Here is a 72,089-nt window from a genome sequence, read left to right on the forward strand (position 1 = left end):
TGTTGTAGCAGACGCTTTGAGCCGCAAGAGTTATGTTAATACTCTCATAACCGGATGATTACTTCAGGAGTTAGCCAACGATCTCAGAGAACTTCATTTGGAGATAGTTCCGAGAGGTTTTGTTGCAGCGTTGGAAGTTCAGTCCATGTTGTTGGGAAAGATTCGAGAAGCCCAGAAGACTGATAAGGAGATTGTGGAGATAAAGGAAAGGATGAGTAAAGGAAAGGCCAAAGGTTTTCGTGAGGATGATCACGAAACTTTATGGTTTGAGGACCGTATTTATGTGCCCAATGACCCAGAGATCAGGAAGTTAATACTTCAGGAAGCTCATGACTCGCCATACTCGATTCACCCCGGAACACCAAGATGTATTTGGATTTGAAGGAACGTTTCTGGTGGACATGTATGAAGAAGGATATTGTCGAGTATGTAGCCGTGTGTGACGTATGTCAAAGAGTTAAGGCAGAACACCAGAAGCCAGCAGGATTACTTTAGCCTATGCCAAAACCCGAATGGAAGTGGGACAAGCTTGGCATGGATTTCATCACTGGATTACCCAGGGCACGATCAGGTTATGATTCCATCTTGGTAGTAGTAGATCGCTTGACCAAAGTGGCTCAGTTTATCCCCGTCAAAACCACTTATATGAGCGCAAAGTTGGCCAAGATATATATGACCAAGATTGTATGTCTGCATGGAGTTCCGAGGACCATCGTATCAGATAGAGGAACACAGTTTACCTCAAAGTTTTGGAATCAATTACACCAGAATTTGGGTACCAGGCTAGAGTTCAGTATAGCCTTTCATCCGCAGACAGATGGACAGACCGAGAGAGAAACCAAATTCTGGAGGACATGTTGAGAGCTTGTGCGCTAGATTATGGATCTAGTTGGGATGATAATTTACCTTATGCAAAGTTCTCATATAACAACAGTTACTAGGCTAGTTTGAACATGGCCCCTTTCGAAGCTTTGCATGGGAGGAGGTGCAGGACACCATTGATGTGGGATGAAGTTGGATACCGTCAGTTGTTCAGACCAGATTTAATCAGAGAGTCTAAAGAGAAAGTTAAGTTGATTCGTGATAGACTGGAGGTAGCTCAATCCAGGCAGAAGAGTTATGCTGACACTAAATGCAAGGAGGTAGCCTATGAAATCGGAGACAGAGCATATCTCCATGTATCACCACTTTGAGGAGTTAAACGATTTGGAGTCAAAGGAAAGTTAGCACCACGATTTGTAGGACCATACCGAGTTTTGGAGCATATGGGAGAAGTGGCCTACAAGTTGGAGTTACCCGAAGGTTTGTCAGGAGTTCATGATGTGCTTTACGTTTCCCAGTTGAAGAAGTGCCATGCAGAGACGGCCGATATTCCTCTGAGAGATACAGTATCCCTGGAAGCAATTCAGTTGGAGAGTGATCTAACCTACGAGGAGAAACCTGTCAAGATTCTCGAGTTTGCCAGCCGAGTTACACGTAGCAAGGTCATCAAGTTTTGCAGAGTTCAGTGGAGCCACCATACCGACGAAGAAGCCACCTGGGAGCGAGAAGAAGACCTACGGAAAGACCACCCACACCTATTTGCTAGCCAACCCGAATCTCGAGGGCGAGATTCATCTTAAGGGGGTAGGATTGTAACATCCCAATTTTCAATTTGGATGTTAATCATTAGGTCATTATGCATCCATATTTTGAGCATTTTGAATTTGATTTATTTGGACTTTTTTATCCTAGAGACCTTAAGCAACTCAAGGACCATTTGAGAGAGTTGGAGGTTTCCATAAAATTCCATTTTTGAATTTTCAAAAAATTGGTAAGGTGATTTTTATTTGAAATTATTTTTCCAATTATTTCAAAATAAATAAAATAATGAGAGAAGATAATCTGACTTCTTCAAACAGAGGAAATAATGGAAATTTAATTTTAAATAAAAATATATTTTATTTGACTTTTATTTGAGATTTTATTTGATTAAATTAGGGAATATTGCATTTTTAAAAATTGCATTTTAGCCCCAAAAATGTTCACGTTGTCCTAAATATAAGGAGAGGACCGTGAAAATTATTTTTGGGATTTTAGCATTTTTTATTTTTTTTATTTTGGATTTTTTTTCCTTTTCGGTGAAATTATTAAAAAAACTCTTCGACCGACTCGGCCGAAGCCCAGCCGGCCCAGGCCGCCGCCATCGCCTTCCCCGAGCGCGGGAGTCCGACTCCCACCCGGAAGCTGTCGCCGCTGGAGTCCGGCCCCGACTCTGCCTCCCTACCGCCTTGCCCCCTCCCCAAGCCAGCCCTCCTTACCGCACCATCCCGCCTCCCATGCCGCAGCCGCCGCCGCCACCCTCGCCGCACCACCTCGTCGCCTCGCGCCGCCTGCCTCGCCGCGCCACCGCCTCCCCGCGTCGTGAAGCCCTGCCGCCACCCAACGCCGCTGCCGCTGCCTCGCCGGAGCACCGCACCGCCGCCGCCGGTTTCCATTCCCCGAACCGGTATAAACCGATAAGACCTGGCCTTTTTTTAAAGATCGGTTTTGTTTTTTTTCAGTTTATTATTTTAGGTTTCGTTAAATAGCGAGCGTTCACCCGATTCGTTTAGTTAACGAACGAATTCGTTCGTTAGCTTCTGTTAGCGAACGTTCATTCGTTAGATTTTTTTCTTTTTAGTTTAATTTTCGGCCAGGGACCCATTCATAATTATTTTCATCGCAGATTAGTCCCTGATCTTCAAACCCTCACTACTTTTTGCTTGTTTATCCAAATCTAGTGAAACCAATGCCAAAATCTTCGTCTTGTTCCCCTCTATCCAGATTAACAACTTGAACATGATTTTGGAAATTTAAAATTTGGTTTCAAGCAGATTTGAATTTGAACTTTTTTTATCGTAGTTTGAGTTTCGTAACTCCGATTCGATTGATTATTTTTGCAAATCGAAGCTCTTCACTTGAACTTTCAGTTTAGATCTTTTATTTTGGTTTTACCTTTGCATCTTATGCTTGAGTGCTTATGTATGCTATTGTTTGTTCATGATAGACTTTCCGGAGTGCGAGGCTTGCTACTACGAATCTCTAGGGTTTTCCGATCGTCAACAAGGCAAGTAACACTTTGATCATATCCCTTTATTACCCAGTTTTTATGCATTAGTTTCAACCCTCAAACATTGCATGAGTAGGATTTGATAACATGTGGGTATTGGGAAGTAGTTGATGAGGTAGGAACCTATTGTCTTATATTAAACCCCGCGTATTACCGCGTTATGATTGCACTACTTTGCTATGCTCATAGACGTGGATTGGTATGTGAGTTTCATGAAAGATGTGAGAGTTAGTTATAACTAAGGGAAACTTAAGGTGACTACATTAATACACATCTGGGTGGACTAGTTGCGGGCACCTGGAGCAATCCAGTGTTGTCCTAGAATATCCCGGAGTACCCGTGTGATCATCCTATGGTTTGCCATCCAGGCTCAAAGGGATCATAAGATTATTCATGCTAGAAACTTCCGTGTGAAGCCACAAGCCATTATGGGCTCTGGCATAGTTGAGTAAGTTGTGTGACCTCTTTCAGTGGTAGGCTAGCAGATGTAGGGGATGTAGGTGGTACTGTCTACCCAGAGTAAAGAGTTAATGCTTCTGAAAGACTATCTCGGTCATCCGTTTCTCAAACATCATGTAGTGCGAGAAATCTAACGAAGGAGATCGAGTCTTGTGGGAAAAAGTGTGCAAACCTCTGCAGAGTGTATAAACTAATCATGGTTAGCCGTGTCCCCGATTATGGACATCTTGAGTATCTGGTACTTGAATTATTGATTTGATCTCATCACTTTGCTTAATGAAATTGTTGGGTTATAATTATTATTTTGGGATTGAGTTGGAGGAACCTTCTCAATAATGGCATAAAATTTGTAGTTAAATAAAATATATTCCTTTGTTGTAGGGAAAAATTAGCTTTATGCAAATGATAACCATGGAGCCTCCACCAGCCAAATATGCATGTAGTGATAGTTGTTATTTTGTTCATTGCTCTATAGTGTTATCTTGCCAGCATATTCCATGTGCTGACCTACACGGCTGCAACGTATCATGTTGCAGAATTTTCAGACAAAGATTTAGGTGTGATAGGTCGTTGTCATGCACTCAGTATTGCCGTGGAGTTGGTTGGACTCATTTATCTTTGATGCTTCCGCGGTTATCTTATTTAGATGGCCTTCAGCCATATTATTGTAATAAGTACTCTTTTTGAGACACTCATGTAATAAGTGTGTGATTGAACTCTGCAATAAATCCTCGAGTACTGTGTGTGTCAGCAATACCGATCCAGGGATGACACTTAAGCACAGAGACTACGGTCCATTGGGATTGGGTCGCTACATTTACGCTCACGAAAATAATTTTCATTTTTTACCAGATAGCTATAACATACCCATTCCACTTGCAGTAGATCAATATACAAATTCCTCAGGTCGTCCTAATTTTTCAGAATTTTCCGAGTTACAGAAGTATTCTAAATAATCAGATTGCTACAGACTGTTCTGTTTTGACAGATTCTGTTTTCTTTGTGTTGTGTACTTACTTTGATGGCTCTATGGTTTTCTTTCATGAGTTTTTGCCATAGAAAAGGTGGAATACAGTAGATATAATACAAGAACAAAATATGAATTGGTTTGATACAACACTTATAGTAGTGATTTATTATTCTTATACTAACGGATCTCACAAAGGTTTTGATTAGTTTTGTGTGATTGAAGTTTTCAAGTTTTGGGTTATCTTACGATGGGTGAAGGAATAAGGAGTAGAAGAGCCTAAGCTTGGGTATGCCCCGGCATCCCAAGCTATTATCCAAAAATGAGCAACCAACTAAGCTTGGGGATGCCCCCGATTGGCATCCCCTCTTTCTTCTAACGACCATCGGTATTTTACTCGAAACTATATTTTTATTCATCACATACTATGTGTTTTTCTTGGAGCGTCTTGTATGATATAAGTCTTTGCTTTTTTTATTTTGTGCTTTAAGTCTTGATCCCTTTCCATACACACCTATTTGAGAGAGCCAAAATTATGTCATGACTTGTTAGAATTGCTCTCTATGCTTCAGTTAAAGTTTTATGAGCAATGGACTTGCTCTAGTGCTTCACTTATATCTTTTTGAGCACAGTGTGCTTAGTATTTTTGAAGAAATGCTCTCTTGCTTCACTTAGATTTATTTGAGAGTTAGCAAAATTTTCAAGAAATTCTCTCTTGCTTCACTTAAATTAATTTGAGAGAAAGAAATATTATGCTCATGATCTTCACTTAGATTTGTTTGAGCTTGTCAAAAGCAACATATGAAAATTAGTCCCAAAGTGATAGATATCCAAGAAGGATATAATAAAAACTTTCATGAAGATCATTGGACAAAATAAACTTGATTCTTAGTAATAGTTTTGAGATATGATGATGTGATATGTGAGTCATCTTGATGAGTAATTATGCTTTAGTAAGAATATTGGTGTTAAGGTTTGTGATTCCCTATGCAAGCACGAAAGTCAATAGTTATGCAATGAAATTATATCCTACTTGTGGTGCATTATTCGTTGTTAGTTATGCTTAATGCTCTCTTATGAGATTATTCGTTTCTTGGTTGGTCGCTTCCCAATCTTTTGCTAGCCATCATTTTGCACTAAGTACGATCACTACTTGTGCATCCAAAAACCTTTAACCCAGTTTTTCCACATGAGTCCACTATATCTACCTATATGTGATATTCTTTTGTCATTCTAAGCAAATTTGCATGTGCCATCTCTAATTTTCAAAATAAACTTCTCTTTTGTGTGTTTGTTTCGCTCGTGGAGCGGTGAGGGGTGGCTAGTATTTTCCTTGCTAGATGTGTTATTCTCACGATGAGTGCTTATTCACTTGTCATTGCACGAGAGTAAGGCAAAGGTATTAGGGATGCCCAGTCCCGAAATGGAAAAACGAATTTACTTTATGTTGTCAAATAATAAATTCCTTGGAAAGTGTTGGTATGGAGGGCACCCATGGATACAGTTAGCCATGGAAAGTGAAAGTATGGTGGAAAAAGGAATAAACTTTATTTTTTGTTTGGGAACCGACTATGATATATCTATGAATGGAAAGTATTGGGAACTCTAAGTCGTTTTTGTTGGTGGGATGGATACACCTCAAAATGTTTTTATCTCTAAGTTTTTCGCTTTGAGCTCTAGCACCTCTACAAATCCCTACTTCCCTTTGCGAAGGGCCTATCTTTTACTTTATGCAATTTTTATTTTAAATTTGAGTCTCCATCTTCTCTTATAAAAGCACCAAGTAGGAGGCAATATGATCATACTTGAGTATTGGACATAGCTAATATGCGAGTGTGTTTCATGAATGGATCAATGGTTGAGAATGATGGGCTAGGGATAGCCTATTTTAGCGTTGATATTTTTTTCGAATACGCATAGAAAAGGGGGAAAAGGCAAAGAAAGCCCTCCACAGGTATAGTTACAGCTTACATCTTACATGTTACACCGTAATCATACTCCACTCCACGCCAACCTAATGGCCTAATGGCCTAACTCATGCACCCAACTACTCACTCAAATTCCACGTGCTTAGCCTACCAAACAAACCGTGTAATCACCCTTCATGAGACCTGATACGTCTCCAACGTATCTATAATTTTTGATTGCTCCATGCTATATTATCTACTGTTTTAGACATTATTGGGCTTTATTTTCCACTTTTATATTATTTTTGGGACTAACCTATTAACCGAAGGCCCAGCCCAGAATTGTTGTTTTTGCCTGTTTTAGGGTTTCGAAGAAAAGGAATATCAAACGGAGTCCAAACGGAATGAAACCTTCGGAAACGTGATTTTCTCATCAGATAAGATCCAGGAGACTTGGACCCTCCGTCAAGGAAGCCACGAGGTGGTCACGAGGGTAGGGGCGCGCCCCCCTGCCTCGTGGGCCCCTCGAAGCTCCATCGACGTACTTCTTCCTCCTATATATATCCACATACCCCCAAACGATCGAGGACGGAGCCAAAAACCTAATTCCACCGCCGCAACTTTCTGTATCCACGAGATCCCATCTTGGGGCCTGTTCTGGAGCTCCGCCGGAGGGGGCATCGATCACGGAGGGCTTCTACATCATCATCCAAGCCCCTCCGATGAAGTGTGAGTAGTTTACTTCAGACCTACGGGTCCATAGCTAGTAGCTAGATGGCTTCTTCTCTCTTTTTGGATCTCAATACAATGTTCTCCCCCTCTCTTGTGGAGATCTATTCGATGTAATCTTCTTTTTGCGGTGTGTTTGTTGAGATCGATGAATTGTGGGTTTATGATCAAGTCTATCTATGAATAATATTTGAATCTTCTCTGAATTCTTTTATGTATGATTGGTTATCTTTGCAAGTCTCTTCGAATTATCAGTTTGGTTTGGCCTACTAGATTGGTTGTTCTTGCCATGGGAGAAGTGCTTAGCTTTGGGTTCGATCTTGCGGTGTCCTTTCCCAGTGACAGAAGGGGCAGCAAGGCACGTATTGTATCGTTGCCATCGAGGATAACAAGATGGGGTTTCTATCATATTGCATGAAATTATCCCTCTACATCATGTCATCTTGCTTAAGGCGTTACTCTGTTTTTAACTTAATACTCTAGATGCATGCTGGATAGTGGTCGATGAGTGGAGTAATAGTAGTAGATACAGAATCGTTTCAGTCTACTTGTCTCGGACGTGATGCCTATATACATGATCATACCTAGATATTCTCATAACTATGCTCAATTCTGTCAATTGCTCACCAGTAATTTGTTCACCCACCGTAGAATACTTATGCTCTTGAGAGAAGCCACTAGTGAAACCTATGGCCCCCGGGTCTCTTTCTCATCATATCAATCTCCATCACTTTATTATTGCTTTGCTTTTACTTTGCTTTTACTTCATTTACTTTGCATCTTTATACCAAAAATACCAAAAATATTATTTATCATCTCTATTAGATCTCACTTTCGTAAGTGACCGTGAAGGGATTGACAACCCCTAAGCGCGTTGGTTGCGTTGAGCTATTGTTTTCGTGTAGGTGTACGAGGGACTCGAGCGTAGCCTCCTACTGGATTGATACCTTGGTTCCCAAAAACTGAGGGAAATACTTATGCTACTTTGCTGCATCATCCCTTCCTCTTCGGGGAAATCCAACGCAGTGCTCAAGAGGTAGCAAGACCTGCACTCCACTAGGCTCTTCCCTCCTGCTCCACCTGTCGCATGACCATGGCTACGCTTGGGGCGGCGTTGTCGAAGACTACTGCGTTTCTGTGTTTCCACAGTTTCCAAAGGCCAAGCAGGATGATCGCCCTAGACGTCTTGATACACAGGTCGTGCTTAGCTCGGTCTTGGCACCAAGTAGAGAGCAGCTCCGCCCCACCAGGAGCCCAAGTGGGCTCCTCCAGGGCATGACAGATGTGCATCCAAACTTCTCGAGAAAAGACACATGTTAACAGAATATTTTGAAAGACATGGTTGCTTGTTGATATGCTTGAGTATTTAAATTATCATGTCGAAACTAGACTATTGCTTTGAACAATATAAAAATCCAAATGTCCATGCTATAAACAAAGAAATATGATATGACATGTTAGGCAACATTCCACATAAAAAATTCTGTTTTATCACTTCCCTACTCGAGGACGAGTAGGAGTTAGGCTTGGGGATGCTGATACGTCTCCAACGTATCTGTAATTTTTGATTGTTCCATGTTGTTATATTATCAATCTTGGATGTTTTATAGTCATTTTATATCATTTTTTGGTACTAAACTATTGACATAGTGCCAAGTGTCAGTTGCTGTTTTTTCCATGTTTTTTACATCACAGAAAATCAATGTCAAACGGAGTCCAAATGCCATGAAACTTTACGGAGAATTTTTATGGGCCAAAAGGAACACAACGGGCCCTGGCTGCGCCTGGGGGGTGCCCCGAGGGAGGCACAACCCACCAGGGCGCCCCAGGAGGCCCAGGCGCGCCCTGGTGGGTTGTGCCCACCTCGGGTGCCCCCCCCCCGACCGCCTCTTTCCTCTATTAATACCCCAATATTCCAGAAACCCTAGGGGAGTCGACGAAATATTCATCCAGCCACCGCAGAGTCCAGAGCCACCAGATCCAATCTAGACACCATCTCGGATGGGGTTCACCACCTCCATTGGTGCCTGTCCGATGATGCATGATTAGTTCTTTGTAGACCTTCGGGTCCGTAGTTAGTAGCTAGATGGCTTCATCTCTCTCTCTCTCTCTTGATTCTCAATACAATGGTATCTTGGAGATCCATATGATGTAACTCTTTTGCGGTGTGTTTGTTGGGATCGATGAACTTTGAGTTTATGATTAGATCCATCTTTTTATATCCATGAAAGTATTTGAGTTTCTTTTATATGTTTTATGCATGATCTCTTATAGCCTCGTATTTCTTCTCCGAAATTTGGGTTTTTTTTGGCTAACTTGATCTATTTATCTTGCAATGGGAAGAGGTACTTTGTAGTGGGTTCGATCTTACGGAGCTTGATCCCAGTGACAGAAAGGGAAACAACACATATGTATCATTGCTACTAAGGATAAAACGATGGGGTCTATCTCTACATGGATAGATCTTGTCTACATCATGTCATCGTTCTTATTGCATTACTCTATTTCTCCATGAACTTAATACACTAGATGCATGCTGGATAGCGGTCGATGTGTGGAGTAATATCAGTAGATGCAGGCAGGAGTCGGTCTACTAATCTTGGACGTGATGCCTATATAATGATCATTGCCTGGATATCGTCATGAGTATTTGAAGTTCTATCAATTGCCCAATAGTAATTTTTTCACCCACCGCTTTGCTATTTTTCTCGAGAGAAGCCACTAGTGAAACCTACGGCCCCCGGGTCTCTTTCTCATATTATTTGCCTTTGCGATCTATTTTTATTTGCCTTTATGTTCAGATTTATTAATACAAAAACCCAAAAATACTATGCTGCACTTTATTTTATTTGCAATCTATTTATTCAATCTATTACAACTTTTTCCCGTCACAAACCAATTTCTCACACCGTACCCGAAAGGGATTGACAACCCCTTTAACACGTCGGGTTGCGAGGATTTGTTATCTGTGTGCAGGGGCTTTTTACATTGCTTGGTTCTCCCACTGGTTCGATAACCTTGGTTTCATATCTGAGGGAAATACCTACCGCTGTTGTGCTGCATCATCCCTTCCTCTTTGGGGAAATACCGACATAGCTTCAAGCGACATCATGTACCCAACAGTTTCTTTTGGGTATCCTATGAAGACACACTTCTCCGATTTGGGTTCGAGCTTATCAGGCTGAATCTTTTTCACATAAGCATCGCAACCCCAAAATTTAAGAAACGACGGCTTAGGTTTCTTGCCAAACCACAGTTCGTACGGTGTCGTCTCAACGGATTTAGATGGTACCCTATTTAACGTGAATGCAGTTGTCTCTAATGCATAACCCCAAAATGATAGTGGTAAATCGGTAAGAGACATTATAGATCGCACCATATCTAATAAATTACGGTTACGACGTTCGGACACAACATTATGCTGTGGTGTTCCGGGTGGCGTGAGTTGCGAAACTCTTCCACATTGTTTTAAATGAAGAACAAACTCGTAACTCAAATATTCGCCTCCGTGATAAGATCATAGAAACTTTATTTTCTTGTTACGATGATTTTCCACTTCACTCTGGAATTCTTTGAACTTTTCAAATGTTGCAGAATTATGTTTCATCAAGTAGATATACCCATATCTGCTCAAATCATCTGTGAAGGTCAAAAAATAACAATACCGGTCGCGAGCCTCAACACCCATCGGACCACATACATCAGTATGTATTATTTCCAATAAGTCAGTTGCTCGCTCCATTGTTCTGGAGAATGAAGTCTTAGTCATCTTGCCCATGAGGCATGGTTCGCAAGCATCAAGTGATTTATAATCAAGTGATTCCAAAAGCCTATCTGCATGGAGGTTCTTCATGCGCTTTACACCAATATGACCTAAACGGTAGTGCCACACATAAGTTGCACCATCATTATTAACTTTGCATCTTTTGGCATCAATATTATGAATAGGTGTATCACTACGATTGAGATCCAACAAAAATAGACCATTCATCATGGGTGCATGACCATAAAAGATATTACTCATATAAATAGAACAACCATTATTCTCTGATTTAAATGAATAACCGTCTCGCATCAAACAAGATCCAGATATAATGTTCATGCTCAACGCTAGCACCAAATAACAATAATTCGGGTCTAAAACTAATCCTGAAGGTAGATGTAGAAGTAGCATGCCGACAGCGATCACATCAACCTTGGAACCATTTCCGACGCGCATCGTCACCTCGTCCTTAGCCAATCTTCGTTTAATCCGTAGCCCCTGTTTCGAGTTGCAAATATGAGCAATAGAACTAGTATCAAATACCCAGGCGCTACTACGAGCATTAGTAAAGTACACATCAATAACATGCATATCAAATATACCTTTCACTTTGCCATCCTTCTGATCCGCCAAATACTTGGGGCAGCTCCGCTTCCAGTGACCAGTCCCTTTGTAGTAGAAGCACTCAGTTTCAGACTTAGGTCCAGACTTGGGCTTCTTCCCGGGAGCAGAAACTTGCTTGCTATTCTTCTTGAAGTTCCCCTTCTTTCCTTTGCCCTTTTTCTTAAAACTAGTGGTCATGTTAACCATCAACACTTGATGCTCCTTGTTGATTTCTACCTCCGCAGCCTTGAGCATTGCAAAGAGCTCGGGAATCGTCTTGTTCATCCCTTGCATATTATAGTTCATCACGAAGCCTTTATAGCTTGGTGGAAGTGATTGGAGAATTCTGTCAATGACACTATCATCCGGAAGATTAACTCCTAGCTGAGTCAAGTGGTTATGGTACCCAGACATTCTGAGTATGTGTTCATTGACAGAATTGTTCTCCTCCATCTTGCAGCTATAGAACTTATTGGAAACGTCATATCTCTCAACTCGGGCATTTGCTTGAAATATTAACTTCAATTCTTGGAACATTTCATATGCTCCATGACGTTCAAAACGTCTTTGAAGTCTCGATTCTAAGCCGTAAAGCATGGCACACTGAACTATCGAGTAGTCATCAGATTTAGCTTACCAGACGTTCATAACGTCCGGAGTTTCTCTAGCAATAGGCCTTGCACCTAGCGGTGCATCCAGGACGTAATTCTTCTGTGCAGCAATGAGGATAATCCTCAAGTTACGGACCCAGTCTGTGTAGTTGCTACCATAATCTTTCAACTTTGCTTTCTCTAGGAACGCATTAAAATTCAAGGGAGCGGTAGCACGGGCCATTGATCTACAACATAGGTAAGCAAAAACTATCATGATAAGTTCATGATAAATTTAAGTTCAATCAATCATATTACTCAAGAACTCCCACTTAGATAGACATCCCTCGAGTCATCTAAATGATCACGTGATCCATATTAACTAAACCATGTCCGATCATCACGTGAGATGGAGTAGTTTTCAATGGTGAACATCTCTATGTTGATCATATCTTACTATATGATTCACATTCGAACTTTCGGTCTCAGTGTTCCAAGGCCATATCTGTACATGCTAGTCTCGTCAAGTTTAACCCGAGTATTCCGCACGTGCAAAACTATCTTGCACCCATTGTATATGAACGTAGAGCTTATCACACCCGATCATCACGTGGTGTCTCGACACGACGAACTGTCACAACGGTGCATACTTAGGGAGAACACTTTGATGACCCACAAGTATAGGGGATCAATTCTAGCTATTTTCAATAAGTAAGAGTGTCGAACCCAACGAGGAGCAGAAGGAAATGACAACTGGTTTTCAGCAAATTAATGTCTGCAAGTGCGGAAATTGTAAGTAGCAGACTAGTTTGATAGCAAGGTAATTTGTAATGAGCATGTAACGATAGTCGTAACAAAAGTGCAGCAAGGTAGCCCAATCCTTTTGGGGAAAAGGGCAGGCCAAAACGGTCTCTTATGATAAGCAAAGCGTTCTTGAGGGTACACGGGAATTTAATCTAGTCACTTTCATCATGTTGGCTTAATTCATGTTCGGTACTTTGATAATTTGATATGTGGGTAGACCGGTGCTTAGGTGCCGTTCTTACTTGAATAAACCTCCTACTTATGATTAACCCTCTCGCAAGCATCCGCAACTACGAGAAAAGTATTAAGAATAAATTCTAACCATAGCATTAAACTTTTGGATCCAATCGGCCCCTTACAGAATAGCACATAAACTGGGGTTTAAGCTTCTGTCACTCTCGCAACCCATCATCTAATTACTACTCCACAATGCATTCCCTTAGGCCCAAATATGGTGAAGTGTCATGTAGTCGACGTTCACATGACACCACTAAGGGAATCACAACATACATACTATCAAAATATCGAACACATATCAAGTTCACATGATTACTTGCAACATGATTTCTCCCGTGACCTCAAGAACAAAAATAACTACTCACAAACTATAATCATGCTCAAGATCAAAGGGGTATTAAATAGCATATTGGATCTGAACATATAATCTTCGACCAAATAAACCATATAGTAATCAACTACAAGATGTAATCAACACTACTAGTCACCCACAAGCACCAATCTATAGTTCCGGTAACAAGATTGAACACAAGAGATGAACTAGGGTTTGAGATGAGATGGTGCTGTTTAAGATGTTGATGGAAATTGCCCTCTCCAAGATGGGAGAGTTGTTGGTGATGATGATGATGATGATTTCCCCCTCCGGGAGGGAAGTTCCCCCGGCGGAATCGCTCCGCCGGAGGGCAAAAGTGCTCCTGCCCAAGTTCCGCCTTGAGGCGGCGGCGCTCCATCCCGAAAGTCCTCTCCTTTTTTTTCTAGGTCAAAATTACCTATATACCAGAATATGGGCACCGGAGGTGGGCCTGAGTGAGCACAACCCACCAGGGCACGCCTGGGCTGCCTGGCGCGCCTAGGTGGGTTGTGCCCACCTGGTAGGCCCCCTCTGGTAGTTATTTGCTCCAATAATTCTCATATATTCTATAAAAAAATCCTCATGAAGTTTCAGCTCATTTGGAGTTGTGCAGAATAGGTAGCCTGACGTAGCTTTTTAGGTCTAGATTTCCAGCTGCCGGAATTCTCCCTCTTTGTGTGTACCTTGCATATTATGAGAGAAAAGGCATTAGAATTACTCCAAAAAGCTTTATTATGGATAAAAACATCATAAATAACACTAAGAAAACATGATGCAAAATGGACGTATCACACTTATACCTTGAAATTTAGTGAGGGGTCATCTTATAATGCTACTGCCGTACTAAGCAAAATAAGATGCATAAAAGATAAACATCACATGCAATCAAAATATGTGACATGATATGGCCATCATCATCTTGTACCTTTGATCTCCATCTCTAAGGAACCGTCATGATCTCCATCGTCACCCTCTTGACACCTTGATCTCCATCGTAGTGTCGTTGTCGTCTCGCCAACTATTGCTTCTACGACTATTGCTAACGCACAGTGATAAAGTAAAGCAATTACATGGTGATTGAATTTCATACAGTAAAGGGACAACCATAAGGCTCCTGTCAGTTGTCGATAACTTTTACAAAACATGATCATCTTGTCCAATAACGTATATCACAACATGTCTTGACCATATCACATCACACACATGCCCTGCAAAAAAAAGTTAGACGTCATCTACTTTGTTGTTGCAAGTTTTACATGGCTGCTACGGGCTTATAGTAAGAACCGTTCTTACCTACGCATCAAAAACACAATGATTTTTTGTCAAGTGTGATGTTTTAACCTTCAACAAGGACTGTCCATAGTCAAATTTGATTCAACTAAAGTTGGAGAAACAGACACCCGCCAGCCACCTTTATGCAAAACAAGTTGCATGTCTGTCGGTGGAACCGGTCTCATGAACGTGGTCATGTAAGGTTGGTACGGGCCGCTTCATCCAACAATACCGCCGAATCAAAAGAAGACATTGGTGGTAAGCAATATTACTATGATCACCCACAACTCTTTGTGTTCTACTCGTGCATATCATCTACGCATAGACCTAGCTCGGATGCCACTGTTGGGGAACGTAGCATGCAATTTCAAAAAAAATCCTACAATCAAGCAAGATCTACCTAGGAGAAGCATAGCAACGAGAGGGGGAGAGTGTGTCCACGTACCCTCATAGACCGAAAGCGGAAGCGTTAGCTTAACGCAGTTGATGTAGTCGAACGTCTTCGCGATCCAACCGATCAAGAACTGAACGTGCGGCACCTCCGAGTTATGCACACGTTCAGCTCGATGACGTCCCTCGAACTCTTGATCCAGCAAAGTGTCGAGGGAGAGTTTCATCAGCGCGACGGTGTGGTGATGTGATCCGCGCAGTGCTTCGCGTAAGCACTACGACAATATGACCGGAGGAGTAAACTGTGGAGGGGGGCACCGCACACGGCTAAGAGAACAACTGATGTGTTTTGGGGTGCCCCCCTGCCCCCGTATATAAAGGAGGAGGGGTGGAGGCCATCCCTAGGGGGGCAAGTGGGGGGAAAACGACTAGGACTCCTAGTCCTAGTCGGCCCCCTTTCCTTTCTTTTGGAGGCGGGAAAGGGAAGGAGGGGGAGAGGGTGAAGGAAAAGGGGGGCCGCGCCCCCTTCCCCTTGTCCAATTCGGACTGCCCATGGGGGGGCGTGCCACCCCTTGTGGGCTCCCTTCTCTCTCCCCTATGGCCCATGTTGGCCCATTACTTTCCCCGGGGGCTTCCGGTAACCCCTCGGTACTCCGAAAAATATCTGAAACGCTCCGAAACTATTTCGGTGTCCAAATACTATCATCCAATATATCAATCTTTACCTCTCGACCATTTCGAGACTCCTCGTCATGTCTGCGATCTCATCCGGGACTCCGAACAATCTTCGGTCACCAAAACACATGACTCATAATACAAATCGTCATCGAACGTTAAGCGTGCGGACCCTACGGATTCAAGAACTATGTAGACATGACCGAGACACATCTCCGATCAATAACAAATAGCAGAACATTGATGCTCATATTGGTTCCTACATATTCTACAAAGATCTTTATTGGTCAAATCGTAATGACAACATACGTCATTCCCTTTGTCATCGATATGTTACTTGCCCAAGATTAGATCGTCGGTATCTTCATACCTAGTTCAATCTCGTTATCGGCAAGTCTCTTTACTCGTTTCGTAATACATCATCCCGCAACTAACTCGTTTGTCACATTGCTTGCAAGGCCTATCATGATGTGCATTACCGAGAGGGCCCAGAGATACCTCTCCGATACTCGGAGTGTCAAATCTTAATCTCGATCTATGCCAACCCAACAAACACCTTCGGAGACACCTGTAGAGCATCTTTATAATCACCCAGTTATGTTGTGATGTTTGATAACACACAAGGTGTTCCTCCGGTATTCGGGTGTTTCATAATCTCATAGTCAAAGGAATATGTATAAGTCATGAAGAAAGCAATAGCAATAAAACTTAACGATCATTATGCTAAGCTAATGGGTGGGTCTTGTCCATCACATCATTCTCCTAATGATGTGATCCAGTTTATCAAATGACAACACATGTCTATGGTCAGGAAACTTAACCATCTTTGATTAACGAGCTAGTCAAGTAGAGGCATACTAGGGACACTTTGTTTTGTCTATGTATTCACACGTGTATCAAGTTTCCAGTTAATACAATTCTAGCATGAATAATAAAAAATTATCATGATATAAGGAAATATAAATAACAACTTTATTATTGCCTCTAGGACATATTTCCTTCATACTAGACATCCGGATATATATACATGGTTTTCCCAATGGTTATGCTCATTTAGTCACACCTTCGGCAGCCAAGATTGGAGAGGTCTTGTATGCTGAAACACGGTCCCATGACTTTACGAGCAAGTTCTTTCGTGTTTGGGTAAGAATAAATATTCTGAAACTGCTCAAGAGCACTGTCACTATGGTTCGTGATCTTAAGCGTCAGATCTACAAAGTTAAGTATGAAAGTTTCTCAGATAGGTATTCTGTGTGCGGCCAGGGTATACAAACCGAACCGAAAACCAAAAAACGAACAAAAAACACCATGTCAAACCAAAATTTTGGTTTTCCGGCTTTTGGTTTTAGTTTCAGTTTTGAAATCAAAAAATCATTAGCATTTTGGTTTTTTCAGTTAGAAGCTGAAAACCATTTGGTTAAACCGAATTAACAGGATTGTGGTTTTTTTGGTCAAAAAGCGTAATGGGCTGCTACAGTACAATACTTTCTAGCCCATTTAGTGCTTCAGTTTACGTGATTAGTCTGACTGCTTATTCAACTTCTCTTTTTTATCCTTTTCTGATTGGTTTTTCCTCATTATGATATATATATCATGTATTTACACGTGGAAGAGTTATGTGTTGTCTCAAAAATTCACATCAACTTTGGTTAATTTGGTTATTACCAAAAGCGAAACGAAAGTAAATGGTTATTACCGAAAACGAACCGTATCTATGTATAAAACAGTGTAAACAACAAAATAGAAATCGTATAAACCGAACTGAATCAAAACAAAAAAACTGTCTGCACACCCTAAGTGTGGAGCTACCTGGGATACATCTACAAAGAACACAGTGAAGATATCCGTCTACCCAGTGCATTGGTCTTTTAAGGATCTCGGGGCATCTCCAACGTTGACTCTCAAATCGCCCACATACATCCGGACCGCGTGGTCTGAAGGTGTTGTGTCGTCCAAAGCAGGTATGTATCAGTCCGCTTGATGGTCCGGATGTACTTTCTCCCGCAAACTGGAGACAAACTAAAGGAGGATTTGCGGGCGTCCGAACCAATGCCATGCCCGCGTCTTGTCACCCTGGCCCACCCAACCCTCCCCCTCTCCCTCACCCGTACGCGCTTTCCGCCCGAAATGGCCAGCGCCGCTCTAGAGTGTCAGTGCCACCTTCATGCCCGGCCAGAGCGGACGCAACCTCTCACTATGGTCATCACTGAAGCGGCACGTCGACCGAGTGAGCACCACTCGCATCGCTTCCCGATGCACGTGACTACTCCATGTTCAAAAGACACCACAATCGTCCGCCCGTCCATCTGCCACCCACATTAATGACACACGGTTGTCGAGGAACCTACTCCGGCATCAGTCGTCCGTCCATCTGCCGCCCACCATTGCCATTCGGCACTATATAAACTGTTGCCCTGGCCATAGCTGCATTCATCCTCCTCCGGTCCTTTCTCCTCTATGCACCACTCCCACCATGGCCTTCTTGCACTCCAAAGCTCTCTAGGACGGACTATCGCTGGAGCAGAAGAAGGAGATGGCCGCCATTGTTGTCGGCTGGTAACCGAAGGCCGACGACGTCCCAATGGTGGACAGGGCCGAGGACGAGCCGGTGCATTGCACCGTGACCATCGGCGAGGCCCGTGCCCATTACATGGCCATGGTGCAGGAGGAACGGGAGATGAGCAGTTCCTGGAGGCGCAGGACGACATGACCTACAACGTTCAGCTCCTCCAAGAGCACCAATAGGTGGAAGAGCAGCTCAACGCCGGCAAGGAGATCGCGCCGGACGCGGACGTGGCCGAGCAGGAGGCTATTCTCGAGTCCTACCGCTCAGCCCGCGAGATCCGCCTCGCCCGATGGCAGTATTGCTAGTGTCGGGCGGAACTAGAGGCCGCCTACAAGGAGTTCGACGAGGATGCGACGAGGTGTGTGGCAAGACCGGCGAGGAGGAGGACATTGCCGGCTCCGCCGAGGCCGCGCCCCGCCACCACGACCACGAAGCCGACACGTTCGCGGGCGCCGCTGGCATCGAGCAAGAGCAGTGCATGCTAGGTAGCCGCCGCTCGCGTCCCAGGAAGGCCGCCGCTCTTCCCCTCCACCTGAATCCAAGATGGCGGGTTGATAATCGGTGGCCGGTTAATCGTTCAAGCTGCGGTGGTGGAGGTTGAGGAGGCAGAGCTAGAGAGCGCAGAGGCGGAACTAGAGAAGGCAAAGGCAAGTGCTGGAGCTTTAGTTCTTGGGGCTCATGACCGAACACGGGGAACGGGCACCACTGATCATTTAGATTAGGTTTAGAATAGAAGTATGTCCAAAATTATACCTCCAGAGTCGGACGAGCTCCGCTTTTAGTTAAAATATGTCTGAATGTAATGAATTTCATCATGTTTGCATGAAATCCGTTGTGTTTGCTTGAATCTCTTCCGGTTTATATCAAAATTCACTTGGTTTGCATGAATTCCATTTAGTTCAAAATGTGGTTGAACTTTATGCGGGCGGTGTTGGATGACGGCCTCCGGCATCAGTGCCTGCGGACTGATCCTCTTGTTCTCGGACAGATGTAGGAGCAAATTTGTGGGTTAGCATTGGAGATGGGACAACATTGTAGTACATGCAAGCGGGAGGAGGCACACGAGGTGGATGTGACAGATGTGGTGGTCGGGCTACAGGAACCGGACGAATGAAACGTACACACATGGACATGAAATTTCGGACCCGAAAGTGCTTGGCAATGGTGGATGGCGTGAAGGCTTTGCCTGAGGTGGAAGACTTAACGTTGTTGTTGAGCGGCTGGTTAGCAACGCTAACCCCCGTGGTGGTCTGGATTCAAATGGGGAAGAATAAGATGAGGAATAGGAGAACACACTAAAGAAACCGACCTGATAACGAAAGAGGAGAACACACTAGTTCAAGCACCTGCCCGTCTGTAGTAACCATCCAGGTCACCTCTAGACAGTAGTAAAAACACCCTTCACAATGGTCTGTCTTTTATGGTAACTGTAGCACCTTAAATTATGAATTTAACTGAAATTACTCCAATTTTATCCATCTCCAGCCGGCCGGGCACAAACGCAGTGCACAGTCAGTGGATGAACGATACATACGCGAAGCAGATGGATCAGGATCTGGTCGATTCCTCGGGAAAAGAACGCACAACATGCAAAGCTTGCTTGATGCCACACCATGCAGTCCCACTCTAGCACCTGCTGCTCGATCGGCATGCGTGCATCAAGCAGTTCCACGGTGCAGTGCGGTTCTCGCCGGAGGAGATGGTGACAGAGAAAAGCAAAAAAAATCACGGGATTGGATTTTTGGAGCACGAGATATGATGGTTTGGCAGAGGAAATACCAAATTACCGACACCCTAGCGTACAATGGGAGAAAGGCTGTCGATACTAGCGATTTTTTGGGCTATCGGCTGCCTACTCTCTCCTCCTTCTCTCTCCTTCACCTAGATTAGTTCCTTATGTGGTATAGCTTATAGACGGCTAACAAAGCACTATTGTACATGCCCTAAAAGAAACTGACCCGACGTTATTTGGGAAGTGATCTGCGCCGGTCGACCGGCCCAATGCTTCCACCGGTCGCTGGAACATCGTCCGATTGGACAATGCTTAGCCGTCAGATCCCCTCCCCCGAGTCAACTCTCTTCTTTCTCATATCGTTCTCACACCCTAACCACCAAATCCACGCCGGCACCAGTAGCCCTCGCCGGAACCACCAGCGTGCACGTCTCTGGGTCGCGCCCGCGCACCTTCTGCCATGTGCGCGCCCTGCTGCCCCCATTCGCAGCTCCAGTTCATGTCCCACTAGAATGCAACTTCTTTCCTTGACGGTTGAAGCTTTTCCCACTGAGGTTGAAGCTTTTTCCTTGAGGTTGTAGCATCCGCGCGCCGGTTTCACCATGAATCACGTCGGCTCCAGCATCCGCGTCCCAGGTCGCTGCTCCCCGTCGATGCAGCACGCGATCACCGCGGTGGTAGCAAAAAAGCGTATCGGTTGTAGCAATCCTGGTAGCCGTGGTTACCCCATGTTGTCGCTCGTCACACCATCGCACTCCGGTTGCACCACCACACGCCAATTGCAGCAAAATTTGATCACTGGTGGTAGCTTTCCCACAGCCGTTTGCAACAAATTTGCAGCCCATCGTCGCCGGCGACACTTCATCGCCTCCTGGTTGTAGCAAAAGCAGGTGCCGGTGGTAGCTTTTCGGTTATCCGTTGCAGCAAAAAATGTGTGTCATCGTCGCGGGCAATGCTCGTCGTCACCTGGTTGTAGCAAACCCGAGCGCCGGTTGTAGCTTTCCCTGTGCCAGTTGAAGCTAATCACAAAGCCAGTTGCAGCTTCAGCACCAGTGGCAATCACCTTTAGTTCTTGCCGATTGTAGAAACGTATGACCTCGCCAAGGAGATGCACGGCCATGGCTTCCCTAGGTTGGAAGCAACCGATGGCCTCCCTTTGCAAACACCTTTCTCTCATCTGGAAAACAAAACGTAGGAAAAGGGCTCGCAGAAGCTCGCTGGCGGCGTAGGAGAAGGATACAGCCGCAACGGGGGAGGCAGATGGGAGAGCGGCGCATCTGGAGGAAGGAGAGGGAGGGAGATGGGATCTGAACGAGTGGTCGAGAGAGATCTGAACGGAGGAAGAGATGTGGATGGGACCGGCCTTGTATGACATGGCCACGTCGGGAACCAACAGGGGACGATGGATCTGGACGGTAGTGCGACTCGCGCGTGACCGGCCCAAGCTTCGGCCGGTCCACCGGTCACAAACGTTTCCCACGTTATTTTCTATTACCCAAAGGTTGTTGTCCTGTTGGAGCAAGGGAGAGACCTCTGTGCGAAAGAAAGAAGAACAATAAGGGCATCTCCAGCCGCGCCCCCAACAGGCCCCCCAGGCCACTTTTTTTATGTCAGCGCCGGAAAAAAATCCTAGTCGTGCCTCAAGATGCTAAAATCTGCCAGCTCGGCCTATTTTTGGGCCCGACGATCCCAGGCCGAACCCAGCGCACTAGGGGGCGCTTGGGGGCTCCGGTGTAAGGGAAAAACTGCGTCTGGCCCACACTGTCAGGAGAAAAGTTAGCCAGCACGTTCAGATTCGCCCCTCACCCCCCCCCCCCCCCGCGCGTGCACGTCCTCCCGCTGCCTTGCCGATCCCGGTGCCGTCTCGCCGCCCACCACCGCTAGATAGGCCATTCCCCACCAGAAAAAGGGAGAGGGTTTCGCCACGGCAACTTCTCCACCACCTTCCTGGGCGAGTTTTCCGGCGCTCCGGCCGCGCAGGGCGGGATATCGGCGGTTGTGCCCACCACGCCCGCCAGGTGTTTGACGATTTGTCTGTTCGGTGATGGACTCGAACGACGAGGAGGCACTCACGGCGCCGGTGGAGGAGGAAGCCGATGCCGACGTCTAGGACGAAGAGCATCTGATGGTCCTCGCCGCCTTGGCTGACCTGCTCGCGAGCAATGCAAAGTCGCGGCGAGGTGGCTCGACACCAGGGCGGATGAACGCAAAGAACCGGCATCGACTGGAAGGCTATTGCATGCTCCACTCCAACTACTTCGCCGATGCTCCACTACATGGGGACAAAGTATTTCGGCGCCGTTATCGGATGATCCAAAAGCTTTTCCTCGGGATTGTGAATTCCATCTGGGAGTTTGACAGCTACTTCAAGTGCAAGAAGGGTTACATCGGCAAACTTGGATTCACCTCAATCCAGAAGTGCACGATAGCTATGAGGATGCAAGCATATGGAGCTCCCGGTGATTCACTCGACGACTATGAGCGCATGGCCGAGTCCACGGCCATTGAGTGTTTCTACAAGTTTTGCAGGGCAGTGGTGGCAGTGTTTGGACCGCAATACTTGCAATCACCCGATGCCGAAGACACTGCTCGGATTCTAGCACAGAATGCAGCAAGAGGATTTCCTAGGATGCTTGGAAGCATCGACTGCATGCGTTGGAAATGGAAAAACTGTCCATTTGCTTGGCAGGGGATGTACAAAGATGCCAAAGGCGGTTGCAGTGTGGTACTTCAGGCAGTGGCCACACAGGACCTCTGGATTTGGCACTCCTTCTTTGGTATGCCAGGAACTCACAATGACATCAACATGCTGCAGTGCTCCCCTATCTTTGCCAAGCTTGTTGAAGATCATTCTCCTCCAGTGAACTTCGAGGTCAATGGGCGGCACTACAACAAGGGATACTACCTAGCAGATGGCATCTATCCGAGATGGTCTACATTTGTGAAGACTATCTCAAACCCTTTGCTAGGAGGCAAGAACTCCCACTTTACGAAGGTTCAGGAGGCTTGTAGGAAGGATATCGAGCGGGCATTTGGTGTGCTCCAATCTCGATTTGCTATTGTCCAGTACCCCACTCAGACCTGGTCGAAAGATCAAATGTGGGAGATCATGACTTGCTGTGTCATCTTGCACAACATGATCATTGAGAGCGAGCAGGAAGAGCCAGTGTTTGACACTGAACTATATTACAGGCAGGGTCCTCTTGCCTAAGTTGATCACCAACTACCGGCAACCTGGACTGCTTTCCTCAATATGCGTCAGGAGATCCGAGACCCACAGATGCATCAACAACTGCAGCAGGATCTGGTGAAGCACCTATGGAGGCTCAAGGGCAACGCCTAGCTCGACGTGTGATGAAATATGAGTTTCTATTTGTTGAACTATATAATTTGTATTGAACTATTTGATTTTTATTGATTTTCTGTGATGAACTATGTGATAAAAAATAGCTTATGTTGAATTTGCGCTAAATCACGGTGAATATGGGCCGACTTGCGCCGATAGCGGGCCGATTTTGCGCCGAAAGTGGGCTGAAAAGCGGGCAAATTAGTGCCAAAAGTGGGTCAATATCGACGTTTGGGGGACCTGGGGACGGCGACTGGGAACCCAATCGCCCCCAAGCGGATTTTAGCGCCGGTTCATCCCCAGACGGCGATTTTTCATGCCCACTGGAGAGGGGCGACGGTTGGAGATGCTCTAACAAAAACAAATTTCGATCCTCGGTTTGCGAGCTCACGGGCTACACTGCTGGCCACTACGCCAACTTCAGCTTTGTGTATAATACAAGGGTGCGACCTAGTTAAGGGTAAAAGACCCAGTTTTGCATTGATTTTCCGTGTTTTTGTTTCTGTTTTATCTTTCTTTTTTTTCTTGTTTCTCTCTGTTTCTTTATTTGTTTTCACCATATTTTACTTTCTTCCTTTTACGTCTTTTTTGTTTTTCTTCACCGTTTTTTGTTTTTCTTTTCGTTCTACTTTCAGTTTTTCTTTGTTTCTTTCATTGTTTTTATCATTTTTGGTATTTCTTGGTTTGCATTCTACATTTTTCCTATATACGTGGCGCTTGAGGGTTGTGGCGCCATCAACCTCAGCTGGCACGCGCTATGGGCCGGCCCAGCTAACCACAAATCACTCGTTTGCTTCCCAAGCCCTAGGTCGCTCGCTCGCCTAGTTCGACCGGCTGACAAATGACTTGTTTTCCCTCAAAAAAAAATGACTTGTTAACAGTTGAAGTGTCAAAACGTTGACCATTCACCTTTTTAAAATATCAAAAAAATTAAAAGGAAAGAGATAATGTTTGCAAATTAAAAAAATCATAATTTGATAAAAATGTGGCTTTAAAAATTCATGATTTGTCTTTTAAAAAGCCATGAAATATGGCAAAAAGGTTCATAATTTTGAAAAAAAATTTGAAACTTTTCATGAAATTTGGGGGGAAAATTTCACGGATTTGACTAAAAATGACATGGATTTGGGAAAAGATCACGCATTTAAAAAATCTTCAATTTTCAATTAAACTTTCACGAATTAAAACAAAGTTCTCTGGATTTCGAAAAAAAAGTCACGGGTTTGAAAGAAGTTCATCGACTTTTCACAAATTTGAAAAACGTTCATCAATTTTGAAAATATGTTACGAGTTCGAAAAAATTGTGAAAAAAAACGTTCACAAATTTGAAAAAACATCACCTGATTTTTGAAAAAAAAAGGCTCGCAGATTTAAGAAAAGTTCATTGATTGTGATAAAAATAAATTTCAAAAATTTGAATAAAGTTAATCAATTTTGAAACAGCTGACATATTTCAAAAAATGTTTACAAATTTGATAAAGTTCACGATCTGAATAAAGTTCCAAATTTGATATTTTTTTATGTATTTTAGAAAATAAAAAAGAAGAAGGAACAATAAAAAATAAAAATCCAAGTGAAAAAACAGATGAAAAATTGGCAAAGAAAAAAAGTCTAGAAGGCACAGAATAAGAAACAACAGAAGTATTAGAAAACATAGTATGTGAGCCGTCCGAGTTGGTTATTGAATTTGGAAGAAATTTTTTTTTGAGACATTTGGAAGAAAAAAGTGAGGTTCTGAGTTCAAATCTCACGACCCACGTCTCCTTTTGAAGGTTGAAAAAGAAGAAAAATGGGCCGAGCCCAGGATGCGGAGGGTGTACACCGGATTGTTCTGTTGCCTTAAACTGGAGTGGGGGAAGGGAATGAGGGAGGTCCTATCGGGTGCTTCAGGTGCCCGAACTCCTCCCTGGCGCTCGCTACGCCGCTTAGTTGGGCCGACCGACAAAAACGCGCAGACAGTGAACGCGGTAGATCTCGCTGAAGCGTCTACAATACTTGGGTCGGCCCATATTCAGATCCCTGGTCTCCTATGGGATCGCCACTCCACTGGGAGCTCCTATCGGGCTTCAGGCACCGAACTCGTCCCTGACGCTCGCTATGCGCTTAGTTGGGTCGGCCCACAAAAAGGTAGTGAACGCAAAAACAACTCTACAAGTCCCGAACTCATGCACATCGAGGTCACCGTGACTCCCACTAGCCACTCGAGCTACCTAACGTTAGTGATTTGTGTCAGCGACAAATGCATAATAAACACAGTCGCCACGCTAATAATAGCACAGAACCATCTACTATATCGCTTAATTATTTTTGAATTATTTGGAAAAGGCGTGAATTAATAAAAGTTCATGGATTTTGAATCAAGTTCACAAACCAGAAAAAGTTTCATTGATTTTCAAAAAAAATTTATCAAATTTGAAAAAATGATCTTGGGCTTTGAAAAGAAAAATCGTTGAATTTGAAAATAGTTCATCAAATTTGAGAAACATTCATCAAATTTGAAAAAAAAAGTTAACGGATTTCCCAAAAAATCATAAAATTTGAAATAGTCCATAGAATTTTTAAAAAACCCATCAAATTTGAAAAATGTTCATTGAATTTGAAAAAAAGTTCATGGAATTTGAAAAATGTTCATCAAAATGGAAGGAAGGTTCATGAATTTTCAAAAAAATCATGGGCTTGAAAATAGTTCATCAAGTTTTAAATAAAGTTCATCGAATTTGAAAAAAAAAGTCACCGAATTTGGAAAGTGTTCATCAAATTTGAATAATGTTCATGAAATTGAAAAAAGTTCATGAATTTTCAAAAAAAGTTCATCGATTTGAAAATAGTTCATCGAGTTTGAAAAAAAGTTCAACAAATTTGAAATAAAAGTTCATTGAATTTGAAAAACATACGTCAAATTTGAAAATGTTCATCAAAATTGAAGAAAAGTTCATGAATTTCCAAAAAAGGTCATCAAGTTTGAAAAAAAGTTCATGCATTTTCAAAAAAAGTTCATCGAGTTTGAAAAAGAAGTTCATCAAATTTGAAAAAAGTTCATGCCTTTTGGGAAAATAAAAAAAAGTAAAGAAAATGAAAATAAAAAACAAAAAGGGAAAAAAGAAAAGAAATAGAGTAGAAAAAGAAAGAAAAACAAATAAAACCGGTCCCAAAAAAACCAGATAAAAAAGTAAAGCCGGCTGGGAACCCAGGCTTCGAGTGAGAAGACTAAAAGGGAGAAACGAAGTAATAAGCACAAAGCGCTAGCTTTGCTAGTGGTTATCGGCGATGTCCTACGTAGAACAGGTCTGCAGCGGGGGCACAATCAGGGACAAGTTTGATGAGGATAATAGTATGTCAGAGGATGAGACTAGCTTGTTGGCTTTTTTTTATAGAAGAAAACTTCGTGGGCACCAAATGATCAAGGCGAGACTTGAACCCTGATGGGCTGGCTGCAAACTCCCACGCCTTGCCAACTGAGCTACCCTCAGTTCTCATCCACCTTGTGATGATACCGATGCATCAAACTCCCCTAGCATATTTTAAATGTTTAGAACTTTTTCTTTAAAAAAATAGCACATTACACAACATAGATGTATGTTGTCGCAAAATTTCAAATTAAAATTTTAAAATAGTGTATGTTGCCTCAAAATCTCAAACTAAAATTTAAAACATAGCTTAGAAAACAAAATGATAAATTTGACACTAAATAGTACATAAATAAACTGGGCTTTAGATTTGGCCGCTTGTCACATTGATGTCTAATTAATCATTTTCGTATCTCGAGCATTGTTTTGAATTTTGATATGAACTTTTATGATAGTATACATTGATGTTGAGTCAATATGCTAGATTTTAGAAGAAAAAAAAACTCAGGTTTTCAGGGCATTGCATTCTCACCAAGCCCCTTTCATACAACCTATGCTTTCTCTCTCTGAAAGGCCTCTGATTTCATGATCCAATTTGAAAAACTGGCTGAAAATTGTAGCTCTAGCTGAAAGAAATCCCCCACTCAAGTTAGGCCCTGGAAAACCAACCAATGGAAAGAATGCGCGACTGAGGCCCTCGTAAATCAAATTATTATTTGAACTATAGCGGCAAATCTCTTGATATCGGAGGCTGGTTTCTAGGCATAGGAGCCGTCATGCACCCCAACTTGTACAAAAAGGATCAGAGGTCAATATTAGTTAATGAATTATGATATTTGTGAAACATACATTGATGTTGTTAATGTGCTAGATTTTTAAACAAGGAACTTCAATGAAGCCAGATTCTATTTTTGGGAGTGGGAATTCATAAGTCAATAAAAAAGTGGAAGAGCATGAAGCTTCATTCCCTTGCAAGCTGATATGGCGCCTGGCATTTAGATTCAAAACAGAGCAATCTCGGGCCGCAGCTTCTAAGAATCTCAAACTTTGCCAAGAACCCAGCTAGCAGGTTTTGCAGCGACCCTCCCAGAGAGCATAACAAGCGGACTACAACTGTACTTACTTGAGGGGGAGTTGACCGGCTGCAATACATTGGGATTCAATAATCTGCTGCACAAAATCTGGTTTGAAAGCTTAACCTGAGGGACCCTTAAGCCATTGCAGCAACACAATTCTGGCTAAAGCTGCACAAAATCTGGTTCTGGAAGCTGAACCCAAGGGACCCTTAACAACCATTGCGACAGTAAACGTCCTAACTCAAACACAGTTCTGGCTCTCAACAAGGGCGTCAAACATCTGAACCAAAAATCCGAGCAGGCACAGACGAGGCGAAAAGCCCCACAGAAAGGAAGAGAAATAAGATTATTCAGGCAAACACAAGTACTGGACTGAACGATTTATATAATCTTCACAAACCACAACCAAAAAAGAGTACTTGATTAGCAACTCCATTACAGATAGTACTAGTTGATGCGGAAAACAGAAGGTAACTCATGTCCAACTAACATGAACCAGGCGTCGTCTGGCGACACCATCCACATTTATTCTTCGCATAGACAAAGCAGGGACACCTCTGACCAAAGGAAATCAGAACGCTCTACTGAGTCTTGGCCATGTGGCGGATCAGATCGACAACGCGGTTGCTGCACAGAAATAAGATTCAAGTGTTACAGGCTGAAGCTGAAGCGATGAAACAGAGACATTGGATAGCGTGTTGTAGAAACAAATCCGTTATATGGCAACTAACCTGTAACCCCACTCGTTGTCGTACCACGAGACGAGCTTGACGAAATGGTCGTTCAGAGCAATTCCAGCCTTGGCATCAAAGATGCTCGACCTGAATGGAAAAAATACAACATGGAGAAACAGTTACCATCTGATAACACTCGGTAGCTCTTGTCAGCAGCATTAAGGCATCAATCATACCTGCTGTCACCGACAAAGTCAGTGGAGACCAAATCTTCCTCGACATAACCCATGATCCCCTTGAGTTTTCCCTCAGATGCAGCCCTGAAAATAATTTGAATACTCATCAGTGACATTTGAGTCACATGGGCAGGCAGGCAGGAATTAGAAGTAGATCTTTCTCAACAATAACTCTTATACTTCTCTTAGGAGATACTCTAAGATTTAAGACTTACTTGATAGCCTTCTTGATGTCATCGTATGATGCAGCCTTCTCGGTTCTAACAGTGAGATCAACAACTGACACATCCACAGTGGGAACCCGGAAAGACATACCGGTAAGCTTGCCATTCAGCTCAGGAAGAACCTTGCCAACAGCCTGAAACACATCAGATCATTAGGTGAAGTGATGTACTCCAATTAAGAAGAAAACTGCATGCTACCATTTTTACTGCAATCAACTATCTGGTCCACTGGGAGCTCACAAATGACATAAGCATGCACAATGTTTAAGTATTTCAATTCGCAATCACAGAATAATCTCGTAAGGAAGAACATGTATGCAATATGCACAACATAAACAACAGGCAAAAAAGTAAGGGTCTGTCTAGGACACATCTAGATGTGACATAGTTATGTCACATCTAACCTGATGTCCACTATGTTTGTGGTCTATTTTTTTTTTGTCCCAGCTTTTTTTTCTGTTCCTTGTTGCTGCGTTATTTGTGGGAGCTTAGATGTGACATCCAGAAAACATCTAGATGTGAATTAGACAAACTGAAAAAGTAAGCAGTCCATTCAAAACAGTGTCTGAAAACAAATGCACAATATGCTGTTCGTGGCGTACCTTGGCAGCACCAGTGCTGCTGGGAATGATGTTAAAGCTTGCGGCCCTGCCACCTCTCCAGTCCTTGCTCGAGGGACCATCAACGGTCTTCTGTGTGGCTGAGAGGCAGGTACACCAATGTCAAGTTGAAGAGATTACTAAGGCAGATAAGTTAAGAGCACTGCCAAACAACCAACAAAATCTTACCAGTGATGGCATGAACAGTGGTCATCAAACCCTCAATAATACCGAAGTTGTCATTAATGATCTGGTGAATGATGATAAACATTATTACAAACTGATCCACAATTCCAAAAGTAGTCAAGGTAAGACAACGTGAAGAAACAAAACACACCTTTGCTAGGGGAGCAAGGCAGTTAGTGGTGCAGCTAGCATTTGAGACAATGTTAACGTCTGAGGTGTACTTGTCCTCATTGACACCAACCACAAACATAGGGGCATCTTTGCTTGGGGCAGAGATGACCACCTTCTTGGCACCACCCTAACATTCAGTGAAAATGTAAGTTAGCATCACATCACTAGTGTTGGAAATACATTGCAAAAGCTAAGTCCCTGAAGAACAGTGGCACTTGCATACAGCTAGCATAAACAAATAATTAAAATAATTTAGAATAATTCAGTAATTGAGATAAAGCAATAAATTTGATGGTTACTATGACAGAGTGGACTACATGAAGTCAGTGTTTACAACTAGCATACCAGAAGCAACCAAACCAACTAAACAAATTGGGACAAGCAGCATTAGAGACTCTGCTTTGCTCTCCTCTCCTGGAGGTTGCGTGTGTGATTTTCTCGTAAATAAATAAATATACATGGAGCAGGACACAATTTCTAACTGAAGTTCAGGTTTCTTTCTCAGCCTTGTATTCAAAGGATCAGAAAAGGTATACATATAGTGATATAGATCGGAAATAGAGTGTGAATGAGCAAAAACCAGAACATCAATTATACCTTCAAGTGAGCAGCGGCCTTGTCCTTGTCAGTGAAGACACCGGTGGACTCCACAACGTAATCGGCACCAGCCTCACCCCACGGGATCTCCTCAGGGTTCCTTTTAAGCAAAAGAACATCGAAAATTAGTTTCACAACTTAATAAACACAAACCATCCGAAGAGGCTATAATACCAATAAATAGTACCTGACGCCGAAGACGGTAACTGGCTTCTCGCCAAAGAGCAGCGTCTTGTCGTCCTTGAGCTTGATGTCACTGTGCTTCCAGTGGCCGTGAACGGTGTCGTACTTGAACATGTAGGTCTGCACATCACACAAACCACAGAATTCAACTCAATTAAACGATCAAACCCAGCAGAATCATGATATCTAAAGGCATGGTACAGAAGCGACCAATACTAGCAAGCATAATGAACAAACAATATACTCAGATCGTAGAAATAACACTGCAGGATATATTATCAAATCGTAAAAGGATAACCATGGAACTAACTATTAACAAGCTACAGACCACTCCAAAGTCACGCTAACTCTCAGACCTCATAGAACGCTAACAGAACAACACAAGCAGCAGGCATGCTAACAGAATAGATCAACAGGTAAAACCACTCTAAAACCTTCCAGACCACCAGATCTAGCGATCGGAGCGTGTGAAAATCACAGATCGAGGGGCATACCATGTACTCGGTGGTGATAAATGGGTCGTTGACGGCGACGAGCTCGACATCGTCGCTCTGGAGGGCGACCCTGGCGACGAGCCTCCCGATCCTTCCGAAACCTGAGCAAAAACAGCCACTCGAGTCAAAACAGAGGCACACCAGCACCGATCGGTGAATCCAGAGGCGCGCGCGAGAAAGTGACAGAGAAACTCACCGTTGATTCCGATCTTAATCTTGCCTGCATGCGTCCCAAACCAAGCAGAAAGAGCAAACGAGCAAAATCAATCAGCGAAAAACAACAATCATTCATATCAGGAGACGAAGCAGCAGCAATTCGAAGAGCAATTTACCCATGGCGAGGGAGTGGAACTGCCGCTGCGACGCGAGACGGGGATGGGAGGTTGGCTGGGGACGGGACGGGAGAAGTGTCTGGAAGCTGATATGGAGAGGTGGGGAGGGTTTAAGCCGCTGGTTTTATAAAGCCTGGAGAGGAAAAGGCGAAGTGGAATATCGGGAGACTAAAACAAATCCAGACGAATTGATTTCGGGCGAGGTGCGCGGCTGACCTGTCCCTTCCACGCCTTTTTCCACAAGGCGGGCCCTCCGGGTGCCTCTGTGAGCAGTGGGCCCGGCTGCCGGCGCGGCCCACGTGTCATTGCGAAGCCTGGAGGTAGGTAGGTAGACGTCCCGTGGGCGCCCGTGGTTTCTCGGGCAAGAAAGAAAGGGAAAAGAATGCGAGGGGCATTTGCTGCCGTTCGTGCGGTGCGGCGTGGTTTCTCGCGCAAGAAAGAATATGGCATTTTTGCTTTCCCTCGGGTGCCAGGGAGAAAAATACTCGGCTTTCCAATAATGCGGCTAAACAAACGGACGCCAAGTGGGATTTGATTTTTTGGACGGGAATTGTTCGTTTTGCTTGGGGACAGTGAGTGGGGTTCTCCTTCTGCCTCTACGTGGCACCGTCTGGATGGTTCTGTGGCTGTGATGACTGGGATGGGTAGCAGGTGGTCCGGAAGGTTGGGTGGCCGCCGACGAGGGCAAGCGGCGGCGACCCCCGCGTGTTTGTCCGACGCGGACGGGGTGGAATCCGGCTGCCCGGGATCCTCTGAGGCGTGGAGAACTGTGGCGTCTTTGCTGGCTTGACGTTTCTCCATGTTCAGTTCAGTACGTACTCCTACTTAGTTGCTGGGGTACTACATGTCAAGACGATACTACGTGCACGACAAGGAGACGACGGCCAAATCCAGCCGTCTGCTTCACTTTACTGTTGTGCATGAATGAGTTGATCTGCGTTGTCGTTCAGGAATCGTCCACACACCATCGTGTGTATAGCAGCGCTGTACTGGGATGAAACTACTGTAAAGACGATACTGCGTGCATGACAAGGAGAAGACGGCCAAATCCAGCCGTCTGCTTCACTTTACTGTTGTGCATGGATGAGTTGATCTGCGTTGTCGTTCAGGAATCGTCCACACACCATCGTGTGTATAGCAGCGCTGTACTGGGACGAAACTACTGTAAAGACGATACTGCGTGCATGACAAGGAGAAGACGGCCAAATCCAGCCGTCTGCTTCACTTTACTGTTGTGCATGGATGAGTTGATCTGCGTTGTCGTTCAGGAATCGTCCACACACCATCGTGTGTATAGCAGCGTTGTACTGGGACGAAACTACTGTAAAGACGATATTGCGTGCATGACAAGGAGAAGACGGCCAAATCCAGCCGTCTGCTTCACTTTACTGTTGTGCATGAATGAGTTGATCTGCATTGTCGTTCAGGAATCGTCCACACACCATCGTGTGTATAGCAGCGCTGTTACTGGGAACCGCGGGCACCGCACGTGAAGCCAAACAGCGACAGGAAAGGGCGGGCACGGAGGATCCGGAGACCTGTCCTCGACGGCCGACGGGCGTCCCGTGGCGCGGTGGGGTCTCCGACCACGACCAGCTACGCATCGAGAGGCTGATGGCCGGATATGCCCGTGCCTTGGTGCGGATAATTTCCGGTCTGCCACCAGGTGGAGGCCGCGAATATGCTGACACATATGCCGCTGCCTTTCCAGACGCTTCTCCAAATTTCCTATTTAGCCCTCGGTTTAGCAGCCTGCTTTGGTCACCTGCTTGGTCACCGCGCACGCTCGATGCGAGTTAGGAAAATGTCGCGGTCATCGTTCGTCGGGTTCCCGCAAGCACAACCGCCGCGGGCGACCGATGCGCGGCGGCGCCCACGGTTAGAGCAACTCTGGGGCGATCCAACGGACGAAGATTTTTTTCGTTCGGCTCGGTCACCCGTTCCGCGTCGATCCATACGTGTCGATCCATACGTGTCGGTGTGGGATCGGCAACGCGCCTAATGCGTCGATCCATACGTGTCGGCATGGCCGGCTGGCCGTCCAAGTTTATATTGATGATTTGCATTTAAACATGTCAAATACAAATAAAAATGTTTCACATAGTTTTACAAACGAATAAAAGAAGATACATTTATTAGTTGCCGACATGAGCCCACATATACTCAACCAAATCATTTTGCAGTTGCACGTGAGTTTTCCAATCATGCATGTCTTCATGAAATTAGGTGAATTGCTCAAACGTTGCTGCTACTCCATGCTCAGCCACAACATTTCTCACCTTGAAACTAAAACCCTTGATGTAGCGACCCGACCTCAAACGGTCAAGTCTCTGTACTTCAGTGTCATCCTGGATCGGTAATGCTGACAAACACAGTACTTGAATGATTTATAACAGAGTAACAATCACACACTTATTACATACAATGTCTCAAAAGAGAAATTATTTCAATAAATATGCTTAAGGTCGTCTAATACGATAACAGCGAAAGGCTTGAAAGATAAAGTGAGTCCATCAACTCCAACGATATAGCTGAGCTGCACAGCAACGACCTAACGAACCTTACTCCTCGTCTTAAAAGTCTGCAACATGATACGTTACAACCCGAAAATGGGTCAGCACATGGGATATGCTGGCAATATAACACAGTAGAGCAAAAACAGAATAATACTATCACTATATGCATATTTGGCTGGTGGAAAGCTCTATGGTTAAAGTTTTTGCAAAAAGCCAATTTTCCCTACAATAAAGGAATATATTTTATTTAACTATCATGGTAGTTGAAACATCATTGAGAAAGTTTCTCCAACTCAATCCCAATTAAAAGTAATTATCAACCCAACAATATTAATTTGGAGTGATGAGATACATATGATAATCCAAGTACTAAATACTCAAGATGTCCATAACCGGGGACACGGCTAAACATGATTAGATTGTACACTCTGCAGAGGTTTGCGCACTTTTCCCCAGAAGATTCGATCTCCTCCGTTGTATTTCTCGCACTACATGATGTTTAAGAAACGGATGACCGAGACACTGTCTTTCAGAAGCATTTACTCTAACCCCGAGTAGACAGTACCAACCTACATCCCTCTACATATGCTAGCCTACCACTAGAAGAGGTCATGCAACTTACTCAACTATGCTAGAGCCCATAATAGCTTGTGGCTGCACACGGAAGTTTCTAGCGTGAAATATCTCAGTTCCCTCTGAGCCTGGGTGGCGGACCTTAGGATTATCACACGGGTACTCCGGGATATCCTAGGACAACACTGGATTCTCCATGTGCCCGACAAGCAATCCACCCAGATGTGTATTAAAGTTGCCACCTTAAGTTGAACCATTAATTAACAAACTCACATCTGTCATGGATTCACTCACCCCAAACCACGTCTGCGAGCATAGCATGACAATATAAGCAATACGTAGAAGTAACTCCTAAGGGTTTGATAATAACAGGGCAATAGGTTCTACCTCATTAACTACTTCCCAATCCCACATGTTATCAAGTCCTAACCATGCAATGTTTGAGGGTTGAAACCAATGCATAAAAACTGGGTGATAAAAGGATATGATCAAAGTGTTACTTGCCTTGCTGATGATCCGCAAAACCTAGGGACTCGTAGTAGCACGCTTCGCACTCCGGGTGTTCTATCGCAAACAAAAAAACAATAGCATACATAAACAAACAAGCGAAGAAGCACGGTAAAACATGAATAAGAAGATCTAACCAGAAAGTTCAACTTAAGAACTCCGGTTTGCAAAAAGAATCAAATCAAACGGAGCAACGAAACCCAAACGGCGAAAGAAACAAGATCCAATTACTAATCCGGACTAAAGTCAAATTTTACTGTACCAAAATCTTGTTCAAGTTGGTTAAACGGAAAGAGGGCTTCGAGAGGAAGATCTACGCGCTTGAATCGCCCGATTCCGATAAACGAGCGAAAAGATAAACTAAAACGAAAATCGGATCAGAAATCACGATCGAAAATAATCACGGAAAAATCTGAGAAAAAGAAAAACTGACGAACAGGCTAACGAACGAACGTTCGTTGTCTGCGGCTAAACAGTGAAAACCGTTCGTTAAAACGAACGTACGGACGAACGTCCACTAAATAACTAAACCGAAAAAACCAAAACTAGGGTTTATGAAATAAAATAGATCGTTTTTTTAACCGGCGGCTACCTCGTACTACGGCGGCGGTGGCGCGGCGGCTCCGGCAGCGGCGGTCGGTGGCGCGGGGCGGCGACAGCGGCGCGGCGGCGGGGAGGTGGCAGCGGCGCGATGGCGACGACGGTGGCTAGGGTTAGGGTTCGGGGGCGGGGCGCGGCTGGGCTGGCTCGGGTGCGGGGCGCGGCTTATAAGAGGGCCGGCCCGAGGTCTCGTGGCCGGGTACGGCCCGAAGTCGGTTACCTTTTAAAAAAAATTCCGACACGCAGAAAAAGAAAGAAAAGAAATACTAAACGGACTCCAAAAATCCCGAAATAAATTTTCCCCGTCCTCTAAAAATTGGCCGGACAAGGTGAACATTTATTTGGGCCTAAAATGCAATTTTGGAAAACGCACTTTTTTCCTAATTCAAATAAAATAGCGATAAAACTCCGAATAAAATCCTTATTTGATTTTAATATTTTATCTCCAATATTTCCTTATTTCGAGGACGTCATTTTATCCTCTCTCTTATATTTTTATAAAAGAAAATATTTGAAGATAAAATAATTAAAATCAAATGATCCTTTTTTCAAAATTTGAGAAAAGCTCAAACATGAAAATAACGAAATTCCCAACTCTCTCCGCGGGTCCTTAAGTTGCGTGGAATTTCTAGGATCTAGCCAAAATGCAATAAAATATGATATGCAATGATGATCTAATGTACAACATTCCAAATTGAAAATTTAGGATGTTACACTTGATCGTACAGACGTTCCGGGCACTCGTCTTCTACGATCATATTATGCATGAACACATAAGCAGTCATCATCTTCCACAGTTTCTACGTGCTCCAGGTATTAGCAGGATACTGAACGATGCCCCATCGAGATTGCAAAACACCAAAGTCACGCTCGACATCCTTCCTAGCACTCTCTTGCTATTGGGCAAATCTTTTCCTCTTCTCTCCGACAGGGTTGGGTATTGTCTTGACAATAGTGGTCCACTGAGGATAGATACCGTCACCCAGGTAGTATCCTTTGTCGTAGTTGTGGCCGTTGACAATAAAGTTCATCGGTGGGCTGTTGCCTTCGGCAAGCCTAGCAAACACCGGTGAGCGCTGAAGCACGTTGATATCATTGTGTGATCCAGCCATGCCAAAGGAAGTGCCAGATCCAGAGATCTTAAGACGCCACGGCCTCTAGTATGACAGTGCAAGCCCTGACATGGCCCTTATATTGCCCTTGCCAAGCAGAAGGACAGTTCTTCCACTCCTAGTGCATGCGGTCTATGCTGCCAAGGATACCTGGGAAGCCCCTTCTGGCATTCATCGCCAACAAACGGGTTGTATCTGAAGGAAATATGCCCTAGAGGCAATAATAAAGTTATTATTTATTTTCTTATTTCATGATAAATTTTTATTATTCATGCTAGAATTGTATTAACCGGAAATATAATATATGTGTGAATACATAGACAAATATAGTGTCACTAGTATGCCTCTACTTGATTAGCTCATTAATCAATGATGGTTAAGTTTCCTAACCATAAACATGAGTTGTCATTTGATTAACGGGATCACATCATTAGGAGAATGATGTGATTGACTTGACCCATTCCATTAGCTTAGCACTTGATCATTTAGTATGTTGATATTGCTTTCTTCATGACTTGTACATGTTCCTATGACTATGAGATTATGCAACTCCCGTTTACCAGAGGGACACTTTGTGTGCTACCAAACGTCACAACGTAACTGGGTGATTATAAAGGTGCTCTACAGGTGTCTTCGAAGGTACTTGTTGAGTTGGCGTATTTTGAGATTAGGATTTGTCACTCCGATCGTCGGAGAGGTATCTCTGGGCCCACTCGGTAATACACATCACTATAAGCCTTGCAAGCATTGTAATTAATAAGTTAGTTGCGGAATGATGTATTACAGAACGAGTAAAGAGACTTGCCGGTAACGAGATTGAACTAGGTATTGAGATACCGACGATCGAATCTCGGGCAAGTAACATACCAATGACAAAGGGAACAACGTATGTTGTTATGCGGTTTGACCAATAAAGATCTTCGTAGAATATGTAGGAGCCAATATGAGCATCCAGGTCCCGCTATTGGTTATTGACCGGGAGACGTGTCTCGGTCATGTCTACATAGTTCTCGAACCCGTAGGGTCCGCACGCTTATTGTTCGATGACGATTTATATTATGAGTTTATGTGTTTTGATGTATGGAAGGTAGTTCGGAGTCCCGGATGAGATCAGGGACATGACGAGGAGTCTCAAAATGGTCGAGATGTAAAGATCGATATATTGGATGACTATATTCGGACATCGGAAAGGTTCTGAGTGATTCGGATATTTTTCGGAGTACCGGAGAGTTACGGGAATTTGTCGGGGAGTATATGGGCCTTATTGGGCTTTAGGGGAAAGAGAGAGGAGAGGATGCGCGCCCCCCAATGCTTAGTCTGAATTGGACTAGGGGGAGGGGCGGCGCCCCCTCCTTCCTTCTCTTCTCTTTCCCTTTCCTTCTCTCCTACTCCTACTACTTGGAAGGGCTCCTAGTTCTACTAGGAAAGGGGGAATCCTACTCCCGGTGGGAGTAGGACTCCCCTAGGGCGCGCCATAGAGAGGGCTGGCCCTCCCTCTCCTCCACTCCTTTATATACGGGGAGGGGGGCACCCTTTGGAGACATAACAATTGATCATTGATCTCTTAGCCGTGTGCAGTGCCCCCCTCCACCATAACCCACCTCGATCATATCGTAGCGGTGCTTAGGCGAAGCCCTGCGTTTGTAGTATCATCATCACCGTCACCACGCCGTCCTGCTGACGAAACTCTCCTGTGAAGCTTTGCTGGATCAGAGCTCGCGGGACGTCATCGAGTTGAACGTGTGCAGAACTCGGAGGTGCCATGCGTTCGGTACTTGGATCGGTCGGATCGTGAAGACGTACGACTACATCAACCCGTTGTGCTAACGCTTCCGCATTCGGTCTACGAGGGTACATGGACACACTCTCCCCTCTCATTGCTATGCATCACCATGATCCTGTGTGTGCGGAGGGAATTTTTTTTGAAATTACTATGTTCCCCATCAGTGGTATCAGAGCCAGGTTTATGCGTAGATGTTATATGCACGAGTAGAACACAAGTGAGTTATGGGCGATACAAGTCATACTGCTTACCAGCATGTCATACTTTGGTTTGGCGGTATTGTTGGATGAAGCGGCCCGGACCGACATTACGCGTACGCGAGACTGGTTCTACCGACGTGCTTTGCACACAGGTGGCTGGCGGGTGTCAGTTTCTCCAACTTTAGTTGAACCGAGTGTGGCTAAGCCCGGTCCTTGAGAAGGTTTAAACAGCACTAACTTGACGGACTATCATTGTGGTTTTGATGCGTAGGTAAGAACGGTTCTTGCTCAGCCCGTAGCAACCACGTAAAACTTGCAACAACAAAGTATATGACGTCTAACTTGTTTTTGCAGGGCTTATTGTGATGTGATATGGTCAAGACGTGATGAGATATAAGTTGTTGTATGAGATGATCATGTTTTGTTGAAGTTATCGGCAGCTGGCAGAAGCCTTATGGTTGTCTCTTTATTGCATAAGATGCAAGTGCCACGTAATTGCTTTACTTTATCGCTATGCGATAGCAATAGTTGCAAAAGCAATAGCTGGTGAGACGACCATGTGACGACACATTGATAAAAGATCAAGATGATGGAGATCATGGTGTCATGCCAGTAACAATGGAGATCATGACAGTACTTTGGAGATGGAGATCAAAAGCACAAAATGATGATGGCCATATCATGTCACATATTTGGATTGCATGTGATGTTTATCTTTTATACATCTTATTTTTGCTTAGTTCGGCGATAGCATTATAAGATGATCTCTCACTAATTTCAAGGTAAAAGTGTTCTCCCTGAGTATGCACCATTACCAAAGTTCGTCGTGCCGAGACACCACGTGATGATCGGGTGTGATAAGCTCAACGTTCATCTACAACGGGTGTAAGACAGTTTTGCACACACAGAAATACTTGGTTTAAACTTGACGAGCCTAGCATATGCAGATATGGCCTTGGAACACTAGAGACCGAAAGGTCGAGCGTGAATCATATAGTAGATATGATCAACATAGTGATGTTCACCATTGAAAACTACTCCATCTCACATGATGATCGGACATGGTTTAGTTGATTTGGATCACGTGATCATTTAGATGACTAGAGGGATGTATATCTAAGTGGGAGTTTTTAAGTAATATGATTAATTGAACTTTAATTTATCATGAACTTAGTCCTGATAATATTTGCATAACTATGTTGTAGATCAATAGCTCGCGATGTTGCTCCCCGTTTATTTTGATATGTTCCTAGAGAAAAACTATGTTGAAAAATGTTAGTAGCGATGATGCGGACTAGCTCCGTAATCTGAGGTTTATCCTCATTGCTGCACAGAAGAATTATGTCCTTGATGCACCGCTAGATGACAGACCGATTGCAGGAGCAAAAGCAGATGTTATGAACATTTGGCAAGCTCGATATGATGACTACTTGATAGTTTAGTGCACCATGCTTTACGGCTTAGAACCGGGGCTTCAAAGACGTTTTTGAAACGCCACGGAGCACATGAGATGTTCCAAGAGTTGAAATTAGTATTTCAGACTCATGCGCATGTCAAAAGGCTTAAGACCTTTGACAAGTACTTTGCCTACAAGATGAAGGAGAATAGCTCAACTAGTGAGCATGTGTTCAGAATGTCTGAGTACTACAATCGCTTGAATCAAGTGGGAGTTAATCTTCCAGATAAGATAGTGATTGACAAAGTTCTCTAGTCACTATCACCAAGTTACTAGAACTTCGTGATGAACTATAATATGCAAGGGATAACGGAAACGATTCCCAAGCTCTCCGTGATGTTGAAATCGATGAAGGTAGAAATCAAGAAAGAGCATCAAGTGTTGATGGTTAACAAGACCACTAGTTTCAAGAAAAGGTTAAAGGGATAGAAGGGGAACTTCAAGAAGAACGGCAATCAAGTTGCTGCTCAAGTGAAGAAACCCAAGTCTGGACCTAAGCCTGAGACTGAGTGCTTCTACTGCAAAGGGACTAGTCACTGGAAGCGGAACTGCCCCAAGTATTTGGCGGATAAGAAGGATGGCAAGGTGAACAAAGGTATATTGGATATACATGTTATTGATGTGTACTTTACTAGTGTTTATAGCAACCCCTCGGTATTTGATACTAGTTTAGTTACTAAGAGTAGTAACTTGAAACGGGAGTTGCAGAATGAACAGAGACTAGTTAAGGGTGAAGTAACGATGTGTGTTGGAAGTAGTTCCAAGAATGATATGATCATCATCGCACACTCCCTATACTTTCGGGATTAGTGTTGAACCTAAATAAGTGTTATTTGGTGTTTGCGTTGAGCATGAATATGATTTGATCATGTTTATTGCAATACGGTTATTCATTTAAGTTAGAGAATAATTGTTATTCTGCTTACATGAATAAAACCTTCTATGGTTATACACCCAATGAAAATGGTTTGTTGAATCTCAATCATAATATTCATAATATTGAAGCCAAAAGATGCAAAGTTAATAATGATAGTGAAACTTATTTGTGGCACTGCCGTTTAGGTCATATTGGTGTAAAGCGCATGAAGAAAATCCATGCTGATGGGCTTTTGGAATCACTTGATTATGAATCAGTTGATGCTTGAGAACCATGCCTCATGGGCAAAGATGACTAAGACTCCATTCTTCAGAACAATGGAGCGAGCAACTAACTTATTGGATATAATACATACTGATGTATGAGGTCCGAGGCTCGCGGCGGATATCGTTATTTTTCTGACCTTCAAAGATGATTTGAGCAGATATGGGTATATCTACTTGAAGAAACATAAGTCTAAAACATTTGGAAAGTTCAAAGAATTTCAGAGTGAAGTGGAAAATTATCGTAACAAGAAAATAAAGTTTCTACGATCTGATCGCAGAGGCGAATATTTGAGTTACGAGTTTGACCTTCAATTAAAACAATGTGGAATAGTTTCACAAACTCATGCCACCTGGAACACCACAGCGTAATGGTGTGTCCGAACGTCATAACCGTACTTTATTTGATATAGTGCAATCTATGATGTCTCTTACTGATTTACCACTATCGTTTTGGAGTTATGCATTAGAGACAGCTGCATTCACATTAAAAAGGGCACCATCTAAATCCGTTGAGATGACACCGTATGAACTGTGGTTTAGCAAGAAACCTAAGCTGTCGTTTCTTAAAGTTTGGGGTTGCGATGCTTATGTGAAAAAGTTTCATCTTGATAAGCACAAACCCAAGTCAGAGAAGTGTGTCTTCATAGGATACCCATAAGTAACTATTGGGTACACCTTCTATCATAGATCCGAAGGAAAGATATTTGTTGCTGAGAATGGATCCTTTCTAGAGAAGGAGTTTCTCTTGAAAGAAGTGAGTGGGAGGAAAGTAGAACTTGATGAGGTAACTGTACCTGCTCCCTTATTGGAAAGTAGTTCATCACAGAAATCTGTTTCTGTGACTCCTACACCAATTAGTGAGGAAGCTAATGATGATGATCATGTAACTTCAGATCAAGTTACTACCGAAACTCGTAGGTCAACCAGAGTGAGATCCGCACCAGAGTGGTACGGTAATCCTGTTCTGGAAGTCATGTTAATTGACCATGACGAACCTACGAACTATGAGGAAGCGATGATGAGCCCAAATTCCGCGAAATGGCTTGAGGCCATGAAATCTGAGATGGGATCCATGTATGAGAACAAAGTGTGGACTTTGGTTGACTTGCCTGATGATCGACAAGCCATAGAAAATAAATGGATCTTCAAGAGGAAGACGGACGCTGATAGTCGTGTTACTATCTACAAAGCTAGACTTGTCGAAAAAGGTTTTGACAAAGTTCAAGGTGTTGACTACGATGATATTTTCTCACTCATAGCGATGCTTAAGTCTGTCCGAATCATGTTAGCAAATTGCCACATTTTATGAAATCTGGCAAATGGATGTCAAAACTACATTCCTTAATGGATTTCTTAAAGAAGAGTTGTATATGATGCAACCAGAAGGTTTTGTTGATCCTAAAGGTGCTAACAAAATGTGCAAGCTCCAGCAATCCATCTATGGACTGGTGCAAGCATCTCAGAGTTGGAATATACACTTTGATGAGTTGATCAAAGCATATAGTTTTATACAGACTTGTGGTGAAGCCTGTATTTATAAGAAAGTGAGTGGGAGCACTACAGCATTTCTGATAAATATATGTGAATGACATTATTGTTGATTGGAAATAATGTAGAATTTTCTGGAAAGCATAAAGGAGTATTTGAAAGGAGTTTTTCAAATAAAGACCTTGGTGAAGCTACTTGCATATTGAGCATCAAGATCTATAGAGATAGATCAAGACGCTTGATAAGTTTTCTCAATGAGTACATACCTTGACAAGATTTTGAAGTAGTTCAAAATGGAACAGTCAAAGAAAGAGTTCTTACCTATGTTACAAGGTGTGAAATTGAGTAAGACTCAAAGCCCGACCACGGCAGAAGATAGAAAGAGAATGAAAGTCATTCCCTATGCCTCAGCCATAGTTTCTATAAAGTATGCCATGCTGTGTACCAGATCTATTGTATACCCTACACTGAGTTTAGCAAGGGAGTACAATAGTGATCTAGGAGTAGATCACTGGACAACGTCAAAATTATCCTTAGTGGAATAAGGATATATTTCTCGATTATGGAGGTGACAAAATGTTCATCGTAAAGGGTTACGTCGATGCAAATTTTGACACTGATCCAGATGACTTTAAGTCTCAATCTGGATACATTTTGAAAGTGGGAGCAATTAGCTAGAGTAGCTCCGTGCAGAGCATTGTTGACATAGAAATTTGCAAAATACATACGGATCTGAATGTGGCAGACCCGTAGACTAAACTTCTCTCACAAGGAAAAACATGATCACACCTTTAGTACTCTTTGGGTGTTAATCACATAGCGACGTGAACTAGATTATTGACTCTAGTAAACCCTTTGGATGTTGGTCACATGACGATGTGAACTATGGGTGTTAATCACATGGTGATGTGAACTATTGGTGTTAAATCACATGGCGATGTGAACTAGATTATTGACTCTAGTGCAAGTGGGAGACTGAAGGAAATATGCCCTAGAGGCAATAATAAAGTTATTATTTATTTCCTTATTTCGTGATAAATGTTTATTATTCATGCTAGAATTGTATTAACCGGAAACATAATACATCTGTGAATACATAGACAAACATAGTGTCACTAGTATGCCTCTACTTGGCTAGCTCGTTAATCAGAGATGGTTAAGTTTCCTAACCATAGAAATGGGTTGTCATTTGATTAACGGGATCACATCATTAGGATAATAATGTGATTGACTTGACCCATTCCGTTAGCTTAGCACTTGATCGTTTAGTATGTTGCTATTGCTTTCTTCATGACTTATACATGTTCCTATGACTATGAGATTATGCAACTCCCGTTTACCGAAGGAACACTTTGTGTGCTACCAAACGTCACAACGTAACTGGGTGATTATAAAGCTGCTCTACAGGTGTCTCCGAAGTTACTTGTTGAGTTGGCGTATTTCGAGATTAGGATTTGTCACTCCGATCGTCGAAGAGGTATCTCTGGGCCCACTCGGTAATACACATCACTATAAGCCTTGCAAGCATTGTAACTAATGAGTTAGTTACGGAATGATGTATTACAGAACAAGTAAAGAGACTTGCCGGTAATGATATTGAACTAGGTATCGAGATACCGACGATCGAATCTCGGGCAAGTAACATACCGATGATACGTCCATTTTGCATCATGCTTTTATATCGATATTTATTGCATTATGGGCTGTTATTTCACATTATGTCACAATACTTATGGATATTCTCTCTTATTTTACAAGGTTTACATAAGGAGGGAGAATATCGGCAGCTGGAATTCTGGGCTGGAAAAGGAGCAAATATTAGAGACCTATTCTGCACAACTCCAAAAGTCCTGAAACTCCATGGAACACCTTATAATAAATAATGAAAAATCCTCGCCAAAGATGAAGACCAGGGGGCCCACACCCTTCTCATGAGGGGGGAGCCCCCTGCCTCGTGGGCCCCCTGGTGGCTCTCCGATGACCATCTTCTCCTATATGAAGTATTTTGTCGAGAAAAAAATAGGAAGCAACCTTTCTGGACGAAACTCCGCCGCCACGAGGCGGAACCTTGGCAGATCCAATCTAGAGCTCTGGCAGAGCTGTTCTGGCGGGGAAACTTCCCTCCCGGAGGGGGAAATCATCGCCATTGTCATCACCAACGCTCCTCTCATCGGGAGAGGGAAATCTCCATCAACATCTTCATCGGCACCATCTCATCTCAAAACCCTAGTTCATCTCTTGTATCTGATTCTTGTCTTCAAGTCCGGGATTGGTGCTAGTAGGTTGCTAGTAGTGTTAGTTACTCCTTGTAGTTGATGCTAGTTGGTTTAATTGGTGGAAGATCATATGTTCAGATCCTTTATGCATATTAATACCCCTCTGATTATGAACATGAATATGCTTTGTGAGTAGTTACGTTTGTTCCTGAGGACAAGGGAGAAGTCTTGCTATTAGTAGTCATGTGAATTTGGTATTCGTTCGATATTTTGATGAGATGTATGTTGTCTAGCCTCTAGTGGTGTTATGTGAACGTCGACTACATAACACTTTACCATTATTTGGGCCTAGAGGAAGGCATTGGGAAGTAATAAGTAGATGATGGGTTGCTAGAGTGACAGAAGCTTAAACCCTAGTTTATGCGTTGCTTCGTAAGGGGCTGATTTGGATCCATGTTTCATGCTATGGTTAGGATTACCTTAATACTTTTGTTGTAGTTGCGGATGCTTGCAATAGAGGTTAATCATAAGTGGGATGCTTGTTCAAGTAAGAACAACACCCAAGCACCGGTCCACCCACATATCAAATTATCAAAGTACCGAACGCGAATCACATGAGCGTGATGAAAAGTAGCTTGACGATATTCCCATGTGTCCTCGGGAGCGCTTTTCCTTATATAAGAGTTTGTCCAGGCTTGTCCTTTGCTACAAAAAGGATTGGGTCACCTTGCTGCACTTTATTTACTTTTGTTACTTGTTGCTCGTTACAAATTATCTCATTACAAAACTATCTGTTACCACTTATTTCAGTACTTGCAGAGAATACCTTGCTGAAAACCGTTTATCATTTCCTTCTGTTCCTCATTGGGTTCGACACTCTTACTTATCGAAAGGACTAAGATAGATCCCCTATACTTGTGGGTCATCAAGACTCTTTTCTGGTGCCGTTGCCGGGGAGTGAAGCACCTTTGGTAGGTGGAATTTGGTAAGGAAAATTTTATATAGTGTACTGAAATTTACTGTCACTTGTTACTATGGAAAGTAATCCTCTGAGGGGCTTGTTCGGGGCATCTTCACCCCGACCAGTAGAGCAAAGAGTTGCTCCTCAACCTACTGAACCTATTGAAAATGAAATTCCTTATGATTATCCTTCGAGTATAATAGAAAAACTGCTAGCTAATCCTTTTACAGGAGATGGAACAAAGCATCCTGATGAACACCTAATATATGTGGATGAAGTTTGTGGATTATTTAAGCTTGCAGGTATCTCCGATGATGTTGCTAAGAAGAAGGTCTTCCCTTTATCTTTGAAGGGAGACGCATTGACATGGTATAGGCTATGTGATGATATGGGATCATGGAACTATAGAAGATTGAAATTGGAATTTCATCAAAAGTATTACCCTATGCATTTTGTTCATCGTGATCGCAATTATATATATAATTTTTGGCCTCGCGAAGGAGAAAGCATCACTCGAGTTTGGGGGAGGCTTAAATCAATGTTATATTCATGCCCCAATCATGAGCTTCCAAGAGAAATAATTCTTCAAAAAATTTATGCTCGGCTTTCTGATAACAATCGCACCATGCTTGATACTTCTTGTGCTGGCTCTTTTATGATGAAGACTATTGGATTTTTAGATGGGATTTATTGGATAGAATTAAACGCAACTCTGAAGATTGGGACCTCAACAATGGTAAGGAGTCAGGTATAACACCTAAGTTTGATTGTGTTAAATCTTTCATGGATACCGATGTTTTCCGTAAGTTTAGCACTAAATATGGACTTGATTCTGAGATAGTAGCTTCTTTCTGTGAATCTTTTGCTACTTATGTTGATCTCCCTAAGGAGAAGTGGTTTAAATATCATCCTCCCATATAAGTAAAAGTAGCTGCACCTATTAAAGTTGAAGAAAAGACAGTCACTTATAATGATCCTATTGTTCCTACTTCTTATGTTGAGAAACCACCTTTCCCTGTTAGGATAAAGGTTCGTGCTAAAGCTTCAACTGTAGTTCGTAAAAGAAATATTAAAACATATACACCTCCTGAGAAAGTTAAAGTTGAACCTAATATTGCTATTGTTAAAGAGCTCTTGTCTGATAATATTGATGGGCATGTTATTCAGTTCTGCGGTGAAACTGTTAGAATTGCTAAACCTTGTGCTAAAGATAAACATAGACCTGTGGTAGGCGTGCCTGTTATTTCTATTAAAATAGGAGATCATTGTTATCATGGCTTATGTGATATGGGTGCTAGTGCTAGTGTTATACCTTATGACTTGTATAAAGAAATCAAGCATGAAATTGCACCTGCTGAGTTAGAAGATATTGATGTCACAATTAAACTTGCTAATAGAGATACTATTTCAGCAATGGGAATTGTTAGAGATGTTGAAGTCTTGTGCGGGAAGAACTAAATATCCTGCTGATTTTCTTGTTCTTAGTTCTCCACAAGATAGCTTTTGTCCCATTATATTTGGTAGACCCTTCTTGAATATAGTTAATGCTAGGATAGACTGCGAAAAGAATGTTGTTACTATTGGCTTGGATGATATGACTCATGAGTTTAATTTCTCTAAATTTAGTAAACAATGATACGTCTCCAACGTATCTATAATTTTTGGTTGCTCCATGCTATATTATCTACTGTTTTGGGCAATATTGGGCTTTATTTTCCACTTTTATATTATTTTTGGGACTAACCTATTAACCGGAGGCCCAACCCAAATTTGCTGTTTTATGCCTATTTCAGTGTTTCGAGGAAAAGGAATATCAAACGGAGTCAAAACGGAACGAAATCAACTTGAGAAGTTATTTTTGGAAGGAAACCTACCAGATAGACTTGGACCCTACGTCAGAAGATGAAGGAGGTGCTCATGAGGGTAGGGGGCGCGCCCACCCTCCTGGGGCGCGCCCCCTACCTCGTGGCCCCCCCTTCGGTCCACCGACGTACCCCTTGTACCCATATATACCTACGCATCGTAAAACTTCCAGAACGGAGATTAGATAGGGAGTTCCACCGCCAGAAGCCTCCGTAGCCACCGAAAACCAATCTAGACCCGTTCCGGCACCCTGCCGGAGGGGGCAATCCCTCTCCGGTGGCCATCTTCATCATCCCGGTGCTCTCCATGACGAGGAGAGAGTAGTTCTCCCTCAGGGCTGAGGGTATGTACCAGTAGCTATGTGTTTGATCTCTCTCTCTCTCGTGTTCTTGGTTTGGCACGATCTTGATGTATCGAGAGCTTTGCTATTATATTTGGACCCTATGATGTTTCTTCCCCCCTTTACTCTCTTGTAATGGATTGAGTTTCCCCTTTGAAGTAATCTTATCGGATTGAGTCTTTAAAGATTTGAGAACACTTGATGTACGTCTTGCGTGGGATACCCGTGGTGACAATGGGGTATTCTATTGATCCACTTGATGTATGTTTTGGTGATCAACTTGCGGGTTCCGCCCATGAACCTATGCATAGGGGTTGGCACACGTTTTTGTCGTGATTCTCCGGTAGAAACTTTGGGGCACTCTTTCAAGTCCTTTGTGTTGGTTGAATAGATGAATTTGAGATTGTGTGATGCATATCGTATAATCATACCCACGGATACTTGAGGTGACATTGGAGTATCTAGGTGACATTAGGGTTTTGGTTGATTTGTGTCTTAAGGTGTTATTCTAGTACGAACTCTAGGGCTGTTTGTGACACTTATAGGAATAGCCCAACGGATTGATTGGAAAGAATAACTTTGAGGTGGTTTCGTACCCTACCATAATCTCTTCGTTCGTTCTCCGCTATTAGTGACTTTGGAGTGACTCTTTGTTGCATGTTGAGGGAAAGTTATGTGATCCAATTATGTTATTATTGTTGAGAGGACTTACACTAGTGAAAGTATGAACCCTAGGCCTTGTTTCAACACATTGCAATACCGTTTACGCTCACTTTTATCATTAGTTACCTTGCTGTTTTTATAATTTCAGATTACAAATACCTTTATCTACCATCCATATTGCACTTGTATCACCATCGCTTCGCCGAACTAGTGCACCTATACAATTTACCATTGTATTGGGTGTGTTGGGGACACAAGAGACTCTTTGTTATTTGGGTGCAGGGTTGCTCGAGAGAGACCATCTTCATCCTACGCCTCCTACGGATTGATAAACCTTATGTCATCCACTTGAGGGAAATTTGCTACTGTCCTACAAACCTCTGCACTTGGAGGCCCAACAACGTCTACAAGAAGAAGGTTGTGTAGTAGACACCAAACAACACCGTGAAGAAGAATTGCCTAGTAAGGATGAAATTATTGGTCTTGCTTCTATTGCCGTACCTCCTAATGATTCTTTAGAACAATATTTGCTAGACCATGAGAATGATATGTTTATGAATGAAAGAAGGTAAATAGATGACGTATTCTTTAAACAAGAACCTATGCTAAAACACAATTTGCCTGTTGAAATCCTAGGGGATCCTCCTCCACCTAAGGGTGATCCCGTGTTTGAGCTTAAACCATTGCCTGATAATCTTAAATATGTTTATCTTGATGAAAAGAAGACATTTCTTATTATTATTAGTGCTAACCTTTCAGAGCATGAAGAAGAAAGATTATTGAAAACTCTGAAGAAGCACCGTGCTGCTATTGGATATACTCTTGATGATCTTAAGGGCATTAGTCCCACTCTATGTCAACATAAAATAAATTTGGAAGCAGATGCCAAACCAGTTCATGATCCTCAACGAAGTCTAAATCCTAAAATGAAAGAAGTGGTAAGAAAAGAAATACTAAAGCTTCTAGAGGCAGGTATAATTTATCCCGTTGCTGATAGTCAGTGGGTAAGTCCTGTTCATTGTGTCCCTAAGAAGGGAGGTATTACTGTTGTTCCTAATGATAAAGATGAATTGATTCCACAAAAAATTATTACCGGTTATAGGATGGTAATTGATTTCCGCAAATTAAATAAGGCTACTAAGAAAGATCATTACCCCTTAACTTTTATCGATCAAATGCTAGAAAGATTATGCAAACATACACATTACTGCTTTCTAGATGGTTATTCTGGTTTCTCTCAAATACCTGTGTCGGCTAAAGATCAATCAAAGACTACTTTTACATGCCTTTTGGTTTATGCAATGCACCTGCTACCTTTCAAAGATGCATGATGGCTATATTCTCTGACTTTTGTGAAAAGATTTGTGAGGTTTTCATGGACGACTTTTCCATCTATGGATCTTCTTTTGATGATTGATTGAGCAATCTTGATCGAGTTTTGCAGAGATGTGAAGAAACTAATCTTGTCTTGAATTGGGAAAAGTGCCACTTTATGGTTAATGAAGGTATTGTCTTGGGGCATAAAGTTTCTAAAAGAGGTATTGAAGTTGATAAAGCCAAGGTTGATGCTATTGAAAATATGCCATGTCCCAAGGACATCAAAGGTATAAGAAGTTTCCTTGGTCACGCCGGATTTTATAGGAGGTTCATCAAGGACTTCTCAAAAATTTCTCGTCCTCTAGCTAATTTATTACAAAAAGATATACCATTTGTCTTTGATGATGATTGTGTAGAAGCATTTGAAATACTTAAGAAAGCATTAGTCTCTGCACCTATTGTTCAGCCACCTGATTGGAATTTACCCTTTGAAATTATGTGTGATGCTAGTGATTATGTTGTAGGTGCTGTTCTAGGGCAAAGAGTTGATAAGAAATTAAATGTTATCCATTATGCTAGTAAGACTCTAGACAATGCTCAAAGAAATTATGCTACTACTGAAAAAGAACTTTTAGCAGTTGTATTTGTTTGTGATAAGTTCAGACCTTATATTGTTGATTCTAAAGTAACTATCCACACTGATCATGCTGCTATTAAATATCTTATGGAGAAGAAAGATGCTAAACCTAGACTTATTAGATGGGTTCTCTTGCTACAAGAATTTGATTTGCATATTGTTGATAGAAAAGGAGCTGAAAACCCCGTTGCAGACAACTTATCTAGGTTAGAGAATGTTCTTGATGACCCACTACCTATTGATGATAGTTTTCCTGATGAACAATTAAATGTCATAAGTACTTCTCGCAGTACCCCTTGGTATGCCGATTATGCTAATTACATAGTTGCTAAATTTATACCACCTAGCTTCACATACCAACAAAAGAAAAAGTTCTTCTATGATTTGAGACATTACTTTTGGGATGACCCACATCTTTATAAAGAAGGAGTAGATGGTGTTATTAGACGCTGTGTACCTGAGCATGAATAGGAACAGATCCTACGCAAGTGCCACTCCGAAACTTATGGAGGACACCACGCGGGAGATAGAACTGCACATAAGGTATTGCAATCCGGTTTTTATTGGCCTACGCTCTTCAAGGATGCCGGTAAGTTTGTCCTATCTTGTGATGAATGTCAAAGAATTGGTAATATTAGTAGACGTCAAGAAATGCGTATGAATTATTCACTTGTTATTGAACCGTTTGATGTTTGGGGCTTTGATTATATGGGACCTTTTCCTGCCTCTAATGGATACACACATATTTTAGTTGCTGTTGATTATGTTACTAAGTGGGTAGAAACTATTCCAACTAGTAGTGCTGATCATAACACTTCTATTAAAATGCTTAAAGAAGTTATTTTTCTGAGGTTTGGAGTCCCTAGATATTTAATGACTGATGGTGGTTCACATTTTATTCATGGTGCTTTCCGTAAAATGCTTGCTAAATATGACGTCAATCATAAAATTGCATCTCCGTATCACCCATAGTCTAGTTGCAAAAGACTGTCAATAGGTCTAGAAAGTAGTGGTCCAAGAAACTTGATGATGCATTATGGGCCTATAGAAATGCATATAAAAATCCTATGGGTATGTCTGCGTATAAAATGGTATATGGAAAAGCATGTCACTTACCTCTCGAACTAGAACATAAGGCATATTGGGCTATTAAAGAGCTCAACTATGATTTCAAACTTGCCGGTGAAAAGAGGTTATTTGATATTAGCTCACTTGATGAATGGAGAACCCAAGCTTATGAAAATGCCAAGTTGTTTAATGAAAAGGTTAAAAGATGGCATGACAAAAGGATACAAAAGCTTGAGTTTAATGTAGGTGATTATGTATTGCTATACAACTCTTGTTTAAGATTTTTTCCAGGGAAACTTCTCTCTAAATGGGAAGGCCCCTATGTTATCGAGGAGGTCTATCGTTCCGGTGCCATAAAAATCAACAACTTCAAGGGCACAAATCCGAAGGTGGTAAACGGTCAAAGAATCAAACATTATATCTCAGGTAATCCCATAAATGTTGAAACCAATATTATTGAAACCGTAATCCCGGAGGAATACATAAGAGACACTTTCCAGAACGTTTCAGACTCCGAAAAGGAATAGGTATGTGGTACAGTAAGTACACCGACTCCAAAACAATTTTTAACGCAATATTTCTCCATTTTGGAATATTTAGAAAAATAGAAAATTAAGTAGCAGTCCGGGAAGGACACGAGGGCCTCACGAGGGTGGAGGGCACGCCCCCCTACCTCGTGAGCTCCTCGTGTGCCTTCCGGACTCCGTTTTCTTGCACGATACATATTTTGGTCGGTAAAAATTCATTATATAATCTTCCGGGGGTTTTGACTCCCGTATCACGCAAAAATCTCCTGTCTTTGTTTCGAGTTGTTTTCTATTAGGGTTTTCAAGACCAGGCACTATGTCGCCTCCCTCCTCCTCCAACCATGAGGGCAATGATGCTTGGCTAATGAATATAGATCTAAAGAGAGAAGAACTTATGGATATCAATAAGGATGAAGGGATCAAGAAGGCCGTGGAGGACCAAGTCCCAGCAACAGAAAACACCCTTCAACTGGATCATAATCGTCTTACCCCTACAGAAATCGAAGCTTTCAAGATGATTGAGTTGGCTCGTATACAAAATAAGTATCTCACACGTGAAAATATTTTGTTGAAGGAGCATATCCTCGCACTCAAGGGCATTATCCGCAAGTTAGAAAACCTCCTACGCTCGATGTGCGACTATCCATCATCAACAACACCTCCACCTTCTTCACCAACCAAGGAGATATAATAACATGGGTATGGGCACTCCCCTTGGCAACCGCCAAGCTTGGGGGAGGTTCCCCGGTATCATATCACCCTCACTTTTATCTTTACTGTTTTCCTTAGTTCGATCCTATTAGTAGTATTTTGATCTAGTAGAATAAAGTTTATGGCATGATCTAGTTGTGAGTTTTGCTTTATTATCCTTATATGTAATCGAGTCCGTGAGATATATAATAAAGGTTAGTGTTGAGTCAAGGGCTTGATTATTTTGCCATGATCCTAAGTGAATAAAAGAAAAGAGAAAGTAATAAAAAGGAAACAAAGAGATCATATGGATCTCATGGAGAGTAATGAGCTCATATAGAAAAAGTATGATGAATAAAAGTCGTTGAGAGTTGACAAGCATAGTTTTGGTCATCGTTGCAATTAATAGGAAGTAATAAAGAAAGAGAGGTCCTCACATATAGATATACTATCTTGGACATGTTTTATGATTGTGAGCACTCATTAAAATATGACATGCTAAAGAGTTGACATTGGACAAGGAAGACAACGTAATGGGTTATGTTTTCTTACGTCTGAGATAAATTATATTGTCTTGGATCTTCCAACATGTTGAGCTTGCCTTTCCCCCTCATGCTAGCCAAATTCATTGCACCAAGTAGAGACACTACTTGTGCTTCCAAATACCCTTAAACCAGTTTTGCCATGAGAGTACACCATATCTACCTATGGATTGAATAAGATCCTTCAAGTAAGTTGTCATCGGTGCAAAGCAATAAAAATTGCTCTCTAAATATGTATGATTGATTGGTGTGGGATAAATAAGCTTGATACGATCTTGTGATGTGGAAGTAATAAAAGCGACGGACTGCATAATAAAGGTTCATATCACAAGGGGCAATATAAAGTGACGTTCTTTCGCATTAAGATTTTGTGCATCCAACCATAAAAGTGCATGGCAACCTCTGCTTCCCTCTGCGAAGGGCCTATCTTTTATCATTATCTTCTACCTTATGCAAGAGTCATGGTGATGTTCACCCTTCCTTTTTACACTTTATCCTTTGGCAAGCACAGTATGTTGGAAAGATCCCGGTATATATGGCTAATTGGATGTGAGTTTTCATGAACTATTACTGTTGACATTACCCTTGAGGTAAAACGTTGGGAGGCAAGACTATAAGCCCCTATCTTTCTCTGTGTCCGATTAAAACTCCATACCCATAAGTATTGCGCGAGTGTCAACAATTGTGAAAGATCATATGATAGTTGAGTATGTGGACTTGCTGAAAAGCTCTTATACATTGACTCTTTCCTATGTTATGATAAATTGCAATTGCTTCAAAGACCGAGATTGTAGTTTGTTAGTTTTCAATGAAGTTTACGATTCATACCTGATATTGTGATTGAATTATTACTCTAGCATTAGAGATCATATGACAAAAATTATATAAGTTGCTGTTATAAGAATGATCATGATGCCCTCATGTCTGTATTTTATTTTTATCGACACCTTCATCTCTAAACATGTGGACATATTTTTCGATTTTGGCTTTTCGCTTGAGGACAAGCGAGGTCTAAGCTTGGGGGAGTTGATACGTCCATTTTGCATCATGCTTTTATATCGATATTTATTGCATTATGGGCTGTTATTTCACATTATGTCACAATACTTATGGCTATTCTATCTTATTTTACAAGGTTTACATAAGGAGGGAGAATACCGGCAGCTGGAATTCTGGGCTGGAAAAGGAGCAAATATTAGAGACCTATTCTGCACAACTCCAAAAGTCCTGAAACTCCATGGAACACCTTATAATAAATGATGAAAAATCCTCGCCAAAGATGAAGACCAGGGGGCCCACACCCTTCTCACGAGGGTGGGGGCGCGCCCCCCTACTTCATGGGCCCCCTGGTGGCTCTCCGATGACCATCTTCTCCTATATGAAGTCTTTCATCGAGAAACAAATAGGAAGCAACCTTTCGGGACGAAACTCCGCCGCCACGAGGCGGAACCTTGGCGGATCCAATCTAGAGCTCCGGCAGAGCTGTTCTGCCAGGGAAACTTCCCTCCCGGAGGGGGAAATCATTGCCATTGTCATCACCAATGCTCCTCTCATCGGGAGAGGGAAATCTCCATCAACATCTTCATCAGCACCATGTCATCTCAAAACCCTAGTTCATCTCTTGTATCCGATTCTTGTCTTCAAGTCCGGGATTGGTGCTAGTAGGTTGCTAGTAGTGTTAATTACTCCTTGTAGTTGATGCTAGTTGGTTTAATTGGTGGAAGATCATATGTTCAGATCCTTTATGCATATTAATACCCCTCTGATTATGAACATGAATATGCTTTGTGAGTAGTTACGTTTGTTCCTGAGGACAAGGGAGAAGTCTTGCTATTAGTAGTCATGTGAATTTGGTATTCGTTCGATATTTTGATGAGATGTATGTTGTCTAGCCTCTAGTGGTGTTATGTGAACGTCGACTACATAACACTTCACCGTTATTTGGGCCTGGAGGAAGGTATTGGGAAGTAATAAGTAGATGATGGGTTGCTAGAGTGACAGAAGCTTAAACCCTAGTTTATGCGTTGCTTCGTAAGGGGCTGATTTGGATCCATATGTTTCATGCTATGGTTAGGATTACCTTAATACTTTTGTTGTAGCTGCAGATGCTTGCAATAGAGGTTAATCATAAGTGGGATGCTTGTTCAAGTAAGAACAGCACCCAAGCAATGGTCCACCCACATATCAAATTATCAAAGTACCGAACGCGAATCATATGAGCGTGATGAAAACTAGCTTGACGATATTCCCATGTGTCCTCGGGAGCGCTTTTCCTTATATAAGAGTTTGTCCAGGCTTGTCCTTTGCTACAAAAAGGATTGGGCCACCTTGCTGCACTTTATTTACTTTTGTTACTTGTTGCTCGTTACAGGTTATCTCATTACAAAACTATCTATTACCACTTATTTCAGTACTTGCAGAGAATACCTTGCTGAAAACCGCTTATCATTTCCTTCTGCTCCTCGTTGGGTTCGACATTCTTACTTATCGAAAGGACTACGATAGATCCCCTATACTTTTGGGTCATCAACCGATGACAAAGGGAACAACGTATGTTGTTTTGCGGTTTGACCGATAAAGATCTTCGTAGAATATGTAGGAGCCAATATGAGCATCCAGGTTCCGCTATTGGTTATTGACCGGAGACGTGTCTCGGTCATGTCTACATAGTTCTCGAACCCATAGGGTCCGCACGCTTAATGTTCGGTGACGATTTGTATTATGAGTTTATGTGTTTTGATGTACCTAAGGTAGTTCGGAGTCCCGGATGAGATCGGGGACATGATGAGGAGTCTCGAAATGGTCAAGACGTAAAGATCGATATATTGGACGACTATATTCGGACATCGAAAAGGTTCCGAGTGATTCGGGTATTTTTCGGAGTACCGGAGAGTTACGGGAATTCGCCGGGGAGTATATGGGCCTTATTGGGCTTTAGGGGAAAGAGAGAGGAGAGGATGCGCGCCCCCAATGCTTAGTCCGAATTGGACTAGGGGGAGGGGCGGCGCCCCCTCCTTCCTTCTCTTCTCTTTCCCTTTCCTTCTCTCCTACTCCTACTACTTGGAAGGGCTCCTAGTTCCGGTAGGAGTAGGACTCCCCTAGGGCGCGCCATAGAGAGGGCCGACCCTCTCTCTCCCCCACTCCTTTATATATGGGGAGGGGGGCACCCCTTGGAGACAAAACAATTGATCATTGATCTCTTAGCCGTGTGCGGTGCCCCCTCCACCATAATCCACCTCGATCATATCGTAGCGGTGCTTAGGCGAAGCCCTGCGTCGGTAGCATCATCATCACCGTCACCACGCCGTCGTGCTGACGAAACTCTCCTGTGAAGCTTTGCTGGATCAGAGCTCGCGGGACGTCATCGAGTTGAATGTGTGCAGAACTCGGAGGTGCCGTGCGTTCCGTACTTGGATCGGTCGGATCGTGAAGACTTACGACTACATCAACCGCGTTGTGCTAACGCTTCCGCATTTGGTCTACGAGGGTACGTGGACACACTCTCCTCTCTCGGTGCTATGCATCACCATGATCCTGTGTGTGTGTACGATTTTTTTGAAATTACTATGTTCGCCATCAGTATCTTCAGCTGTCGGCTCTCTCAAGTACTGAGGTCTAAACACAACAATAACAACCTTGCAGAACTTATACAAGGACTCTAGGCATGTAGACTCGCTCATACGGACGTACACGTCAATGAGATCACCGAGTACTCCGTATGCAAGCATTCGGATGGCGATAGTGCATTTCTGATAAGAGGAGAAACCAATCTTGCCGACGGCTTCCTCTTTGCACTCGAAATAGTCATCATAGCCGACCACTCCCCCTTTAATACGGTTGAAAAGATACCTACTCATACGGAAACGGCAGCGGAATTTTTGATGTTTGAACAACGGGTTTGTTGTATCAAAGTAGTCCTTCCAAAGAAGGAAATGCCCGCTCTCTCGGTTGCGATTCAACGCCGGAAGGTGGCCCAGAATGGAGCCATGGAACAACAGCTGCTGGCTATTGAGGTGGTGATGGACCAACACGGCAGCTAATATCTCCTCCTCGTCGTCGGACGACGAATTGTCTGAGTCGCAAAGGAAATTGTGGAAAAAGAACTCGTCGACGGAGTCCATTTCGTACCTTGGCAAACTGCCGAATAGCTTGCGGGCGTCGAATAAGGAGACGGCCGGCAAGGGGAGTCACGGTGCGCATGGACCAGCTAGCTGCCCTGCTGGTGTCCAACGAGTGGGCCAACATCCGACGAGCGTGCCGGTCGGATGTGGCCGGGGCGGCGAGGAAATTTCTTGGTCGCGGGCAGCTGTGCGGTGGGGGAATGGCGGTGGGAAGCAGTTTGCTCCCCGGCGGCAAGACGGCGGTGGCGGGCGACGGGGAAGTGGGCGGCGTTGCTGGGCGGATGTGGAGGCGGGTCACCGGCAAAAATGGGCGTCGACGTCAATGAAGAAGGAGGCGGGCGAGGGTTGCTATTGGCTGGGGTGAGGAGGGAGGTCAATGTGCCACCGACCAGTGGTCCCGTGAAGAGGAGAAGGCGAGCGTGCGCACGTCCGCCGCGTGTTCGCGTCGACGCAAATCCGGCTAAAAAATGGGTCGGGACTGGGTCGTCCGCGAACGAAAAGCGGACGCGCGTCCGTTTGGGTCGACGCATTAGGCCGCCTTTTGTGGATGGTGGCGGACGAAATGGGTCGCTCCATTAGAGTTGCTCTTATTTACTTATTTCTTACCTCTGTCACTGCATTTTTCAATATTACTAGCACAATGACCGTGCATTGCAACAGGAGAAACATCTTCATAGCGTCACAATGGGAGGAACATTGGCTTTAAACGAACACCCGCACAAACCTCCTCCTATCAGCACCCGCAGTCAACAACTTAATCCTTTGTTATCACAAAACCTCTTGAATCACAACATAGTAGTTAAGTTGTGTTACCATGTTGCTGCGCCTCGTCCAAATCCATCAACCATGTCGCCGCAGATTCACTCTGCTCTGGCCTGGCCTCCGGAGCAGCCAACCGGATCTAGTCAGGAAAATTTGTTGTTTTGAGGCTAAATTGTTTGATTTCTTTTGTAGTCTGCACATCATCACATAGTATTTAATAGAATTATACATATTTGTGGAGAACAATTATACCGGATGGAAACACCAATTGTCTTGGCATTTTTAGATATCATTTTTCAAATAAAATAAAGTTCTAGGCTCCCTACATCCACGGAGCCAAATTGCCTCACTTAGTGATTGATCTGGTATTACACATTTGAGGGTGTTTATCTGAAAGTGCAACTATCCCTGGGTGGTTTTGGTAATTCCTAACAACATATAGCTCATTGAGCTAATACTATTTCAAGATAAATATTTTAGGAAAGCTCAATGATTGGCATAGCATGGATTAGAAATGTGGATCCCTCAAAATGATAAGGACAAAAGATTGGCTCAAGCTCTAAAGCTCGGACTCTACATTTTACCTTCTAGTGATCCAAGATCACATGAGTCCATAGGAAAAGCCAATACTATTAAAAGGGGATGAGGTGTTGCTTAATGGGCTACTTGCTCAAAATGCTTAGTGATATGCTCCAAAACCCTCAACCACTTTCTCATATCCACATACGTCCCAAACCAAAAGTCAAACTCGGCCCCCACCGAAAGTTTCTATCCGGCGCCACCGAGTTTAGTTGACATAGCCACTACCACAAAACCCTAGTCTTTTCGGTCTCATCGATAGGGATCTCGGTCTCACCGAGATGGGATTGCAAACTCTCTGTTTCCCTTCGTAACATTTCGGTCCAATCGAAATGAGCGATCGGTCCCACCGATTCGCAATGCAAACTCTCTGTTTCCCCTTCGTAATGTTTCGGTCTCACCGAGATGAGCGAATCGGTCCCACCGAGTTTGCCTAACCAACTCTCTGGTTAGCTTATTACCAAAATCGGTCCCACCGAGTTTGTGTAATAGGTTTCACCAAGATTACGTTTATGCCCTAACCATAATGAAATCGGTCTCATTTTGAACTAAATCGTTCCAACCGAGTTTCATTATTCGGTCCCACCGAGTTTGGTGATTTGTGTGTAACGGTTAGATTTTGTGTGGAGTCTATAAATACCCCTCCACCCACTCTTCATTTGTGAGGAGAGCCATCAGAACATGCCTACACTTCCATCATACATTTTCTGAGAGAGAACCACCTACTCATGTGTTGAGGTCAAGATATTCCATTCCAACCATATGAATCTTGATCTCTAGCCTTCTCCAAGTTGCTTTCCACTCAAATCATCTTTCCACCAAATCCAAATCTGTGAGAGAGAGTTGAGTGTTGGGGAGACTATCATTTGAAGCACAAGAGCAAGGAGTTCATCATCAACACACCATCTATTACCTTTTGGAGAGTGGTGTCTCCTAGATTGGTTAGGTGTCACTTGGGAGCCTCCGTCAAGATTGTGGAGTTGAACCAAGAAGTTTGTACGGTCAAGGAGATCGCCTACTTCATGAAGATCTACCCTAGTGAGGCAAGTCCTTCGCGGGCGATGGCCATGGTGGGATAGACAAGGTTGCTTCTTCATGGACCCTTCGTGGGTGGAGCCCTCCGTGGACTCGCGCAACCGTTACCCTTCGTGGGTTGAAGTCTCCATCAACGTGGATGTACGATAGCACCACCTATCGGAACCACGCCAAAAATCTTCGTGTCTACATTGCGTTTGCCCTCTCCAAACTCCTCCCTTTACCTTCATGTGCAATGTTTTACATTCCGCTGCTATACTCTTAGACTTGCATGTGTAGGTTGATTGCTTGACTAATGCTAAGTTGCTAAAATCTGCCAAGACTTAAAATTGGGAAAAGGCTGGATTTTTATTTGGTCAAGTAGTCTAATCACCCCCCTTTAGACATACTTTTGATCCTACAAGTGGTATCAGAGCTTTGGTCTCCATTTGCCTTGATTTCCATAGCTTTTGGTGATCATAGCCTTGGTTTCACAACCTAGGAGAGTATGGCGTCTAGCAAGGGAAATTACCACCGTGGAGGTCCTTACTTTGATGGTACTAATTTTGCTAGTTGGAAGCATAAGATGAAAATGCATATTCTTGGACATAACCCCGCCATTTGTGCTATTGTGTGTATTGGATTGCAAGGTGAATTTTTTGATGGGAGAGAACCGAACCGTGAAGCTACCACGGAAGAGTTGAAGATGCTGCAATACAATGCTCAAGCTTGTGATATTCTCTTCAATGGACTGTGCCCCGAAGAATTCAACAAAATCAGACGTCTTGAGAATGCAAAGGAAATTTGGGATACTTTGATTGATATGCACGAAGGTACCGACTCCGTCAAGGAATCCAAATTGGATGTGCTTCAAAGTCAACTTGACAAGTTCAAAATGAAGGATGGTGAAGGTGTCACTGAAATGTACTCTAGGATTGCTCTCATCACAAAGGAGATTGCCGGCTTAGAAAGTGAAGAGATGACAGATAGATTCATCATCAAGAAGATCCTAAGAGCCTTGGATGGAAAATATGATACCGTGTGCACATTGATCCAAATGATGCCCAATTACAAAGATCTCAAGCCAACGGAAGTCGTTGGAAGAATTGTTGCCCATGAGATGTCACTCAAGGATAAGGAAGAGCTTCACAACAAGTCAAGTGGTGCTTACAAAGCCTCATGTGATGCTCCCACATCATCAAGTGAGAAACAAGGCTTCAATGAAGAATTGAGCCTAATGGTGAAGAACTTAAATAAGTTCTACAAGATTAGAAGCAAGGAGAGAAGTTCCAAGTCAAGGTCCTACAATGACAAAAGATCTTCGAGTCGTGAACGTAATTACTACAATTGTGGAAGACCCGGACACTACTCCAATGAGTGTACGGCTCTCTACAAAAAAAGAGAAGATTCTCCCAAAAGAAGAAGTAGAAGAGAAGAATAACCACCAAGAGAGAGAAGGAGTAGAGATGACCGTTATGAACGAAGAACATCACAGAGAAGCAAGGATTTGGAAAGGAAGGACAAATCATCAAGGAGCTACACAAAATGAAGACATCAAGCTCATGTTGGTGAATGGGTATCCGGCTCCGACTCCGACAATTACTCTTAGTGAATTTATCACTCCGACTCCAAATATACTCAATATGAAGGTGTTTCCGGTCTAGCACTTGTGTCAACCAACTCATACGACATATTTGAGTCACCAAATGAAGGAATTGGAATATGCTTCATGGCTAAAGGCCCAAAGGTATCACACCCCGAGTATGTTGATTTCAATAGTGATGAAGATGATTTGCTAGGTGATGATGATTTACTTGTTGACAATTCTAGTGATGAAAACTATGATGAACTTGCTATTAATCATGCTAATCAAGATAAAACGAATGACGATAATAAGAAGGAGATTGAGCGTTTAACTAAAGAACTAGACACTCTTAAGTTAGCTCATGAAACTACCTTGGAAAATCATCGAGAGCTTTTAAAGACTGATGAAAAGTTATGCTTTGAAAAGCTCAACCTTGAGCAAGAGCATGGGTTCTTAAAAGCGATCAATGATGATCTTTGCTAGAAAAGTTGTTCTTACATTGCCAAGCGTTTACTCTTGTCTACTTACATGCCACAAGTTAAATCTGGCAACAAGAGTAAGAAAGATTCTTCTTCTAGTAGTAACAATAATCATGCTAAATCCAATGTTGTTGCTTCTAGTAGTTCTCTTGATTCCACTAATGATTCTCTTAGCCAAGTTACACTTGAGCAAGAAAATAGCTTATTGAAGGGAATTATAGAGAAAGGTGTTTACAAGAGCCTTGCCAAAAGTAAGCAATTTGAGGAAATTGTACGCAAGCAAGGAAGACACCGGAAGAATCAAGGAATTGGTTTTGAACGAAGGTTCAATGCCAATGGAGTTGAGTGGGAAGAAGATCAATACCCCAAGATGAAGTTTGTTCCTCAACAAGAGAAGTATGATCCTACTTCTTTCCAAGGAACACAAGCTCAAGATGATCTTCCACCACAAGACCACAAACAAAAAGGCAAGGAAAAGCTTCAAGAGGAGATTGATGCATTTGAAGAAGCTCCCAAGGCCTTGGTCAAGTGGGTTCCCAAGACTACATCAAGTTCCACTTCATCAAGTACGACTACAACTCCAAGGATTCCCATCAAGATGGTGTGGATCTCGAAGAAAAAGAACTAAAGAGTTCTTGAGGGTGACTCCGCCAACATACTTCACTCATATCTTTTGGCAAGGACATCTGCAGACAACTTCCATATCTTGCACTAGTTCAAGGAGTCACAAACCCTCTTGTTCGTAATACAAGGGACAACGTAACCTAATGCTTTCATGGACATCATATTATGTGAACATCACTCTATGTCTATGGATATCCTTGTTTGTTCCTTGTGGGACTAACCCGTGCAGGTATTGAAAGTGCAACTCAGTCCAATGGATTGCTCCAAATGATCTACATCAACATTGAGCATCTACATCTTCAACACCTACATGAAGTCATCATCGACAAAACCCAAGGTTAGTTCATCCCTCTTAGGGGGGATATCACATCTAGGGGGAGCTTTACTCTAATCAATTGAGCTAAAGCAACTCTAGTGGTGTGAACACAACAATGCTTTATGTAAAAGTGGCAATCCCACTTGTGCTTAAACGATGAGTATGACCTACGATCAAATGTTCTCATTTGACTCCTCAGTCAATATACTCATATATAGATGACCTAGTCATTGCCAATTGCTTAATAGATGGTAGAGTGTTTGTGCATGCTTTGACACATATTTCATTTTCCATTTTATTGTGTGAGCATGTTGGTTGCATATTTTACTCATTCGAGGACATCCACTTGTTGCTTTGATTGTTTGGCATTTTTCTCTTTTGCCAAGTGGATTGACAAGAATGCCTAAGAACTCACTCTAGCTATCTATGCTTTTCTCATCTCAAACTCTATTCATGCTACATCACAAAGTTTGGTCAAGTCAAATTCAAACCACTCTGTGTGAGGAGCACTCGGAGTCCCCGATTCGTCATAGACTTAAACTTCCAAAACCTCTTTGTGCATTTCAGTATGACCGAGTCATCCACTTCGGTCACACCGAGTTCACTAAGTTGATCTAGGTTTTCCATCTCGGTGCAACCGATTTGAACCTTTTGGTCACACCAAGTTGCAGTAACCGCTTGCGATTCTGCATCTCGGGGCCACCAAGTTGTTCCACTCGGTCACACTGACAGGGTCGGGACATATACCCACGGGTGGGATTTTGGAAATTTCTTCAAACTCCTTAGCCCGCGCGTGTGTCCTGCTCTGCCTCCTCAGGTCTCCGGATCGTCTCCTCGCTGCCAGCGACCTCTCGCCGCTGGTTTTCGTTGCCGTCAACGGATTTCTGCTCCACCGTTGCCACCGTAGCGAACCTCCGCCGAACTAGGGTATGGGTTTGACTCTATGTGCTAATTCCTTAACTCCGATTCATAGCACATTGATTTGCCATGATCATGACCACGTATGCAAACAATCCATCCACTGAAAACTTCCTTTATATTAGATTGGATTTGAAAATTTAGGGTTAGGTCTCCACCGAACTCATCTCGGACCGACCAAATTGTAGAAATCAGTCTCACCGATTTGTCTTAGGCCATAGCACATGCATTTTCGGTCTGACCGAAACTTGCAAATCGGTGTGACCAAGTTCGATTTTCTGTGAAACCCTAGCAATCTCGGTGCCACTGAACTGTGACTCGGTCTGACCGAGTTCACTAGTTTAGGTTCCAAAAGCTGCTTCGGTATCACCGAGTTTATCAAATCGGTAGCTCCAAAATGCTTTCTGTGGAGAACTAAAACTAAGTTTTTGACTCATCTAGTTTGCAATAACTCTGCACTTTGTGATGCTCATCCACTCTACCTCATCTACATCTATTCACAAGGTTTTCTGTCAGTGATTGCCAAGATATCTGACTAGAGTGACAGTTAGAACAGATATGAAGAACATGTGCAATTGAGTGAGGGTTCAGATCCCTCAAGCAGCTATGATGAGGGCAGTAGAAGCACACCTAGTAACTTGCCCAAAGCAGCCACTAGAGCAAGGATGAAGAGAACCTCAGACTCTGAGGATGAAGATTATGTGGCTGTTGAGGATGAGGCCACCTCAAAGAAGAAAGTCTTGAAGAAGGAATATGGCACAACTGCTACAACAAAGCCAGGGATGCACAAGAAGGCACCTGCCAAGAGAGTGCCAACATTCAAGCCTAGCAAATCAGCCTTGGAAGAAATAATGGAATTCACTCTTGAACCTAAAGAGGCTGGAGAAGGCAAGAAGAGAAAGGAGAGGGTCAAGAAGACCACTGCCAGAGTCCTAGGGAGATCATCCATGTTTAAGGATCCCGCAGAAGAATAGGAAGAGGAAGAGGATGCTCCAGCACCCAAAGCTCAGAAGCTTATGGGAGATGCTATCAAGTCAGGGGCTGCAACATCAAAGCCCAAGTCTGCTCCCAAAGCTCAAGCTCAGAAGTCAAAACCCAAGAGAAACACTAGAAGTATTCCTGCAGAACAGAAGAACAAGGCCCCAGTGCCTCAAGCTAAAGAAGAGGATGATGAGTCTCTTGTTTTGAGGAAATTGAAACCCAAGATCCCAGACCACAATGATGCTCATCCAGTGGCTGAAGACATGCACATCAAAAAAGATGTTGGACTGAGATTGTGGAGACAGTCTGATCCCTATGCTGTGAGGAGAAGGACTGCAGTTGATTATAGATTTCATACCAAAGAACAACAAGATTTCTATGAGACAATTTTGCTTGACAAGAAGCCCATTGTTTGTGACATGAGATGGGTTGATTGGGAATACATCAAGGAGAATGAAGATCACTTCCAAGGAGTATATGACAGCTTTAAAGCATGTGGAGTAGATGAGTTTGTTGGACAAAAGCTCACAAAATGGAATGATGACTTGATCATGCAGTTTTACTCCACTGCTCACTTTTAACCAGATGGGAAGATAGTTTGGATGTCTGAAGGTACTAGGTACCAATCCACTGTTGAAGAATGGGCCAAGCTGATCAATGCCCTAGAGGAACATGAGGATGACTTGGATGTGTATGCCAAGAAGAAGAAAGACCACAACTCCATGGCAAACATGTACAAAGAGATCCCTGATAAAGCTTTGGAGACTCACAAGCTTGGATCTGTACATTACTTGTTGTCTGGTCTGCCTACCATCAACACCATCCTAAGGCACACATTGCTACCCAAATCAGGAGATCACAAGATAGTTAGAGGACATTCCATCAACTTGCTGCAAATCTTTGATGTCCCTCAAAAGTTCAAAGTCATGAATCTGATTGTAGAGACAATCAAGAGGACAGCTGCTGACCAAAAGAGAAGCTGTGGGTATGCTCCACATATTCAGGAGCTCATCAACTCCAAGATGGGCACAAGAACATACTTGTTGGACAAAGAGCACTTACCCTTCCTTCCAGGGTTTGAAGATAATGAAGTTGTCATGAATAAGAATGAACCGTCATCAGCTCAAGCACAAGAGAAGAGAGCCAAAGCTAAGGCAGAGAAAGCTGCAAGGATGCCAAGTGTAGAAGAAGCATATGAGGTATACCTCAAGTCAAAATAGGACAATTGGGCTATCTGATTCAAGCTACACTGAGAATTGAGAAGGGCTTGGCCACCCCGACTCAGAATCAGGAGAGCCTGGAGAGGATTGTTGAATCAAAATTTTATGATCTTGACCTCAAGGTAACACAGATACAGACTGTAGTTGAGCAACTCCAGGTGGAAGCAGAAGAGAGGAGAGGGAAGGCAACTACTGATGCTTTTCAGCAAGTACCAAGGAGTTAGAGGTCTGCTGCAGTGCATATACCTGATTCTAGAGCTACATCAGCAGCTACAGCTTCAGTGCCACCTCCAGCAGCTACTCCACCAGCTCCAACTACATCAACAGATGCCTTCGTCCTTGGAGTTCTCTCTACACCACCTCCCGAAGACCAAGCCTGAGAGACGCATAGCACTATGCATTTCAAACTTTTTGGTAACTTGTTGCCAAAGGGGGAGAAATATATATATAGATCATAGGCTTCGAGAGAGAGAGAGTGTTTTGCCTTTATCTCTCTTGTTTTTTGGTTGAACTTTTTTATGCGCTTGGTTGATACACTATGTCTTTGTCTGTGTGAGATACTTGTTTGATCATGTGATTGATCATATGCTACCTTAATGCTTGCTTGGATGATATTATCTCTTATATTCCACATATAATCATTCACTTTGCTTGGTGATGAGTGCATGCTTTTAATTTCCATCATTTTGAGCACTCCACCAAGATGTATGTGACATGGAAGAGTGACCCATGATCCTAATAGATTGTGCATTTGCATTCAAAAGCAAATTTTAAATAATGCACAAATTTAGGGGGAGCTCTTGCTTATCACATACTTCTCAAAGAGACGATGTATTTCAATCTTATAATCATTTGTCGAAGCATTGATCTATATGTTATCATCAATTACCAAAAAGGGGGAGATTGAAAGTGCAACTATCCCTGGGTGGTTTTGGTAATTCCTAACAACATATAGCTCATTGAGCTAATACTATTTCAAGATAAATATTTCAGGAAAGCTCAGTGATTGGCATGGCATGGATTAGAAATGTGGACCACTATAGGAAACAGGTATTTTGCCGTCTGTGGATCACAGACGGCAAAGAGGTTGCCGTCAGAAACAGACGGCAAACTCAGACGGCAAAGTATAGTCGGCAAAGAATACTTTGCCATCAGCTTTTCATCATGAAGATGGCAAAGACTTTGCCGTCAGTCAAATCTGCTTTGTCGTTAGCCTTATAAATAACAGACGGCAAATCATGCAGTCTTTGCCATCAGTCAGAAAGTTTCCTTTGCCGCATCAAGACTAAACTACAGACGACAAAGATTGGTTTTTATTTTAAAAAATACATTTGTTCGGTGGTCGCCGGAGTAGCCAAATCCTGCAACCGCTGCCACTGCCGGGGGAGCTCTAGTGCTCGGGCCAGAGAGGAGTTTGTGGAGGCTCAGGCGCGGCGGGGTCCGGCGAGGGGCGGCTCAGGCGCGGTGGGATCCAGCGAGGGATGGTTGCGGTGGGTTGGGCGAGGGATGGTCGTAGCGTAGGCCGGCGAGGGGCAGAGAGGAGGACGTTGGGGAGGCTCGGCTGCGGTGGGGTCGTGCGAGGGGAGGCCGCGGCGGGGAATGGAGAGGAGCGGCCGCAGCGGACTCCGGTGAGGGGCGGAGAGGCAAAGTCCGGCGAGGGGTCCGGATAGGAGAGATGGTCCAGAAACGAGCGCTCGGGGCAGGGACCATGCTGCGGGGCCTCCAACTTGGATGGTTGCAGGAGGCGGCCCTCGGCGGTGTGCGGAGCAGGGAGGAGGCGCACAGAGGCGGGCGGCCAGGCGGAGGCCGTCGGAGGCGCGCGAATGCGGGCGGCCGGGCGGAGGCTGATACGTCTCCAACGTTCTATAATTTTTGATTGCTCCATGCTATATTATCTACTATTTTAGACATTATTGGGCTTTATTATCCACTTCTATATTATTTTTGGGACTAACCTATTAACCGGAGGCCCAACCCAGAATTGCTGTTTTTGCCTGTTTCAGGGTTTCGAAGAAAAGGAATATCAAACGGAGTCCAAACGGAATGAAACCTTCGGAAACGTGATTTTCTCATCAGATAAGATCCAGGAGACTTGGACCCTCCGTCAAGAAAGCCACGAGGTGGTCACGAGGGTGGAGGGCGCGCCCCCTGCCTCGTGGGCCCCTCGAAGCTCCACCGACGTACTTCTTCCTCCTATATATATCCACGTACCCCCAAACGATCGGGGACGGAGCCAAAAACCTAATTCCACCGCTGCAACTTTCTGTATCCACGAGATCCCATCTTGGGGCCTGTTCCGGAGCTCCACCTGAGGGGGCATCGATCACGGAGGGCTTCTACATCATCATCCAAGCCCCTTCGATGAATTGTGAGTAGTTTACTTCAGACCTATGGGTCCATAGCTAGTAGCTAGATGGCTTCTTCTCTCTTTTTGGATCTCAATACAATGTTCTCCCCCTCTCTTGTGGAGATCTATTCGATGTAATCTTCTTTTTGTGGTGTGTTTGTTGAGACCGATGAATTGTGGGTTTATGATCAAGTCTATCTATGAATAATATTTGAATCTTCTCTGAATTCTTTTACGTATGATTGGTTAGCTTTGCAAGTCTCTTCGAATTATCAGTTTGGTTTGGCCTACTAGATTGGTTTTTCTTGCCATGGGAGAAGTGCTTAGCTTTGGGTTCAATCTTGCGGTGTCCTTTCCCAGTGACAGAAGGGGCAGCAAGACACGTATTGTATTGTTGCCATCGAGGATAACAAGATGGGGTTTTTATCATATTGCATGAAACTATCCCTCTACATCATGTCATCTTGCTTAAGGCGTTACTCTGTTTTTAACTTAATACTCTAGATGCATGCTGGATAGCGGTCGATGAGTGGAGTAATAGTAGTAGATGCAGAATCGTTTCGGTCTACTTGTCTCGGACGTGATGCCTATATACATGATCGTACCTAGATATTCTCATAACTATGCTCAATTCTGTCAATTGCTCAACAGTAATTTGTTCACCCACCATAGAATACTTATGCTCTTGAGAGAATCCACTAGTGAAACCTATGGCCCCGGGTCTCTTTCTCATCATATTAATCTCCATCACTTTATTATTGCTTTGCTTTTACTTTTTACTTTGCATCTCTATATCAAAAACACCAAAAAAATTATTTATCATCTCTATCAGATCTCACTTTCGTAAGTGACCGTGAAGGGATTGACAATCCCTAAGCGCGTTGGTTGCGTTGAGCTATTGTTTTTGTGTAGGTACGAGGGACTCGAGCGTAGCCTCCTACTGGATTTATACCTTGGTTCTCAAAAACTGAGGGAAATACTTACGCTACTTTGCTGCATCACCCCTTCCTCTTCGGGCAAATCCAACGCAGTGCTCAAGAGGTAGCAAGAAGAATTTCTGGCGCCGTTGTCGAGGAGTCTGCGCAAAAGTCAACATACCAAGTACCCATCACAATCCCTATCTCCCGCATTACATTATTTGCCATTTGCCTCTCATTTTCCTCTCCCCCAGTTCATCGTTGCCGTTTTATTCGCCCTCTCTCTCTATCCTCCCCCCTCTCTCTCTATTTGCCTCTTTTGCCCGTTTGCTTTTTGTTTGCCTGTGTGTTAGTTTGTTTGCTTGTCGTTATGGCTAGTCCCTTATCTTCTCCGTTGACCCCTGAGTTCGAAATCTTTCACTTTAAACAAAGGTTATGAGAAAACCTAAAAGATGCCTGGTTGAGAATAATGGAATCTCATCGTAATTGTACCTCTGAAATAAATCTAAGAATTTTGCTTCGCAATTTTTATGTTGGATTAAATATGTCTCATAGACAACTCTTGGATTGCGTTGCCAAAGGAAATTTTATTTAAATCGATCCCCATATTGCACTTGAAATTATAGAAGGTATAGTGGGAACACTACCTCAACAAAAGGGGCCTCATCCTACTCAGGAATAGACACAAGTTTTTGGAAAAAAATTGTGAAGTCACTAAAATCTTGCAGAAATCTCTTGAACCTCTTAAGAACATTAGTGGAAATATTCACCGCATGAATATGTTGATTACCCTTTGCAATAAGCGGTTGGATTCTTTAGATCTAAAAATTTCAGAATATGAAGGGAAATGTAAAGAACCTCCCAAATTCGAGCTTGATTCCGCTAAAAAAATTGAAAACTAAAGATGGCCATACCTAGATCTATTCTTGCTTGTTATGCCTAGCTAGGGGCGTTAAACGATAGCACTTGTTGGGAGGCAACCCAATTTTATTTTTATTCCTTGCTTTTTGCTCCTGTTTAGTAATAAATAAATTGTTTAGCCTCTGTTTTGGTTGTGTTTTTTTGTGTTTAATTAGTGTTTGTGCCAAGTAGAACCATTGGGAAGACTTGGGGAAACTCTTGCTGAACTTGCTGTAAAAAACAGAAACTTTAGCGCTCACGAGAACTGCGGTCATTTTTATTTGGAAATTTAGTTCTTTTTGCAGATGATTAATAGATAAATTCCTCACGTCCAGCAATTTATTTTATAATTTTTGGGGTTCCAGATCTTGCGCTAGCTACAGATTACTACAGACTGTTCTGTTTTTAACAGATTCTGTTTTTCGTGTGTTGTTTGCTTATTTTGATGAATCTATGGCTAGTAAAATAGTTTATAATCCATATAGAAGTTGGAATACAGTAGGTATAACACCAATATAAATAAATAATGAGTTCATTACAGTACCTTGAAGTGGTCTTTTGTTTTCTTTCGCTAACGGAGCTCACGAGATTTTCTACTTTAAGTTTTGTGTTGTGAAGTTTTCAAGTTTTGGGTAAAGATTTGATGGATAATGGAACAAGGAGTGGCAAGAGCCTAAGCTTGGGGATGCCCATGGCACCCCCAAGATAATCTAAGGAAACCTAAAAGCCAAATCTTGGGGATGCCCCGGAAGGCATCCCCTCTTTTTCATCTACTTCTATCGGTAACTTTACTTGGAGCTATATTTTTATTCACCACATGATATGTGTTTTGCTTGGAGCGTCTTTTATGATTTGAGTCTTTTCTTGTTAGTCTACCACAATCATACTTGCTGCACACACCTTTTGAGAGAGCCATACATGATCTGGAATTTGATAGAATACTCTATGTGCTTCACTTATATCTTTTAGAGCACGATGGTGGATTTGTTTTATAGAAACTATTGATCTCTCATGCTTCACTTAAATTATTTTGAGAGTCTTAATAGCATGGTAATTTTCTTAAAATCCTAATATGCTTGTTATGCAAGATTAATAATAAAACTTTCGTATGAGTGTGTTGAATACTAAGAAAAGTTTGATGCTTGATGATTGCTTTGAGATATGGAGGTAATAATATCAAAGTCATGCTAGTTGAGTAGTTGTGAAATTGAGAAGTACTTGTGTTGAAGTTTGCAAGTCCCGTAGCATGCACGTATGGTAAATGTTATGCAACAAATTTGAAGCATGAGGTGTTATTTGATGGTCTTCCTTATGAGTGGCGGTCGGGGACGAGCGATGGTCTTTTCCTACCAATCTATCCCCCTAGGAGCATGCGCGTAGTGCCGAGGTTTTTGATGAATTGTAGATTTTTGCAATAAGTATGTGAGTTCTTTATGACTAATGTTGATTCCATGGATTATACGCACTCTCACCCTTCCATCCTTGCTAGCCTCTTCGGTACCGTGCATTGCCCTTTCTCACA

The 72,089-nt window shown here is 43.0% G+C and overlaps 1 protein-coding gene and 1 pseudogene across 2 annotated transcripts; one reads left to right on the forward strand and one right to left on the reverse strand.

Annotated features, from left to right (window-relative positions):
- Positions 1-22,262: 22,262 nt before the first annotated feature.
- On the forward strand, positions 22,263-23,480 carry LOC147959936 (uncharacterized; annotated as a pseudogene).
- A 4,753-nt stretch (positions 23,481-28,233) lies between these two features.
- On the reverse strand, positions 28,234-31,758 carry LOC125519855 (glyceraldehyde-3-phosphate dehydrogenase 1, cytosolic). Of its 2 annotated transcripts, XM_048684632.2 has the most exons (12): positions 31,603-31,758; positions 31,467-31,490; positions 31,271-31,371; positions 30,781-30,896; positions 30,594-30,693; positions 29,977-30,123; positions 29,829-29,889; positions 29,643-29,740; positions 29,032-29,174; positions 28,817-28,900; positions 28,638-28,727; positions 28,234-28,533 (listed from the first exon to the last, which is right to left on the reverse strand). In XM_048684632.2, the coding sequence occupies exons 1-12, from the start codon at positions 31,604-31,606 to the stop codon at positions 28,488-28,490; spliced, it is 1,014 nt and encodes a 337-aa protein (XP_048540589.1). In that variant the 5' UTR covers positions 31,607-31,758; the 3' UTR covers positions 28,234-28,487. The 2 variants fall into 2 exon arrangements, with proteins under 2 accessions (XP_048540589.1, XP_087392156.1); XM_087536030.1 differs by having other exon boundaries at positions 29,829-30,123.
- Positions 31,759-72,089: the final 40,331 nt, after the last annotated feature.

The sequence above is a fragment of the Triticum urartu genome, chromosome 7A (genome assembly GCF_056163025.1).
Source record: "Triticum urartu cultivar PI428250 chromosome 7A, HENAU_Tu73, whole genome shotgun sequence".
NCBI classification, from domain to species: Eukaryota; Viridiplantae; Streptophyta; class Magnoliopsida; order Poales; family Poaceae; genus Triticum; species Triticum urartu.

Excerpts from the sequence above, each read along its gene's own strand:
- LOC125519855 (XM_087536030.1), bottom strand. Across the intron at positions 31,372-31,466 it reads GATTAAGATCGGAATCAACG|GTTTCGGAAGGATCGGGAGG; the intron begins GTGAGTTTCTCT and ends GTTTTTGCTCAG. Across the intron at positions 30,694-30,780 it reads GTTACCGTCTTCGGCGTCAG|GAACCCTGAGGAGATCCCGT; the intron begins GTACTATTTATT and ends TTTGCTTAAAAG.